The following is a 72089-nucleotide window of genomic DNA, read 5'->3' on the forward strand; positions in this document are numbered from 1 at the left end:
TGGGGAATTAGAAGGGGCTCCCCACCCACCAATTGCTCCGCAAGATACAACCGTCTACGGTAAGCGCATCCGTTGATGTACAAGAGGTGGAAATACGGTTGACTATTCCGTCCCACTCCAGATCTTATTGTTAACACGGGTATTACGGCACAAGAATCACTGGCGACATTTGTTGTTTAATCCTAGATGGATATAAACCCTTGCAATGGAACCTCCCCCATATCAACACAATCCATGGTTCCATTGCCCACCACATAGTCATATTCATAGTTATGAAAATAGTGGTTTTGCTTTTTATGCAATAGTGATAAACATAGTACTTTGCAAGTAATTTGGTAAAAATACTCAAATGGCATGAGCAAGTGATGAACTTGCCTGAACACTGCAAAGTTTTGCAGTTGGATGGTGTGGACTGACCCTTGTCCTCTGGTTCTGAAAAATAGCATCATCGTCCGATAAGGGCAATGGTTAAAGAAGCAATTATGCATGATTCCATTTTTAGGGTTTGTTTTCCCCCCCTTCCGATGTCGTTGTTATTTTATGAGAGGTTAAATACTAAGAACATCTTAGAGATACTTAATTTAAGGTAAATACAACCTTGAAATATTGTCAAGGTGTTTTTTATAGTCCATTGCATTAATGGACTTATTTTCTTTCTTGAAAATAATATGTGTGAGTTAAATGATTATTTAAATCATCAAATGAAGACTTATTTCAAATTGTCTTCAAAAATTCTCTTTTGTATTTTATTGTGATAGAGAATTTTATGCTGATCTATTTTCATATTTTTAATTATTTTTTAGAGCTTTTAAACATTTCTTATATAATTTCAAAGTTTCTGTTTTAATTCATTTTGTGAAATGACTAAAATGCCCCTGGGCCCACCTATCAGGGTGGCCCAGCGGTTAGATCGAACCGACCGGCCCGGTTCGGCTCGACCAGCTCCATTCCCCTCTCTTCCTCTCTCGCGCGACCAAACCCTAACCCTCTCCCGTCGCTCTAGCGATCCGTGGTCGCCGCCGCCGTCGCCGAATTAATCCGGCCAACTCCGGCGGTCGCCGCCGGCGAGATCAAATGGATCTGGTCCGCCTTTCGACGGCGGACACGGTGGTCCGCGTCGATCTGACACTGGCGTCCTTGTTCGCTCGCCCTCGTCGCCTCTGCTCGCCTGCTGGGGATCCATGGCGATCTTCTCGCCACCGATTCTCCTGGTGCCGAGGCCGTGTGCCTCGCCGTGCCTGTGCTGGAGCCTCCGTGCTTCGGCGACCGCCTGGCTTGGCCATGGCTTGGCCATGGCTTGGCGCTGCCGTGGCCAGGCTGTGCCGCCGTACCGCCATGGTGACGCCGTAGTGCTCCGCTCCAGGTATGTGCGCCGCCATCCTCTTCCTTCTTCCTTCTCTACTGCTAGTTCATCCTCCTCTCCTGTGCTCTTCTCCCTTTCGTCTGGCTCAACCACTGGCCTCATCCCCCATGTGGAGATGTTGGCCGTGCCGATCTTACTTTGCCAGCTTGCTAGCTTGTGCGCATGCTTTGCTTTCTTTGTGTGACTGTGCTGCTGCTATGCATCTGTCATGGTTCTAGTTTGCTGTGCTGTGCTGCTCTTGCTCAATTGCTTGCTGTTGCAACTCATGAACTATTGCTCATGAGCATGCTGTGGTGCTCTGTGTAATTTAGTGGCTCCTGCTGATTCTCTGGATACCATTCCTCTCCTGTATGTGCCATTGATTTTCCTTGGCTTGATCATTCTGTGATGATCCTTGCCTTTGGCAAGTGCCAGTGCTTCTGATGTGCTATTATCAGTGCTCTAATTCATGGACATGCTCAATTGAGCCTAACTGTTGCATTAACAACTCCATCCCTTGATGGAATGCTTCTGGATACAATTATAATGCTCTATTCACTTATCTGTGATGTAATTGTTCAATTATATGGTTAATTTAATTATGCGGGCCTTGTGATGATGCTATGCTTGGCTTTGTAGTGACCTGTAGCAAGAGCTAGTGATGCTACGATGATCTATTTATCATTACTTGCTTGTGAGCAAGTGTGTGCTCCTCACTTGTGACTCACCGATGCTCACCAAAGGTCTTTGCTTGTGCTTCATACGGGCTTAGCCTTGTGTGTCGGTGCTTGTCCAAGCATCGGTGGATGCTTGCAATGATCCATTGGATCATCTGCAAGATCCGTGCATCATTAGCTTGCCTGCTTCATTTATCTCGCTTAGTTTGCCTTGATATTTGGATAATCGATGTGAGCGCCTTGCCGGTGATGATCATATAAGTGGATTTGGTTAGAGCTAGAGGGATGCCAACATCTGTTGGGAACCCCGGCTCCTTTTTGAACCCATCACGGGTGATGATATTAGTGCATGGCTTCTCGTGGAATTTGGTATAGTGGTTGAGGTGGCCACGACAATTCCTTCTTTGTTAGGGTAGCTCCCACCTATGTTGGCTTGCTGTGATTTGGGGAATATCTCACTGGAAGAATCCTTGTGGTTTTTTCCAGTTTCCTTTGATGTTGATAAACATGAATAGACAATTAATAGTCTATCTGTCTGATGGTGTAGTGGCTATAGGTGCTAAGTGAAACTGGCTAGTTAGATAGGATCATTCCTTGTTGGATTTCTTTGATTATGCCACTGGTTTGGCATAGCCAATGTTCCCAGGGTGCTTTCCTAGTGGTTTCCCTCTTGTTCACTTGCACCAATTTGGCTAGTAGCCATATGATGACTCACATATAGGGTTTCTACCCTTGTGGTGTGCTTGAGATCATGCCTGTGCAATTTATGAACAAAACCATCTGGTTTGTTCATGATGATGTGTATACCTCACTCCAGCTCCTAGAATTGGTGTTGGTGTAGAGGTTTTGCTTCTGGTTGGGTTATGAGCTTGCCCTGCTCCTCCTGAGTTGCTGGTGATGCTTTGTGAATTTCTGGTGATTGGGAATTAGATTGAACAGCAGTAGCTGTTCTTGTGTTCTTGTGTTCTTGTGTTCTTGTGTTCTTGGTGACTTACCCAGATGCCTGTCGATGAATGAGCTAGTTCTGGCGGTGGAAAAAAGGTTTTATATGAACCTTCTTTTGCTCCCTGGTCGGCTTGACTTGGCACAGCCACCCTTGGTGACTCCTCTCTGGCTTGTGTGTTGTTCAGCATGCACACATGCAGTGTGAGCTGCCTGTGTGTGTGTGTGTGCACCTGATACTTTGAACTTGGCTTGGAGAGGATCAGCTCGGCAGAGTTGATCATATCTGCTCAATTTTTCCTTTCTTTCTAACCTGCCAAGTGGCTATGCCACTTGGCATCACACTTGTTCTATTTTCTTTGTGTTTGTGTGCAGGGATCAAGATGATGATCAAATGGACATGAAGATCACCAAGTTCAAAATTATATAGTAGTTTAGGATATATTTTATTTACTTGTAATTTTCCTGTTTCTTTTTCCATTTAATCATTTCTGGTAATGTGTTGTAATATTCACTTATTTCCATTATGAATATTGTAAAGACAATGTATATTGTGTGTTAATCAATAAAGCTCAAGGTTTTCTCTAATGAGCTTGTCTTATTGTTTGAATTAATCATAATGTGTATTATGTATTATTTACTTAATGAATTTCCTCACAATTCAAATATTCAGGGTAATTATTTAATGTTTGAATTTGAAATTCAAATTCAACTTTGGTTTGAATTCCACCATGCAACTTAATTTAGAATTCAATCATGTAACTTAAGTTTGATGCAATCTCTCGCCTCTCTTCTCAAAACCCTAAACTAGTTAGGTGAGATGCAAGTTTGTCGCACTCTCGAAACCCTAACCCTGTAAGGTGTCGAGAGAGAAACTTGTCCCCCTCCGATGCAGTTTTTGTTTAAAAGCGCAAAATTTCCCCAAAATTTACCATGCAATGCACATCCCTTTCTAAAATCTACCCCTCGATTGTCTCTAAACCTGGGACATTACAGCCTTTCCCCCTTAAAGAAAACTTCGTCCCGAAGTTGTGGTTGTAATACCTGAAGAGTTCGGGGTATGTTTTCCTCAGGTCCTCCTCCTTTTCCCAGGTGGCTTCCCTCTCGGGGTGATGCTTCCATTGTATCTTACAATACTTGATAGCTTTATTTCTGAGTTGTTTCCAGCTCTCCTCGAGAATCTTGGCTGGTTTCTCGATGTAAGTCAAGTCTGGTTGTAACTCGAGCTCTTCATGTGATACTGGTTCATCTGGGGTCTTTAAGCATTTCCGGAGTTGTGACACATGGAATACATTGTGAACTTGAGCTAGCCTTCCCGGTAGATCCAATTCAAAGGCTAAACCTCGGTTCTGACTCAGTATCTTGAAAGGTCCTATATATCTAGGACTGAGCTTTCCTTTTACTCCAAACCTCTGGAGTCCTTTCATCGGGCTTACCTTAAGATATACCATGTCTCCAACTCGTGGCTCCCATGTTCTCCTCTTCTGATCGGCATAACTCTTTTGCTGACTTTGGGCTATCTTGAGCCTATCTCTGATAATGTCAATGATTTGTTGTTTTTCCTTAACATAATCAGGGTTGAACTCTTTGCTTGCTCCGGCTTCATACCAACATATCGGTGATCTACACTTTCTTCCATACAGAGCTTCAAATGGTGCCATCTTGATGCTGCTTTGGTAACTATTGTTATATGAAAACTCTGCTAGTGGTAAATTCTCCTCCCATGATCCTCCGAAGTCTAGGGCACAAGCCCTAAGCATATCCTCTAGGATCTGGTTAGTTCTCTCGGTTTGTCCACCGGTCTGAGGATGGTAGGCGGTACTATAGTCTAACTTGGATCCTAAAGCTTCATGTAGTTGCTTCCAAAATGCTGATGTGAACACGGATCCTCGATCCGACACGATCTTCTTGGGCACTCCATGTTTACTCACGATCTCTTTGATGTAAAGATCGATGAGTTTCTCTCCTTTATCCTGCTGGTTTACCGCTAAAAAGTGTGCACTTTTCGTCAACCGGTCCACGATTACCCATATCATGTCCTTCTTTTTATTGGTCATGGGTAGTCCGGTGATGAAATCCATCCCTATTTCCTCCCATTTCCACTCTGGAATAGGTAAAGGTTGTAACTTTCCTGCTGGACTCTGGTGTTCAGCCTTCACTCTCTGGCAGGTATGGCATTCCGCCACATATTGGGCTATTTCTCTCTTCATGTTGTTCCACCAGAATAACTCCTTTAGATCCATGTACATCTTTGTACTTCCCGGATGAATGGAATATGGTGTTTGATGGGCTTCCCGGAGTATTACTTCCTTAATTTCAGCAATATCCGGAACACAAATTCTTTTCTGGAACCATAATGATCCAGATTCTCCTCGGTGAAATTCTGATGGTCTTCCCTCATCTATTCTTCTCATCTCTTCCACGATGAATGGATCGTCCAGCTGACCCATCATTATCTCATTCTTCAGGTTGACATTTAGCTCATCGGCTACTTGTAAAGCCGATAGTCCTTCATGAGCTTCCTTCTCCCAAAGTTGTATTTGGGCTTGACTTATTTCCTTCCTCAACTCCGGTGATATTTCTTGTTCCACTCCTCCGGTGCTCTTCCTACTCAGGGCATCTGCTACAACATTGGCCTTCCCTGGAGTGTAATTGATAGTCAAATCATAATCCTTGATCAATTCTAGCCATCTTTTCTGCCTCATGTTGAGTTCCTTCTGAGTGAAGAAATATTTGAGGCTTTTATGATCTGTATAGAGCTCACACTTGGCTCCATAAAGAAAATGTCTCCAAGTTTTGAGTGCAAATACAACTGCTGCTAATTCCAAGTCATGTGTTGGATAGTTTACTTCATGAGGTCTGAGTTGCCTCGATCCATAAGATATCACTTTCCGATCTTGCATGAGTACACAACCCAATCCATGTTTGGATGCGTCACAGTACACGGTGTAATCCTTGCCAACTTCCGGAACCGCTAACACCGGTGCCGTGGTGAGTTTCTCCTTCAGAGTTTGAAAACTCTTCTCACACTCCTCTGACCACACGAATGGTGTGTTCTTCCTTAACAGCTTTGTCATTGGTCCTGCTATCTTAGAGAATCCTTCAATGAATCTCCGATAATATCCTGTCATTCCTAGGAATCCTCGGATCTCCTTGACAGTCTTGGGTGCTTCCCATTCAAGAACTGCTGCTACCTTACTCGGGTTAACAGCTATTCCATCTTTACTAATAACATGACCAAGGAATTCCACCTGATCTAGCCAGAATTCACACTTACTAAGTTTGGCATAGAGTTGATGTTCCCTTAGTGTTTGCAACACTAACCTCAAATGTTCAGCGTGTTCGGCCTTGTTCTTGGAATATATCAAGATATCATCGATGAATACGATGACAAATTTGTCTAGATATGGCATGAAGATCTTATTCATGAGATTCATGAATATTGCTGGGGCATTGGTTAATCCAAAAGGCACTACAAGGTATTCATGATGTCCATACCTTGAGACAAAGGCAGTTTTCGGAACGTCTTCCTTCTTGATCTTTATCTGGTGATAACCGGATCTTAGATCAATCTTGGAAAAGACTCCCGCACCTCTAACTTGATCAAATAGATCTTGTATTCTTGGAAGTGGGTACTTGTTCTTGATTGTGACGTTGTTCAGTGTTGGGGGGATGACCCCCGGTATGCCAAAGGCATGCCAAACCGGATGGTTTGAGCCATCAGGATACCGGTTAGATGTTTATGCCGGAGTCTAAGATAGGCGTTTGGCTGAACAGGCTAAGCCGGTATCCTCAGAGGAGGGATACCGGAACCGGATAGAAAAGGTACCGGGCCACCGGAAGGAAGAGCTTGTTGGCAAGGCTGGTCAAAGATCCTCTCCAGAGCTAGAAGACAAAGATGAGCTAAGCAAAGTAGCTTTAAACGAAGGGCTGACGATAAAGAAGAAGGTGACGAAGAAAGAAGCCGGAGGACGTCAGCCTCCCTGATTAAAGAAGACCCCGGTGTCATCTATGATTAAAGTAGCTTTGTAAAGTAGCTTTGTAAAGTAGTTTGTCCAGTCAAAGATGCCATTAGGGTTTCTTGCACTGTAAGCCACCCTCTCCCCTATATAAGGAGAGGGGGCAGCCCTCCTTCACGGGCGCGGAGCAACAGAGAGAGAATAAAAGACCTGTAACTTGTGAGAATCAATGAACATGGTGATCTAGAGCGAGTTCTTCCTTGTGTCTTTCTTCTTCAACCTCTGGCCTTGGCCAAGTTCTTGAGGAAACCATCTGGAAGTTCATCCCACCTGATCACAAACCCTCCCCCGAATCCTCTAGCGTCCATTCGGCCCCAATCTAAGCCATCCTATGGCATCTGCTCGTTCACCACGACGACATTCAGATTCCTGTAGTCTCCGCACATCCTTCTTCCTCCATCTCTTTTATCCACGAAGATCACAGGTGATCCCCATGGTGAAACACTCTCTTGAATGAATCCCTTTTGTTCTAAGTCATCCAGTTGCTCCTTAAGTTCTTTCAACTCTTTGGGCCCCATCTTATATGGTGCCTTAGCAATCGGAGCTGTTCCTGGAATTAGGTCGATAGTGAATTCTATCTCCCTGTCTGGTGGCATACCAGGTAATTCCGCAGGAAACACATCCTGGAATTCATTTACTACAGGTATATCTTCTAACTTCACCTCCTTCATGCTGTTCAGCTGTAGCTCAGCTTCAATTTGTGTATGTTTGTCGCCTTGGTAGATCATTCTACTTCCATCGGGGCTTTTCAAAGACACCGTCTTATTTACACAGTCGATCAATGCTCCATTAGCTTCTAACCAGTTCATACCAAGAATGACATCAATGTCCTTCATCGGTAGAATGAACAGGTCCGCGTCAAACGCGCACTTATTGATCATGATGACTTGTTTTTGTTTGGCATGGGTTACTACTATCGTTCCCCCCGCAGAGAGTATGGTTATGGGTGTATCTAACTTAGTGCAACTAATCCCATGTTTGGTGATGAATTGTTGAGAAATGAATGATGTAGTTGCACCAGTATCAAAAAGTACTTTGCCAGGATGAGTGAGTATCTGGAGCATACCTATCACCGCCTGATCGGAGTTGACCACCTCCTCCAGACTGGTACAGTTCAGCTTGCCGAAGGGATTCTTATTCTTCCAGTTTCCTCCGGTGTTTCCTCCTCGGCTTCCACCTCCTCCAGACTGACCTCCTCCACTATTTTTCTTGGGGCAGTCCTTCAGCATGTGCCCCTCCCGACTACACCCAAAGCATATTATCTTGGGTTTCCGGCAATCTTGTGAAAGATGCCCTCTAAACCCACAAATGCGGCAAACAATCTGGTTTGCGGCTTGGTTTCTTGGTTCCTCCTATTATTGTTGTTGTTGTTGTTGTTGTTGTACCTCGGTTTGAAACTTAAGCCAGTATTAGGCTTGTTACTGACATATCTCTTAGGCTCAAACTTGGCATTTTTCCTCTTCTCCTCCTGCAGTTGTTTGAAATCATCTTCCAGAGTGATGGCAGCATCCACCAACTCTTGAAACTCCGTAGCTCTCATCATACGGAGCTGTACTTTGAACTGGGGACTTAACCCCCTCAGAAATCTCTTCTTCTTCTTGTCCTCGGTGTTGACTTCTTCAACAGCGTACCGGGACAGTTTAGAGAATTCCCTGACATAGGTCAGAATTGCCTTGTCCTTCTGCTCGAGACTTTCAAATTCTCGACGCTTCAGCTCCACAATACTTTCAGGGACATTGGATTCCCTGAACTTCCTCGTGAATTCCTCCCAGGTAAATACCTTTCCAGCCGGATAAACGGCTACAATATTGTCCCACCATGATGCGGCGGGTCCACACAGCAGATGGGTAGCATAACGAACCTTCTCTTGGTCGTTACATCCAACGGTGTTGAGCTTTCGCTCAGTATCCATAAGCCAATCTTCCGCGTCCATTGGCTCGGGCGCGTATGCGAAAGATATAGGCTTGGTGTTCTGGAAGTCTGCTAAGGTGACTCCCGGGTTCTCAGGTCTCTCCACCCTGTTCTGCTGCAGCAATTCTTGGAAGAATTTGTTCTGCTGCTCGAGTGTTACACGCTGTCTCTCCTCTACCAGCTGCATGTACTGGATGAAATTCTGCTGCGTCATGGGTGGTGGTGGTGGAAACTGATCTCTGGCTGCACCCTCAGCCTCTTCCTTTTGTTTTGTTTCGCGCTCCATGCGCTGCGCTTCGGTCTCCTCTCCTAACGCTCCCGACATAACCCCCTAGTTTTGCAACACAAGATGATACTCATAATTACTCCATGCGCAAGTTTTCTGAGCTCAACTTTGTGCACAGAACTAGTCACGCAATGGAAATCAAGAAGCAAATCCAAATCATACAAAACATATACCCTGTATATACATACTTAAGTGGTCTTATTACAATACTCAAGTCGATGTGAGTATGCAAACTCACTTATTAAAGTATATGTACAAATTTATACAAATATTACATACTATAATACACGTGGTACTTGTGTATTATAGCCTCGCCTCCCTTGGTGGACTCTAGTCGATCTTCACTCCCGGTACATTCCAGGCTTCCATCCGGTCGAACGTGTCGTCCTCCTGATAGACCCTGGAACATAAGGTCTCCCTGTTGGCTGATAATCCGAATCAGATGATGATCCTAGGGAAAAATCAGTGCTCACAAACTGATCGTTAAGTGCATCATAGTCCACCCATCGGGTGTACTCCCCTGTAGCTCCACCATATGTGTTACCAACACTCATACCCGACTCAACCTGTGTCGGATACCCTCCATCAACTCCTTCATTACTGGGATAACTCTGGTTCTGGGTTGTGGCATCATCATTCATCTCCCCATCATAATACACAGAAGTACTATGAGTTCCAGTATCTGATCCCCAACGCCAACCCGTGGAATTCTCGATAGGAGTCTCGGAACGCTGATTGTTTCCGGATTCCTCTCCGCCCTCGTATCCCCCATAGGAACTACCCAGATAGTTCCCAGGTGTAACAGGTGTAGGTTCACGCTCAAGTGGATCAATACTAATGTAGTCACCAGCTGAGTAAACTGGTGTGTGCACCACATTCTCCATAGGTTCTTTCCCCCTACTCTCCTCCTTGGGTTCAGTAAATTCCTCCAGCATCGTATCAATTGCTCCTATCAGATGATGGTTCAACTGAAAGAGTAATGATATAAAGTTGCGGCTATTATCCATATATTTTGCAGCTGCTATTGGTTTGCGTTTGGCATATTTGTAGTGGTTAAGCATGGGATCTTCTTCCTCCTGATTATGAGGAATATGGGAGAACTCGGAATCCATAAGCTCTTTCGTCTTATGTTCCCGTATGTCGGTTATGGCTCTCATAATAGCTATATGGTAGGCTGTGTTGATTGTCCTAGCTTCCCCTGCTGGCATGACTACGCTCATTCCCAGAGATTCGGGAAGTCGCAGTCCTACCCTACACTTGGCCAATACAGTACCATCATAGTACATGTATTTCTTTACTTGAATCTGGGGATCACACCCAAATTCAAGTAACATGGCTCGTAGAATATCCGCAAGTCCTCCTTGGTATTCACTCAATGTGGAATCCATCACTTTCACGTTTCGTCCGGGTCGTGAACTTGCCATGTTGGCTGTAGAAATAGAAAGATTATAAGATTAGTAAGAATGCATCATAATAGAGATAATAAAGAATTATCGCACTAAAAGATATGATTGTTATATTCTCAATTGAATATACACCATATTTTTAGAGAATTCTTTACTAGTCCTATTTGACTCCTAACGTTTGGTCCCATTTACTAGGTTCCAACCTAAGGTCAAAGCTTTTGCTCTGATACCAACTGTGGTGACCCTGCATACCACTGCATGTTGTAGTATGCCAGTCGTTGATATAACATTCACGAAGTACCATTCCGCGAATATTACATCCCTCAGAGTAGTACAACAGAACATAGCAGGTCCATAACTCATTCATTTATTATTACAACTATCATACACATGTCATCTTGGAGCTCCTCTTGGGTCCTAAGAGGAATACTCCTGGGTTCGAGGCGAACCCAACTTAACTTACAATATAAGAGTCTCATTAAGCTATACATTTATTTCCTCGAGCAGCTAAATACTAAGAGTTCGGGCTGCTCGGTTACTACTACTACTGGGTATCTCTAGGCTTGATCTCCTCCGGAAGCCTCCCCGGATCCGTAGACGATGAGGTAGTCTACGCCTTCTATACCTCCAGAGAGGTCTGGTTCTTCATAGCCGATGATCTCGGCTCCTTCATTGTTGTCGCAGTCCTCCTCCAGACGATTCAGACAATCTAAGCATGGGATTTAAGAGTGGTATGAGTACGAGCGTACTCAACAAGTTCATTATAGATAAGAGGTGTTTAATGCTCTAGCTACGATATTAGACCAGAAAGTCTAATACCAATGCAAGTTTTGATAAACATTTCTTCAAGAGATTGCTTTTATTTCAAAGAGCTATGTCCGTCAGCCTTCACCGGTTTACTAGAACTTCATGGAGCTCCTTTCCGGCCGCGTTCGTAGTTCCTCATCCCGGAACAGGGAGTGACAGGTCACAGTTCTTTACACTCTGCAGAGGTGTGTTGCTTTACCCATAAGAGATCTTAACCTTGGTGCCAACCGGGCAGCTTTCCCGTTCACACTTCCTTTGGTGTGAGGCCCGGTATAAGGTCATAGTCAATCATATTCCTCCGCTACCTCGCACACCCACCCTTTGTTGCAAACCCCGACCCTGGGTCCTCGCCGGTCCCATTATTCCCGTAATTTCAGGGTGGACCCCGACCACGACGATGCAGGGATTGAACCAAACTCCTTCGCCGGTAGCTGCAACCCATCATAGACCACATTACCGTGGGGAATTAGAAGGGGATCCCCACCCACCAATTGTTCCGCAAGCAGCAACCGCTACGGTAAGCAACAGCTATACCGTGGGGAATTAGAAGGGGCTCCCCACCCACCAATTGCTCCGCAAGATACAACCGTCTACGGTAAGCACATCCGTTGATGTACAAGAGGTGGAAATACGGTTGACTATTCCGTCCCACCTGCATCTTATGGTTAACACGGGTATTACGGCACAAGAATCATCGGCGACATTTGTTGTTTAATCCTAGATGGATATAAACCCTTGCAATGGAACCTCCACCATATCAACACAATCCATGGTTCCATTGCCCACCACATAGTCATATTCATAGTTATGAAAATAGTGGTTTTGCTTTTTATGCAATAGTGATAAACATAGTACTTTGCAAGTAATTTGGTAAAAATACTCAAATGGCATGAGCAAGTGATGAACTTGCCTGAACACTGCAAAGTTTTGCAGTTGGATGGTGTGGACTGACCCTTGTCCTCTGGTTCTGAAAAATAGCATCATTGTCCGATAAGGGCAATGGTTAAAGAAGCAATTATGCATGATTCCATTTTTAGGGTTTGTTTTCCCCCCCTTCCGATGTCGTTGTTATTTTATGAGAGGTTAAATACTAAGAACATCTTAGAGATACTTAATTTAAGGTAAATACAACCTTGAAATATTGTCAAGGTGTTTTTTATAGTCCATTGCATTAATGGACTTATTTTCTTTCTTGAAAATAATATGTGTGAGTTAAATGATTATTTAAATCATCAAATGAAGACTTATTTCAAATTGTCTTCAAAAATTCTCTTTTGTATTTTATTGTGATAGAGAATTTTATGCTGATCTATTTTCATATTTTTAATTATTTTTTTAGAGCTTTTAAACATTTCTTATATAATTTCAAAGTTTCTGTTTTAATTCATTTTGTGAAATGACTAAAATGCCCCTGGGCCCACCTGTCAGGGTGGCCCAGCGGTTAGATCGAACCGACCGGCCCGGTTCGGCTCGACCAGCTCCATTCCCCTCTCTTCCTCTCTCGCGCGACCAAACCCTAACCCTCTCCCGTCGCTCTGGCGATCCGTGGTCGCCGCCGCCGTCGCCGAATTAATCCGGCCAACTCCGGCGGTCGCCGCCGGCGAGATCAAATGGATCTGGTCCGCCTTTCGACGGCGGACACGGTGGTCCGCGTCGATCTGACGCTGGCGTCCTTGTTCGCTCGCCCTCGTCGCCTCTGCTCGCCTGCTGGGGATCCATGGCGATCTTCTCGCCACCGATTCTCCTGGTGCCGAGGCCGTGTGCCTCGCCGTGCCTATGCTGGAGCCTCCGTGCTTCGGCGACCGCCTGGCTTGGCCATGGCTTGGCGCTGCCGTGGCCAGGCTGTGCCGCCGTACCGCCATGGTGACGCCGTAGTGCTCCGCTCCAGGTATGTGCGCCGCCATCCTCTTCCTTCTTCCTTCTCTACTGCTAGTTCATCCTCCTCTCCTGTTCTCTTCTCCCTTTCGTCGGGCTCGACCACTGGCCTCATCCCCCATGTGGAGATGTTGGCCGTGCCGATGCGCTGCTGCGGCTTGCTAGCTTGTGCGCATGCTGCTCTGCTGTGTGACTGTGCTGCTGCTATGCATCTGTCATGGTTCTAGTTTGCTGTGCTGCTCTTGCTCAATTGCTTGCTGTTGCAACTCATGAACTATTGCTCATGAGCATGCTGTGGTGCTCTGTGTAATTTAGTGGATCCTGCTGATTCTCTGGATACCATTCCTCTCCTGTATGTGCCATTGATTTTCCTTGGCTTGATCATTCTGTGATGATCCTTGCCTTTGGCAAGTGCCAGTGCTTCTGATGTGCTATTATCAGTGCTCTAATTCATGGACATGCTCAATTGAGCCTAACTATTGCATTAACAACTCCATCCCTTGATGGAATGCTTCTGGATACAATTATAATGCTCTATTCACTTATCTGTGATGTAATTGTTCAATTATATGGTTAATTTAATTGTCTGGGCCTTGTGATGATGCTATGCTTGGCTGTAGTGACCTGTAGCAAGAGCTAGTGATGCTCTGATGATCTATTTATCATTACTTGCTTGTGAGCAAGTGTGTGCTCCTCACTGTGACTCACTGATGCTCACCAGTGCTGCTTGTGCTTCATACAGGCTTAGCCTGTGTGTGCTGGTGCTTGTCCAAGCATCAGTGGATGCTTGCAATGATCCATTGGATCATCTGCAAGATCCAGTGCATCATTAGCTTGCCTGCTTCATTTATCTGCTTAGTTTGCCTTGATATTTGGATAACTGATGTGAACTGCCTTGCAGTGATGATCATATAAGTGGATTTGGTTAGAGCTAGAGGGATGCCAACATCTGTTGGGAACCCTGGCTCCTTTTTGAACCCATCTGGGTGATGATATTAGTGCATGGCTTCTCTGTGGAATTTGGTATAGTGGTTGAGGTGGCCCTGACAGCAATTCCTTGCTGTTAGGGTAGCTCCCACCTATGTTGGCTTGCTGTGATTTGGGGAATATCTCACTGGAAGAATCCTTGTGGTTTTTTCCAGTTTCCTTTGATGTTGATAAACATGAATAGACACTTAATAGTCTATCTGTCTGATGGTGTAGTGGCTATAGGTGCTAAGTGAAACTGGCTAGTTAGATAGGATCATTCCTTGTTGGATTTCTTTGATTATGCCACTGGTTTGGCATAGCCAATGTTCCCAGGGTGCTTTCCTATTGGTTTCCCTCTTGTTCACTTGCACCAATTTGGCTAGTAGCCATATGATGACTCACATATAGGGTTTCTACCCTTGTGGTGTGCTTGAGATCATGCCTGTGCAATTTATGAACAAAACCATCTGGTTTGTTCATGATGATGTGTATACCTCACTCCAGCTCCTAGAATTGGTGTTGGTGTAGAGGTTTTGCTTCTGGTTGGGTTATGAGCTTGCCCTGCTCCTCCTAACTTGCTGGTGATGCTTTGTGAATTTCTGGTGATTGGGAATTAGATTGAACAGCAGTAGCTGTTCTTGTGTTCTTGTGTTCTTGTGTTCTTGGTGACTTACCCAGATGCCTGTCGATGAATGAGCTAGTTCTGGCGGTGGAAAAAAGGTTTTATATGAACCTTCTTTTGCTCCACAGTCGACGACTTGGCACAGCCACCCTTGGTGACTCCTCTCTGGCTTGTGTGTTGTTCAGCATGCACACATGCAGTGTGAGCTGCCTGTGTGTGTGTGTGTGTGTGTGCACCTGGTACTTTGAACTTGGCTTGGAGAGGATCAGCTCGGCAGAGTTGATCATATCTGCTCAATTTTTCCTTTCTTTCTAACCTGCCAAGTGGCTATGCCACTTGGCATCACACTTGTTCTATTTTCTTTGTGTTTGTGTGCAGGGATCAAGATGATGATCAAATGGACATGAAGATCACCAAGTTCAAAATTATATAGTAGTTTAGGATATATTTTATTTACTTGTAATTTTCCTGTTTCTTTTTCCATTTAATCATTTCTGGTAATGTGTTGTAATATTCACTTATTTCCATTATGAATATTGTAAAGACAATGTATATTGTGTGTTAATCAATAAAGCTCAAGGTTTTCTCTAATGAGCTTGTCTTATTGTTTGAATTAATCATAATGTGTATTATGTATTATTTACTTAATGAATTTCCTCACAATTCAAATATTCAGGGTAATTATTTAATATTTGAATTTGAAATTCAAATTCAACTTTGGTTTGAATTCCACCATGCAACTTAATTTAGAATTCAATCATGTAACTTAAGTTTGATGCAATCTCTCGCCTCTCTTCTCAAAACCCTAAACTAGTTAGGTGAGATGCAAGTTTGTCGCACTCTCGAAACCCTAACCCTGTAAGGTGTCGAGAGAGAAACTTGTCCTCCTCCGATGCAGTTTTTGTTTAAAAGCGCGAAATTTCCCCAAAATTTACCATGCAATGCACATCCCTTTCTAAAATCTACCCCTCGATCGTCTCTAAACCTGGGACATTACAGTTGATCCAGAGGGTACAATAAAACCTTACAATTTGCATAGTCACATGGACTAGCTCAGAATAAACACAGCGGAAAGTAAATCATCAATGAGCCTTCATCATCTTCATGTGCCACAGGCAGTCATGTTGGAATGTAGACTCGAGATCCTACCACGTACTTCTCCTCAGAAAATCCTGCACGTTTGAATATGCAGCCCCACGAATGGAGGTCAGTACAATGATGTACTGGCAAATGACACTTATATGGTGGCAGTTTTGGGCATGACTATCTACATGATATTTGGCAAGTGGAGTTTAGGCAAATTTGCATAAAGCCAATTTTATCCTATATTTTATTTAAAACGAAACATTTTGAAATCTTTGAATGACATTATGAAATCACACCATGGTTAAATCCTCCATGGGTTTTAGAATAATCACATGGTTACATCTCCCATGAGTTTTTCAAGGTTGATACAAAATTTTAAATACATTCAGAAAACAATGATGAGATTCTTCCGTACATTCCTTGCCTAGAAAGCTCAAATTGTCCGTAACCGGGGACACGGCTAAGATCTTAGGTTTAACTCTCGAGAGGTTGTGCACTTTCACCTTACGACCCACCCTTCCCAAGAGAAGAATGAGACAAGATCTTTCAGAAGAAGAATTCAACCATACAAACTAGACCCGTTCCCTTGGCCGTCACCTCCACCCACTGTCTAGCCACAAGTTGAACCCTCACAACTTACTTAATCCCGGCAGAGCCCATAATACCATAAGGATGCACTGGAAGCTATCTAAAACATGGACGACATGGTAATCTCTTTAATCCTGGTTAGCCAACCACAAGTGGAACTCACAAGCTTAAAACCCCTCGCAGGTAGTAAACCCCCACACGATCCCCTGGTGAAAACCAGGTGTGCAGTCAAAAGCGACCACTCTACAACATGCGAACTCTCAGAGATTCACCACTTCAGCCAACTAGGGGCGTGGACTTCACCACTTCAGCCTACTAGGGGCGTGGACCTGAGCAGCCGCCCACTACTCAAACAATCCACCCAGGTGATTCATTAAGGTTGTTAATTTTCACTTTTCAAACCAACACAATCGAAACAATGAAACAACATTTGGCATTTCCTAGCAATAGGTTCAGGAGTAGCTACACACTACTAGGGTTTGCTAAGCACAGCATAATACTTTTCTTTTGAAAACAAAACCTACCATGCATACTAGTTTCAAAACACTAATGCATAATTAAATTAAGTAGGATTTGAGTGTCACTTGCCTTTTTGGTAGTCGAAGCGCGTTCACTTCTCTTAATCAAAATACGTTACTCTCCGTACAACTATAACATAGAATATAGCACAACATAAACACACCATTCAACAACAACAACAAAAATAAACAAACATTCGATATGAACAATCATAGACATGCATGCATGCTATGCACCAATTACTTTCACCAGATAAGTAGTGTGTAAGTGTTGTATTAGGTGTTCTCTGATATGTGCAATGTTAATAAAGTATTCTGGACATTTAATTTGATTTAGAAAAACCATTAATCGAGTATCAACTTAACATATACAACCTTATTAATTAGCTACTGCAAGCATTATGTGTTGTAAAAATATGAATTTGACCTCCCTGGATAGGCTACACTAGTACAAGATTAGACCAATTGGAATTATTCAAAAATAATTTATAGAGTTTGAATTATCTTCGAATTACTGATTCGGATAGATTTTACTAAAGCAAGTTTGTGCATGTATCAAGGTTGTACAATTCTTATTCCATGTTGTAGTACATGATCTGAGGATTCCAGAAAGTACAAATTTGTTAAATTTGGACCTGTAGATTATTTGATACAATTTTTATAGTGAAATAGGATTAATTAAATCATTTGAATTATGATTCGAAAACTAATACATAACATATATAGTATTCATGCATATTTGGATTCTACATGTTATAAGCTTTCCAAAGATATAAAATTTGCAAATTTTGGACCTCTGAATGATTTTATAATGAATTTCTAAGTTGGACATATAATCTGATATTTAAATTTAAAACGAGTTTGACCGAGTTTGACTGAGACGCTGACTGTACTGATGACTGTATAGTTGACTGCTGACTGTACAGTTGACTGCTGACTGTACCACTGACTGTACTGCTGACTGTACCGTTGACTGTAGTTTGACTTTGACCAGACTGAGTTGACTATGCTGATGTCATGATGATGTCATAAAGTTGACAGAAAAATTTGCTCAGATGGAAAAACTTTCTATATCAAAGTTGTATAGAATTAATAGATCTATCTAACGCACAAATTACTTTTTACAACGAAATAATGAGTTTGACAAGATCTAGGTTATACCGTATAAGATCTGAATTTTGTAACATCATTTTCTCCTTGCTCGGTGAACGAAACAAGGTGAAACTTGCGGCAATTGAAAGATCTTGACGAGAGGAACAACTTCCGTGTTAAAGTCATGACGATTCGAGATCGTTTTGAAACTCGATTTGGCTCCGGTTGACTCGAAATAGATCTGTAGATGAGCGACAAATTGATACTTCAAATCGAAAAAACTTTCAACATGAAAGTTGTAGAGGATGATCAGATCTACATACTCACCAAAGGAATTTGGATTTCGTGAAACGAGCACGAACTAATTGAAGATTCCCTTTGTCAGACCTGACGCCTTGCGATGGGAAATTATCCGTGTATGGTGGACGAAAAGAGATGAGATTGGTCGGGATTGAAAGATCTCGACGAGATCTACAACTTTCGTGTAGAGCCTGAAGCGATTTGAAGTGGTTTAGGGGGTCAAAGCAGCGAGTTAAGATTTCGTTGATCTATGGTTTCGAGAAGAGGAAAGGGAAAACGAAACTGTGACGTGGTGATGGTTTTATATAGGGGTCATAGGTCGGTGGAAAAGATGGGTCTCGAAATTAGGAACGCGTAGAAACAAACGGATGAAATCGGAGTTGTGTAACTCAAGAAAAGTTGATTTAAGTGAAGATAAGTTTTACGGATCGATCGACCGATCGATCGTGGCTGCCAGTCGGTCCGTCTAGGCCTGCCTGCTGGGCCGGTCGGCCGGGTGGCCAGCCCGTTTTGTTTTTTTTTCTTTTTCTTTTCTCTATTAATTGTTTCTTTTATAAAATGAGTTTCATAATTTTGATTTGAGTGAAACGAAATTCTACGAGTTTGTAAAATTATATTGCTCAGTATAGGATAATAAACGGATTTAAATTTTATAAATTTTTATTTATATCATTTTATTACTACTATACCATTATGCCTATATGTGAATAGTTTCAATATACACATACCAAACAAGTTTATAAAAATTTGTAAAAGTAAAATAGTGTTTTAGGACAACAAGGAACCTGTTTAAAATCTATTTGTGAAAATAAAATAATAATTATATACACTTGGTCAAATTGGAAACTTGGGCAATATTTTGCAAATAGAATTTTCTCGCATTTTATTTTCTCAAATAAAAATGCATTAAGGATTTGAAAACTTTGGAACCAAGGATATGTTTGATTTTGAAAATACTTTAAAATCAATAGTCTTTTAAAAATACTAGTTTTGGGATTAACTTGTAAATAACTATAAAAAAATTTATTTCTTTGTGAATTTTCAATCAAGTTCAAACAATCAAGCATTAAATTTATCTTTATTTCACATTCCAAAATTTAGAAAATTTCGGGATGTGACAGACTACCACCCTTAAAAGAAATCTCGTCCTCGATATTTGTGAAAGGCTAGAAAGTTTTTGGGGTTTCAGATGGGCATGGGCGCTACCACCCTTAAAAGAAACTTTTGTAGGTAGTCTTAAGTCTTGGGTTGAGGCTAAGATCATTCGGTATAAGTTGGCTCATCCGAGGATAAGACTTGACAATAGGTCATATTTGGAAAACATCTATGGCTTAGGCTTCTGAGTTAATATCCAATAGGCAAATATCTATTCACATATAGTGAACCACATATCTCTCCAAGGTGATTTGAATAAGTTTTCTTCATAGTAGGGCTTTCTAATCCAAATGGTTGGTTGTTGAACTACTTCTGACACTGATGGTCACTCTTTGGGTCAATCAAGAGACCAAGATGTGTAAACTTCATGTCATCTTTCATCTTTTTCCTTCTTGGTGTCTTCGACATCCTTCCACCACTCTTCATCTAGTGGCTAGTTCTTCAAACTAAACGTAGTCCTACGCTTGGCAGCACTTGCCTAGTATAAGGGTATAATATTTATCCACCTTACCCTACCTTTTAAATAAAGGTAAGATACCTGTGTATAGTCCTATTCCCGGGATCACTGATAGCACACACATTACAAAATATAGTAATCATTGCAATAGTATCAAATTACTACATCATTGATCCAGAGGATACAATAAAACCTTACAAATTGCATAGTCACATGGACTAGCTCAGAATAAACACAGCGGAAAGTAAATCAGCAATGAGCCTTCATCATCTTCATGTGCCACAGGCAGTCATGTTGGAATGTAGACTCGAGATCCTACCACGTACTTCTCCTCAGAAAATCCTGCACGTTTGAATATGCAGCCCCACGAATGGAGGTCAGTACAATGATGTACTGGCAAATGACACTTATATGGTGGATGTTTTGGGCAAGACTATCTACATGATATTTGGCAAGTGAAGTTTAGGAAAATTTGCATAAAGCCAATTTTATCCTACATTTTATTTAAAAACAAAATATTTTTACAAAACTTGTAATGATGTCATAAACAGTACCATGGTTACATCTCCCATGTACTATCCGACAGTTGCTACTCAAATTTTAAATTATTCAGAAAAGGTGATGAGATTCTTCCGTACATTCCCTGCCTAGAAAGCTCAAATTGTCCGTAACCGGGGACACGGCTAAGATCTTATGTTTACTCTCGAGAGGCTGTGCACTTTCACCTTACGACCCACCCTTCCCAAGAGAAGAAATGAGACAAGATCTTTCAGAAGGAGGCTTCAACCATAACCAGCTAGACCCATTCCCGTTTGGTTGCAAGCCACATCATCATGTCTAGCAACAAGTTTGACCTCACAACTTACTTAATCCCGGCAGAGCCCATAATACCATAAGGCTGCACTGGAAGCTAACTAGAACATGGACGACATAGTAATCTCTTTAATCCTGGGTGGCCATCCACAAGTGAAACTCACAAGCTTAAAACTATTAAAGATAATAAACCCCCGCACGATCCCCTGGTGAAAACCAGAGGTGCAGTCTAGAGCAACCACTATTCAACTGCGCACTCTCAGGCACCCACCTGCCGCTGGTTACTCCAGGGTCGGAGCCCTGAGCAGCCGCCCACCACACAACCAATCCACCCAGGTGATTCATTAAGGTTGTTAATTTTAATTCTCAATACTCGCAATCCAGAATAATCAAAACAGCAGTGGCATTTTGTTATTGCAAGGCAACTAAGTATCCTAGCAAAGGTTCATGGTGGCTACACACTACTAGGATTGATAAGCATAGCATAAGTTTCAAAAACAAAATCCTACCATGCATACTAGATTGAAAAACACTAATGCATAACAAAATAGGTAGGAATTGAGTGTCACTTGCCTTTTGGTAGTCGAAGCGCGTTCACTTCTCTTAATCAAAATACGTGCCTCTCCGTACAACTATAACATAGAATATAGCACAACATAAACACACCATTCAATTACAACATCATAATCAAACAAGATAACAATCGGAAGTCGCTCTATGGTACTAAGGTGTGGCATGAGGTTTGGCTTGCAAGATATCGCTATGAGAGTTTGGACGGAAGGTCACATGATTAGAAAGTAATGTACTATCCAAGATATAATTGAAGAATCTTTATGCTTTACAAGAGCATGAAAAGAATTTGGAACAACTCATGTGAATTGAATCATATAAGTGACAAATAGTGCAACACAAATACTATTGAATAAGTGTGACAACAATTACTCAAAATAGTATGAATTACACATAGGCTTGGGTATGGAGTTGTGACATATTGAACTACTCAATTACTCATTTGTAAATTGAATAGATCAATATAAACCAATAAGATTAAGTGGACCTAAGATGGAATATGTATAAATGGTAATTAGGATGATGATGGATGTTTGGACTCAAGATATGTGTGATATGAGGTGGAGTGTATCAAACACAAGTATCCAAGGCATACCTAATTGAGATACATTATCAATTAGTGAAATAACTCAAGTGAAATGTGAATCTATGTGAACTAGGTGGAGAGGTTTAATGTAGTAAGGATATTTGTTAAAGGTAAAGTGTCTAGTGGTATTATTGTGTGGATGTGATCATGAGTTTCACCTTCACAAAAGAATCATGTTGAGAAAGGCTTATAGAAATCGATAATGAATATATACTCAAATTCTCATACTTGAATTTGAATATTTGCAAAGTGATTCAAATATTTTGGACGGTGGTGCTATTGGATGAAGTACTGTAAAACAAGGCTTATGATTGACATAGTGTGACAACACTCATCAGAGTAGCACAAGATCACACATAGCATTGGATATGAACTAATGATATATTGAACTACTCAAATAACTCATTTGAAAGTTGAATAGTTCGAACTAAGAGGAAGGGTTGAATGGCATGAGATTGTATAGGCGTGAATGATATCGGGATTTGATTCGCGGAGCCTAATGGGTAACAAAGATTCATCACATGTGATATGAGGTAGAGTATCTCCACCCTACTAAAGCAAGGTAAAATCTAAACTAGGACATGTCATACTTTACTCAAATAACTCAATTGTTATTTGAATAATATAAACTAGACGACTAGGGGTAAGCTAGGTGAACATGATAAACAATTATAACTGGTTCTGGAAGATGGGTATGATCAGAAGGATCATTTTGGCAAAAGGAACTATGTCGAAACCAGTTATAGGACTGCACTTTTCGCGAAAAGTTATTAGAAAAAGTACTCTGGATGGAAGACCTTTCTACACGGAAGTTGTAGAGAATTCCATTACAAGCGTATCGCCAAAAGAATCTCTCGGAAAAAGTTTATAGGATTTATTTTATAGACGATGTTGCGGATCAAATTGATACCGCGAAAATAAAGTGGGCAAAACTGACATGCAAAAAGTTTAGAATGATCTACGGGATTTGCTGATTCCGACGGTATATGGTTTGTCAGAAACCGACGTGTAGAACTCAAGATATGGATTTTACAAAACTAGACCTAAGTGGTTCCACTTCTAATGGTGTACGAAAAGTTGTCCGAACAAGTTGCTCGGATGGAAAAACTTCCTGTACGAAAGTTGTAGAGGATCTAATTACAAACTTAACGGAAGAACCACTATTCTAAACGGAGGTGTAGATCTAAAGAAAATAAAATTGCGAAGTTATGTATGACAATCTACATAAAAAGAGCGGAAATAGAATTATTACCCGGCAAAGGATGCGTCGAATCGCGGCGTTTTCCAAAATAGCGTTGTGGATGTTGCGTCGCGTGTGTGCGTCGCAAAAACAGCAGCGTGTGCGCCGTTTCCATCAGCAAGCAACAACGTGCGGCTACGGGAGGGAGAGAGAGGCGCGCAAGGCGCTTTGATGTGCCTTTGGGGCTGCTCTCACGGGAGTTTATATAGGCTTATGAGCTGGAAATTTTTTGTAAAGAGGCGATGTGGGACTACCAGATGCCGCCAAGACGTGACCCAACTCAGGATGCACTGAATCAGATGATGACAGCTCAGGCACAGCTCATGCAGATGATGACCCAGTTCATCCAAACCGCCCAGAACAACAACAACAATCCACCACCACCACCTCCTCCACCACCGCCGCCACCTCCACCACCACCACCACCCCCAGTGGATAGACTCGCCAGATTCCTGAGACTCCGACCAGCTAAGTTCTCCAGTGCCACTGAACCTATCGTAGCTGATGACTGGCTGCGCTCTGTCAACAAGGACTTAGTCACCTGCGAGTGCACGGAGGCTGAGAAGATTAGGTTCATCGCTCACCTGCTGGAAGGACCTGCTGCGATGTGGTGGGAGACTTATCAACTTACCCATCCAATAGATGGCTTAGACTGGGAAACATTCAAGGAGGGATTTCGTACTGCCCACATCTCCTCGGGCATTATGAATCTCAAGAGAGATGAATTCCGCAGTTTGAGACAGGGAGGGAGAACCCTGAAGGAATACATGGATGACTTTTGTACCTTGGCGAGGTATGCCCCTGAGGACATTGACACAGATGCTAAGAGGAAGGAGAAGTTCCTCAATGGACTTAAGGGTGAATTGAAGATTCCATTGTCGGTAGCTTACGCACCCAGTTACCAGTCCCTACTTGATCAAGCCATCACCTTGGACAACTATAGCACCCTACCTTTTAATAAAGGCAAGATACTTGTGTATAGTTGTAACATCCCAAAATTTCAAAACAAAACAAATGAATTTCCCTAGTTCCAAATTTTGGAACCAACAAAAACTTTTATTAAATTAAGTTTGATACATAGTTAGCTTGCTTAATCCTTGTGCTATTGCCATGATTGCTTGTTATTAGTATTTGAAGTGATCTTAAACCCTAAACCTCACCCCCTCTTTTCACCACCCTAGCTAAAATAAAATAAAAGGAAATTAAATAAGAAAAAGGCATATGTGCCTATGGCTATATTTATAAAACTTTACCCTAAGCTTTTCTACTTTGCTTAGAGGTTTGGAAAACCTTCATACACCTTACCTAGTACCTATCAAACCAATTCCAAGTGGTTTCCAAAGAAATTAAAAAGAAACTAAAAATGCCATAGAGGCATATGAGTGTAAAATAGCAAATTTGTGATTTTAAGAATATTGACCTTAATACATGTTGTGAATGGTTGGATCACTCCTATATACCATTTCAACACTCAAGAACACCAATTGGGTCAAGCCAAGTCAAATTAAAACTCAAATGCAACATATGCATAGAGGCATATGTGACACATAGCCATAATACCCAATTCTTGATCTATGCCTTTAAACCTTGACCAAATGATGTGAAACCATCTCTCAACCTAATATAACACTAAATTGACCCTAACCCATGCCCAAGGGAAGCAAGATGAACAATTAACAAGAATAATGAAATTTGACACATCACCTCTTATGTGTTATGGCCATTTTTGCAAATCTTTGAGCAAGACCATTTGGAATGATTTCAATAGTTTGGAAATGTTTCTAAACTAATAAGAATCACATTTGAGTCAAGAAAAGTCAAATCAAATGGAGAGAAATCAAATGGTGAGATAATCCCAATTTCACTCACATACACATAAGACCAATTTTGCAAATCTTCACCAAAGGCCACCATTGCTTGATCTATTGTTTGTAAAACTCTTATATATGATAAACAAACACAATTGCATCAAAGAAACCCAAATCAAAGCAAAGAAGAATTCAAATGCAACTTATATATGATAATGGTCATGTGACCATTTTATATTATCTTACCCACTTTGAGCTCTTCTATTAAGAGATTCTTAAACCAAACCCTAACAACTCTTTGCACCTCATCCAAGACCTCATCAAGATGAACATTTTTCGTGTTGACCACTTTGACCAAAGCTTTGACCATTGCTCTAATTATTCAAGCCAAGATGCCACCTTGAAACAAATTCTAGATTCCCTCCACTATTTGAATTTTCACAAAACCTCTCCAATTTTCAAACCAATGCCACACATTGTTGCCCAACATCATTTAGAACACAACCATGCAGCCATTTGTCCAAAGTTACACACAAGGGAGGTCATTGCTTTGGAGATGAAAAGTACACATAAAGTGAAAATGGAGGTACAACCACTTTAATCATCACTTTCTCACTTTTTCTCTCTCCCTCTCTTTCCATCCTTGATAGTACACCATGGTACTCTGAAAGCACCTCAATGAGTGACTCCACCTTAGCCATGATCATCACCTTGCTCATGCATGCCACTTCTATGCATGTGTCACACATACCTTTTAACTTTAATCAAATGGCACACCCCTAGCCCTCTCCAACCTGGTGCACTATGTCAAATAACATCATCACACCTCAACCAAGCTTGCAGCACTCATAGACCAAGAAAATGATGCAAAGAGGACCATGCCAAGCCCATGCCATTGATGTAGACCTCACCATGCCAACCCTTGTCCTCCTCCATCTCTAGTCACCCTCACCTTGTCAAATAAGCTTCACTCACCTCACTGACCCCCCACCATGCCAAGGTTGACCTCAGGAGAAGCATAGCATAGCCCATGTCACACCATGCCCCTCACATGCTCACCACCATGCACCCCCATGCCCTGGCCCTTTTCCCTCCCTCTAATCATGTCACCTACAGTCCCCTGGACCCTAGACACCTGCCAGACATGGTCCTGAGTGGAGGAGAGCAAGGACTCGACCACCATGCTCATGCCATTGTCCATGATCACCCTCCCGTGGACACCATCACCTCTCTGCGTGCACCCTGCAAACCAATGCTTCCTACTGCGCCACTAGCTTCCTCTCTCCCCCACGCACCTCCTAAACATGACCGTTCGGCCCAGAACACCCTGTAGCCACGCGCCCGGCGACATGGCCATCATGCCGGCCATGCCCCACCCCTCTCCCCTGGACACTATATAAACCCGCCCCACGCCCTGGACAGCACCACACCATCTCACAGCCTCCCTCTCTTCTCCCTAGCGCCTCCCTTTTGCACTCCTCGCAGCTCACCGGCGCCCACAAGCTCGCCGGCAGCCACACCAAAAACCGCCCAGAATTTCATCACCATAGCCCCCGACACCTACAGCAAAGTTGTAGCCCTTGGAAATATCTTTCCAACGCACCTAACCACGCCTCAATCCGAGCTCCGAGGTGAGAGAAATCGCCCCCGCAAGCCTGCAGTGTCGGGAGGAAGACGAAGGCCCAGCACCGTCGGATCGTCATCCGACGATCTGCGTGCCCCGCGTGCGGGCGACGTGCATGCGCCATGCACTCATGGCCCGGGCAGCAGCTGGGCCGGCCCAACTTCTTCCCGCCCCCGTTTGAATTCAAATTTTGTTTAATTCTTTTTCATTTAAATTGCTATCAGATGCTTTGCTAGAAATCAAATATCTCCAAATCTACTTGGCCATTTTTAGTGAATTTCATATGGTTGGAAAGCCTGTGAAATTATCTATCCAATGCCACTGGATTCAAACCAATAGCTGTTGTAGAATTAAAGTAGCAAAATAAACAAGACATAGACTTTTCTGACTTAGAATAATTATTAAAAATCAACCCTTTTGAATTTTGAGGTGATTCCACCTCTCATAATTCACATTTAACAAACTCTAATTGTTTATGTAAAAAGATGCTATGGGTTCTGTACATGATCATGGGCTAGAAGCAAAATATTGGCTATGTAGTCAATACTAGTCCATTTAAACTATATCCAAATTTTAGAATTTAAATCTATGAGGTGTAGCACCTCATTTAAATCCTTTCTCAAGTGATATGAAGTAATGTGTTGACCTTTATTTACTTAGGCTCATACTTGCTCACTTGTAGAAATTAAATCATAATAGTATTTCATTTGCAATAGTTATTTAAATCACATGAGATGATGAATCTCATTTAAATCATTTTTCTCAAATGATAAGTGTGAAGTGTTGACCTTGGTCAACATGTGATCACCCCTGGTTATTTGAAAAGATTAAATCTTAAGAAGAATTCAATGAGAGGAAATTATTCCTCCAAACCAAAGAGAAACCCTAACTTCAATGTTCAATAAGAGGAAATTATTCTCCTATTATTAAATAAGGAAACCCTAGCTTAATGTGTGAATAGATGTTAAGTAATGATGCTAGATCCATTGTGTGAGCCATTAAGGCTAATTAAGACTACTTAAGTGTTGTTTGGTGATTGTATCCTCGTATTCGTTTATAGACGCTAGTACCGGAGACTATCAAGAAGAAGAGGTCTTCTACCAAGAGGAAGGGCAAGAAAACTTTGATCACATCACCAATCAAGGCAAGCTATTACCAATGCAAGCTAGACTAATGCAAACTATTTTGGTTGCAAGTTATATTCTTGCAAAGTGCAAAGCTCTACAAGAGCAAGGCACCATTACATTTTACTTTATGAACCTATCCCAAGTTTTTACTTTACAAGCTTTACTTGATTTTATTTATCAAAGTTACTTTTTGAATTATGATTCACTTGGTTGAATTATAGAGTAGTACAAGAGAATCACCCTTAGCCTAGCAAGCTCCAAGATACTTAGCACCCCTCATAACTAGTGGCTAGTGCTCAATATTAAAAGTGACTACTCTAGTTGGGAACTTGTGATTTGAAATGACTTTGAAAACCTTGGAATGATGAGCCATTCTATTGAGAGATTTTGAAGGTGAATATGACTGGTGAATGACTTGGTGAATTTTACCAAAACTGATGGTTGGGTTCGGATGCGATACCATTCCAATTTTACAAGTACCCCCACAATACCTGAATCTGGGTAAGGCTTAGCTGGAAACTTATGTATGTTAGTATGGGTTCCCTCTAAACAAGCGTCATAGGGGTTATGCCGAGGCTGCCTCCGTACTGGTGAAGTGATGCGAAATGACGTGAAATGAGGTGAATGTCCGGCCCAAGCCCTGTGCAGTTCCCAGGCTGACCGCGTGTCTTCACTGGGAGGCCAAGCTCATGGGGAGAGGTGCCCATACTAGAGTATGTAAATGAAAGGTTAGGATTGGTAGTTCGCGTACTGCGTATGATAAATCGGGGCCAGTTACCCCTGATGAACTATTGCAATTGTTGTGGCACAAGTGTACAACCTCTGCAGAGTTTAACCTATTCGAATAGCCGCGTCCGCGGTTATGGACAGTTGGAAAGGCCATACTGTTCCGTCATCAGAACTTTTCTAAAAATATGAATGGTGACTTGTGATTTGAATTGAAAGGTGACTTTGACTTTGAATCACAACTGAGTTGTGCGAATGACACTAATGTTCCCACTTGAGTAAGTTAGTCAAATGAAGAGGTTTTGATTATTAAAGTGTTTATGAAATAAAACTGGCTTTATGCAAATGAAACTAGAGCTTAGAACCCCCTTACTATAGTTGATAGTTCTTGCCTTAGTATTAGTTTGCGAGTACTTTAAAGTACTCATGGCTGTGTCCCTGGCTATTCAAATGGCCAGACTATGAAGACGAGCAGTACGAGAACCGGAAGAAGGACAGCAGGACGTCTACGACAACTAGGATCACTCCTGACGTCAACAGTTGCCTGTGGAATAGATGGACTACTACTCCGCTACTTTCGCTTCCGCTATGTGTTATGTAATGAATAAATAGAACTTCTATTATTGTAATGAGACTGAATCATGTGATCCTTTATTTGTAAGACGATTATGGTATGTAACGAATGATGTGTTGTGATATCAATCTATTATGTCTCGCAAAAACAATATTCCTGGGATTGCGATGAATGGCATAATAGGCATCTGGACTTAAAAATCCGGGTGTTGACAAGTTGGTATCAGAGCCATTGTTGACCTTAGGAGACCCTAGTTAGAATGGACGTCTGAAAAACTTAGTTTTGAAACAAATGAAGTGATTATTTAAGAAAACTTATTCTCCCTCTTATCATTGAGATCTTTTTCAAAATAAGAAAGTTATGCTCTATTCTTCTTATACTATTACCTAAAATTTTGACACACTTCTCTAACTTACTCATCATAATTCTTCACAGATGGAGTACAAATGGGAGTTCTATCAGCTTGGTCACGGGGGAAACCTGATGTTCGAGAAAGACTTGAAGCAACTAGTGGACTATCTAGGACGCCCGTACCCCGAGTTCTTCGGAACACCCCTCAACAATCACTCCGGAGGACCACCTCGGTGGGAAGTTTCTTCCGATCTACGAAGGAAGCCTGGAACCCCAATATGGGAAACCATATGGTTTTCTGTAACGGGAAATACTTGGAAGGAAGGACTAGTCAGAGCTATGCAAGAAGCAATTTCTCGTCTGTGTGGACAAAATGAGAACAAGATTAAGAACACTCGCTTCATCTACTACCCAAGACATTACCCCACCGGAAGACCGATGACCATGCCCCCGCACACGGAGATGAACCACTATGTAGCACACCTCGACTTCATGCTGTACAAGACCCGCAAGGAGTTGGACAACGCCCTCACCTTTCGTCAAGCACCTTACCCGTGAAGACGAAGAATCCCCCCCTGAAGAGTAGTATCATTAAATCACTTTCGTATGTGTGAGTTGTATCAGGATCCCCTTGTATCGTAGAGCGATGAATGGTTCTTCAAACCAACGGTGTGTTAGATTCGTAATGTATGATGCTTGGTATGAATGAAAAAGTGTTGTTGGTTTTTACCCCCGCAACACTACTCAAGTTTTCAATCTTATGAACTTTTTAAAACTTTCACCAAACAAACCATAGAAATTTCCCTCTTATCTTATCATCTACCCCAATGTTCAGATGGCCCCTCCCAATCGCACCAACGACGCGATGATGCAACTGCTGCAAACCCTGATGGCAGACCGAGAAGCCGAAAGAGCTGAACGCCAAGCCAACATTACCGCACTGCAACAGATAGCTCAGAACAATCAAGGCCACGGAAACCACGATCACCCTGGATCGAAGCTGAAGAACTTTCAACACACCAACCCTCCGGTATTCAACAAGACTGTAGAGCCCCTCGATGCTGATGACTGGCTCCAGACCATGGAGAACAACCTCGAAGTTGTGGGAGTAGAAGCCGCAGAAAAAGTACTGTTTGCCACCCACTACCTGTCAGGACCTGCCAGAGCCTGGTGGACAAGTGCCCGTGCAATGAATGCGGGACAGATGATGACATGGGAAGACTTCAAGCTGAAGTTTAGCAAATACCATGTGCCCCAAGGATTGATCAAGAAGATGAGAGACGAGTTCCGTGAACTCAAGCAAGGAAGAATGTCCGTGGTGGAATACCGCGACAGGTTTCTCACTCTGTCAAGGTACGCCCCGGATGAGACCGACACCAACGAGAAAAGGAAGGAGAGATTTCTGAATGGACTGCATGACGAGATGCAGACTGTGTTAGTGAACATTCCGTTCGCTGACTTAGAAGCCCTGGTAGACTCAGCCATACAGATGGAAGGAAAGCTGCATCAAGCCAATGAGAACCGCAAGCGCAGAATGATGAACCAGAATGGACCCCACCATACCCAGAAGTACCGCAACAACTCCTCTGGAGGATTCAACCCAAGATACAACAAGCCCCCTGCCCAGAATTATCGCCCCAACGACCACAACAACAACGGAGGACCCCCGAAGCCTGGAGGCAACAACAACAACAGCCACAACAACAGCCACAACAACAACAACCACACAACAGCAACAACAACAATGGAAACAACAACAACACCAATACTGCCCCAAGGACTGGAAGCAATGCTACCCCCGTCATCCCCAAAGACAAGTCCACCGTCAATTGCTACGAATGTGGAGTTGTGGGTCACTTCTCCAATGAGTGCCCCAAAAAGCTTGCCAGGATTGCCGCCAATACCGCAGCACCTGCTCAGCAACAGCGCCCCTTTGCCGAAAGAAGGAATCAGAACAACAACAACGGTCGTTTCTACCACCTGACTGCCACTGAAGCTCAGGAAGCACCCCAGACCATGCCAAGTATGTCTTCCTGTTAATAAAACGCTCAATCTCTCTTAGGAACCTAACTTTTCTTAAAATCTCGGGACGAGATTTGTTTAAGGGGGAAGGGTTTGTAACATCCCAAAATTTCAAAACAAAACAAATGAATTTCCCTAGTTCCAAATTTTGGAACCAACAAAAACTTTTATTAAATTAAGTTTGATACATAGTTAGCTTGCTTAATCCTTGTGCTATTGCCATGATTGCTTGTTATTAGTATTTGAAGTGATCTTAAACCCTAAACCTCACCCCCTCTTTTCACCACCCTAGCTAAAATAAAATAAAAGGAAATTAAATAAGAAAAAGGCATATGTGCCTATGGCTATATTTATAAAACTTTACCCTAAGCTTTTCTACTTTGCTTAGAGGTTTGGAAAACCTTCATACACCTTACCTAGTACCTATCAAACCAATTCCAAGTGGTTTCCAAAGAAATTAAAAAGAAACTAAAAATGCCATAGAGGCATATGAGAGTAAAATAGCAAATTTGTGATTTTAAGAATATTGACCTTAATACATGTTGTGAATGGTTGGATCACTCCTATATACCATTTCAACACTCAACAACACCAATTGGGTCAAGCCAAGTCAAATTAAAACTCAAATGCAACATATGCATAGAGGCATATGTGACACATAGCCATAATACCCAATTCTTGATCTATGCCTTTAAACCTTGACCAAATGATGTGAAACCATCTCTCAACCTAATATAACACTAAATTGACCCTAACCCATGCCCAAGGGAAGCAAGATGAACAATTAACAAGAATAATGAAATTTGACACATCACCTCTTATGTGTTATGGCCATTTTTGCAAATCTTTGAGCAAGACTATTTGGAATGGTTTCAATAGTTTGGAAATGTTTCTAAACTAATAAGAATCACATTTGAGTCAAGAAAAGTCAAATCAAATGGAGAGAAATCAAATGGTGAGATAATCCCAATTTCACTCACATACACATAAGACCAATTTTGCAAATCTTCACCAAAGGCCACCATTGCTTGATCTATTGTTTGTAAAACTCTTATATATGATAAACAAACACAATTGCATCAAAGAAACCCAAATCAAAGCAAAGAAGAATTCAAATGCAACTTATATATGATAATGGTCATATGACCATTTTATATTATCTTACCCACTTTGAGCTCTTCTATTAAGAGATTCTTAAACCAAACCCTAACAACTCTTTGCACCTCATCCAAGACCTCATCAAGATGAACATTTTTCGTGTTGACCACTTTGACCAAAGCTTTGACCATTGCTCTAATTATTCAAGCCAAGATGCCACCTTGAAACAAATTCTAGATTCCCTCCACTATTTGAATTTTCACAAAACCTCTCCAATTTTCAAACCAACGCCACACATTGTTGCCCAACATCATTTAGAACACAACCATGCAGCCATTTGTCCAAAGTTACACACAAGGGAGGTCATTGCTTTGGAGATGAAAAGTACACATAAAGTGAAAATGGAGGTACAACCACTTTAATCATCACTTTCTCACTTTTTCTCTCTCCCTCTCTTTCCATCCTTGATAGTACACCATGGTACTCTGAAAGCACCTCAATGAGTGACTCCACCTTAGCCATGATCATCACCTTGCTCATGCATGCCACTTCTATGCATGTGTCACACATACCTTTTAACTTTAATCAAATGGCACACCCCTAGCCCTCTCCAACCTGGTGCACTATGTCAAATACCATCATCACACCTCAACCAAGCTTGCAGCACTCATAGACCAAGAAAATGATGCAAAGAGGACCATGCCAAGCCCATGCCATTGATGTAGACCTCACCATGCCAACCCTTGTCCTCCTCCATCTCTAGTCACCCTCACCTTGTCAAATAAGCTTCACTCACCTCACTGACCCCCACCATGCCAAGGTTGACCTCAGGAGAAGCATAGCATAGCCCATGTCACACCATGCCCCTCACATGCTCACCACCATGCACCCCCATGCCCTGGCCCTTTTCCCTCCCTCTAATCATGTCACCTACAGTCCCCTGGACCCTAGACACCTGCCAGACATGGTCCTGAGTGGAGGAGAGCAAGGACTCGACCACCATGCTCATGCCATTGTCCATGATCACCCTCCCGTGGACACCATCACCTCTCTGCGTGCACCCTGCAAACCAATGCTTCCTACTGCGCCACTAGCTTCCTCTCTCCCCCACGCACCTCCTAAACATGACCGTTCGGCCCAGAACACCCTGTAGCCACGCGCCCGGCGACATGGCCATCATGCCGGCCATGCCCCGCCCCTCTCCCCTGGACACTATATAAACCCGCCCCACGCCCTGGACAGCACCACACCATCTCACAACCTCCCTCTCTTCTCCCTAGCGCCTCCCTTTTGCACTCCTCGCAGCTCACCGGCGCCCACAAGCTCGCCGGCGGCCACACCAAAAACCGCCCAGAATTTCATCACCATAGCCCCCGACACCTACAGCAAAGTTGTAGCCCTTGGAAATATCTTTCCAACGCACCTAACCACGCCTCAATCCGAGCTCCGAGGTGAGAGAAATCGCCCCCGCAAGCCTGCAGTGTCGGGAGGAAGACGAAGGCCCAGCACCGTCGGATCGTCATCCGACGATCTGCGCGCCCCGCGCGCGGGCGACGTGCATGCGCCATGCACGCACGGCCCGGGCAGCAGCTGGGCCGGCCCAACTTCTTCCCGCCCCCGTTTGAATTCAAATTTTGTTTAATTCTTTTTCATTTAAATTGCTATCAGATGCTTTGCTAGAAATCAAATATCTCCAAATCTACTTGGCCATTTTTAGTGAATTTTATATGGTTGGAAAGCCTGTGAAATTATCTATCCAATGCCACTGGATTCAAACCAATAGCTATTGTAGAATTAAAGTAGCAAAATAAACAAGACATAGACTTTTCTGACTTAGAATAATTATTAAAAATCAACCCTTTTGAATTTTGAGGTGATTCCACCTCTCATAATTCACATTTCACAAACTCTAATTGTTTATGTAAAAATATGCTATGGGTTCTGTACATGATCATGGGCTAGAAGCAAAATATTGGCTATGTAGTCAATACTAGTCCATTTAAACTATATCCAAATTTTAGAATTTAAATCTATGAGGTGTAGCACCTCATTTAAATCCTTTCTCAAGTGATATGAAGTAATGTGTTGACCTTTATTTACTTAGGCTCATACTTGCTCACTTGTAGAAATTAAATCATAATAGTATTTCATTTGCAATAGTTATTTAAATCACATGAGATGATGAATATCATTTAAATCATTTTTCTCAAATGATAAGTGTGAAGTGTTGACCTTGGTCAACATGTGATCACCCCTGGTTATTTGAAAAGATTAAATCTTAAGAAGAATTCAATGAGAGGAAATTATTCCTCCAAACCAAAGAGAAACCCTAACTTCAATGTTCAATAAGAGGAAATTATTCTCCTATTATTAAATAAGGAAACCCTAGCTTAATGTGTGAATAGATGTTAAGTAATGATGCTAGATCCATTGTGTGAGCCATTAAGGCTAATTAAGACTACTTAAGTGTTGTTTGGTGATTGTATCCTCGTATTCGTTTATAGACGCTAGTACCGGAGACTATCAAGAAGAAGAGGTCTTCTACCAAGAGGAAGGGCAAGAAAACTTTGATCACATCACCAATCAAGGCAAGCTATTACCAATGCAAGCTAGACTAATGCAAACTATTTTGGTTGCAAGTTATATTCTTGCAAAGTGCAAAGCTCTACAAGAGCAAGGCACCATTACATTTTACTTTATGAACCTATCCCAAGTTTTTACTTTACAAGCTTTACTTGATTTTATTTATCAAAGTTACTTTTTGAATTATGATTCACTTGGTTGAATTATAGAGTAGTACAAGAGAATCACCCTTAGCCTAGCAAGCTCCAAGATACTTAGCACCCCTCATAACTAGTGGCTAGTGCTCAATATTAAAAGTGACTACTCTAGTTGGGAACTTGTGATTTGAAATGACTTTGAAAACCTTGGAATGATGAGTCATTCTAGTGAGAGATTTTGAAGGTGAATATGACTGGTGAATGACTTGGTGAATTTTACCAAAACTGATGGTTGGGTTCGGATGCGATACCATTCCAATTTTACAAGTACCCCCACAATACCTGAATCTGGGTAAGGCTTAGCTGGAAACTTATGTATGTTAGTATGGGTTCCCTCTAAACAAGCGTCATAGGGGTTATGCCGAGGCTGCCTCCGTACTGGTGAAGTGATGCGAAATGACGTGAAATGAGGTGAATGTCCGGCCCAAGCCTGCGTGCGCTCCCTGTGCCGACCGCGTGTCTTCACTGGGAGGCCAAGCTCATGGGGAGAGGTGCCCATACTAGAGTATGTAAATGAAAGGTTAGGATTGGTAGTTCGCGTACTGCGTACGATAAATCAGGGCCAGTTACCCCTGACGAACTATTGCAATTGTTGTGGCACAAGTGTACAACCTCTGCAGAGTTTAACCTATTCGAATAGCCGCGTCCGCGGTTATGGACAGTTGGAAAGGCCATACTGTTCCGTCATCAGAACTTTTCTAAAAATATGAATGGTGACTTGTGATTTGAATTGAAAGGTGACTTTGACTTTGAATCACAACTGAGTTGTGGGAATGACACTAATTTTCCCACTTGAGTAAGTTAGTCAAATGAAGAGGTTTTGATTATTAAAGTGTTTATGAAATAAAACTGGCTTTATGCAAATGAAACTAGAGCTTAGAACCCCCTTACTATAGTTGATAGTTCTTGCCTTAGTATTAGTTTGCGAGTACTTTAAAGTACTCATGGCTGTGTCCCTGGCTATTCAAATGGCCAGACTATGAAGACGAGTACCAGAACCCGGAAGAAGGACAGCAGGACGTCTACGACAACTAGGATCACTCCTGACGTCAACAGTTGCCTGTGGAATAGATGGACTACTACTCCGCTACTTTCGCTTCCGCTATGTGTTATGTAATGAATAAATAGAACTTCTATTATTGTAATGAGACTGGATCATGTGATCCTTTATTTGTAAGACGATTATGGTATGTAACGAATGATGTGTTGTGATATCAATCTATTATGTCTCGCAAAAACAATATTCCTGGGATTGCGATGAATGGCATAATAGGCATCTGGAATTAAAAATCCGGGTGTTGACAATAGTGCTATTCCCGGGATCACTGATAGCACACACATTACAAAATATAGTAATCATTGCAATAGTATCAAATTACTACATCGTTGATCCAGTGGGTACAATAAAACCTTACAATTTGCATAGTCACATGGACTAGCTCAGAATAAACACAGCGGAAAGTAAATCATCAATGAGCCTTCATCATCTTCATGTGCCACAGGCAGTCATGTTGGAATGTAGACTCGAGATCCTACCACGTACTTCTCCTCAGAAAATCCTGCACGTTTGAATATGCAGCCCCACGAATGGAGGTCAGTACAATGATGTACTGGCAAATGACACTTATATGGTGGCAGTTTTGGGCATGACCATCTACATGATATTTGGCAAGTGGAGTTTAGGCAAATTTGCATAAAGCCAATTTTATCCTATATTTTATTTAAAACGAAACATTTTGAAATCTTTGAATGACATTATGAAATCACACCATGGTTAAATCCTCCATGGGTTTTAGAATAATCACATGGTTACATCTCCCATGAGTTTTTCAAGGTTGATACAAAATTTTAAATACATTCAGAAAACAATGATGAGATTCTTCCGTACATTCCTTGCCTAGAAAGCTCAAATTGTCCGTAACCGGGGACACGGCTAAGATCTTAGGTTTAACTCTCGAGAGGTTGTGCACTTTCACCTTACGACCCACCCTTCCCAAGAGAAGAATGAGACAAGATCTTTCAGAAGAAGAATTCAACCATACAAACTAGACCCGTTCCCTTGGCCGTCACCTCCACCCACTGTCTAGCCACAAGTTGAACCCTCACAACTTACTTAATCCCGGCAGAGCCCATAATACCATAAGGATGCACTGGAAGCTATCTAAAACATGGACGACATGGTAATTTCTTTAATCCTGGGTGGCCAACCACAAGTGGAACTCACAAGCTTAAAACCCCTCACAGGTAGTAAACCCCCACACGATCCCCTGGTGAAAACCAGGTGTGCAGTCAAAAGCGACCACTCTACAACATGCGAACTCTCAGGGATTCACCACTTCAGCCAACTAGGGGCGTGGACTTCACCACTTCAGCCTACTAGGGGCGTGGACCTGAGCAGCCGCCCACTACTCAAACAATCCACCCAGGTGATTCATTAGGGTTGTTAATTTTCACTTTTCAAACCAACACAATCGAAACAATGAAACAACATTTGGCATTTGATGTTGCAGAGCAGAAATAAAGTATTCCTAGCAATAGGTTCAGGAGTAGCTACACACTACTAGGGTTTGCTAAGCACAGCATAATACTTTTCTTTTGAAAACAAAACCTACCATGCATACTAGTTTCAAAACTCTAATGCATAATTAAATTAAGTAGGATTTGAGTGTCACTTGCCTTTTTGGTAGTCGAAGCGCGTTCACTTCTCTTAATCAAAATACGTTACTCTCCGTACAACTATAACATAGAATATAGCACAACATAAACACACCATTCAACAACAACAACAAAAATAAACAAACATTCGATATGAACAATCATAGACATGCATGCATGCTATGCACCAATTACTTTCACCAGATAAGTAGTGTGTAAGTGTTGTATTAGGTGTTCTCTGATATGTGCAATGTTAATAAAGTATTCTGGACATTTAATTTGATTTAGAAAAACCATTAATCGAGTATCAACTTAACATATACAACCTTATTAATTAGCTACTGCAAGCATTATGTGTTGTAAAAATATGAATTTGACCTCCCTGGATAGGCTACACTAGTACAAGATTAGACCAATTGGAATTATTCAAAAATAATTTATAGAGTTTGAATTATCTTCGAATTAATGATTCGGATAGATTTTACTAAAGCAAGTTTGTGCATGTATCAAGGTTGTACAATTCTTATTCCATGTTGTAGTACATGATCTGAGGATTCCAGAAAGTACAAATTTGTTAAATTTGGACCTGTAGATTATTTGATACAATTTTTATAGTGAAAAAGGATTAATTAAATCATTTAAATTATGATTCGAAAACTAATACATAACATATATAGTATTCGTGCATATTTGGATTCTACATGTTATAAGCTTTCCAAAGATATAAAATTTGCAAATTTTGGACCTCTAAATGATTTTATAATGAATTTCTAAGTTGGACATATAATCTGATATTTAAATTTAAAACGAGTTTGACCGAGTTTGACTGAGACGCTGACTGTACTGATGACTGTATAGTTGACTGCTGACTGTACAGTTGACTGCTGACTGTACCACTGACTGTACTGTGACTGTACCGTTGACTGTAGTTTGACTTTGACCAGACTGAGTTGACTATGCTGATGTCATGATGATGTCATAAAGTTGACAGAAAAATTTGCTCAGATGGAAAAACTTTCTACATCAAAGTTGTATAGAATTAATAGATCTATCTAACGCACAAATTACTTTTTACAACGAAATAATGAGTTTGACAAGATCTGGGTTATACCGTATAAGATCTGAATTTTGTAACATCATTTTCTCCTTGCTCGGTGAACGAAACAAGGTGAAACTTGCGGCAATTGAAAGATCTTGACGAGAGGAACAACTTCCGTGTTGAAGTCATGACGATTCGAGATCGTTTTGAAATTCAATTTGGCTCCGGTTGACTCGAAATAGATCTGTAGATGAGCGACAAATTGATACTTCAAATCGAAAAACTTTCAACATGAAAGTTGTAGAGGATGATCAGATCTACATACTCACCAAAGGAATTTGGATTTCGTGAAACGAGCACGAACTAATTGAAGATTCCTTTTGTCAGACCTGACGCCTTGCGATGGGAAATTATCCGTGTATGGTGGACGAAAAGAGATGAGATTGGTCGGGATTGAAAGATCTCGACGAGATCTACAACTTTCGTGTAGAGCCCGAAGCGATTTGAAGTGGTTTAGGGGTCAAAGCAGCGAGTTAAGATTTCGTTGATCTATGGTTTCGAGAAGAGAAAAGGGAAAACGAAACTGCGACGTGGTGATGGTTTTATATAGGTCATAGGTCGGTGGAAAAGATGGGTCTCGAAATTAGAAACGCGTAGAAACAAACGGATCTAAAATCGGAGTTGTGTAACTCAAAAAAAAGTTGATTTAAGTGAAGATAAGTTTTACGGATCGATCGATCGTGGCTGCCAGTCGGTCCGGCTGGCCCTGCCTGCTGGGCCGGTCGGCCGGGTGGCCGGCCCGTTTTGTTTTTTTTTTCTTTTTCTTTTCTCTATTACTTGTTTCTTTTATAAAATGAGTTTCATAATTTTGATTTGAGTGAAACGAAATTCTACGAGTTTGTAAAATTATATTATTCAGTATAGGATAATAAACGGATTTAAATTTTATAAATTTTTATTTATATCATTTTATTACTACTATACCATTATGCCTATATGTGAATAGTTTCAATATACACATACCAAACAAGTTTATAAAAATTTGTAAAAGTAAAATAGTGTTTTAGGACAGCAAGGAACCTGTTTAAAATCTATTTGTGAAAATAAAATAATAATTATATACACTTGGTCAAATTGGAAACTTGGGCAATATTTTGCAAATAGAATTTTCTCGCATTTTATTTTCTCAAATAAAAATGCATTAAGGATTTGAAAACTTTGGAACCAAGGATATGTTTGATTTTGAAAATACTTTAAAATCAATAGTCTTTTAAAAATACTAGTTTTGGGATTAACTTGTAAATAACTATAAAAAGTTTTATTTCTTTGTGAATTTTCAATCAAGTTCAAACAATCAAGCATTAAATTTATCTTTATTTCACATTCCAAAATTTAGAAAATTTCGGGATGTGACAGACTACCACCCTTAAAAGAAATCTCGTCCTCGATATTTGTGAAAGGCTAGAAAGTTTTTGGGGTTTCAGATGGGCATGGGCGCTACCACCCTTAAAAGAAACTTTTGTAGGTAGTCTTAAGTCTTGGGTTGAGGCTAAGATCATTCGGTATAAGTTGGCTCATCCGAGGATAAGACTTGACAATAGGTCATATTTGGAAAACATCTATGGCTTAGGCTTCTGAGTTAATATCCAATAGGCAAATATCTATTCACATATAGTGAACCACATATCTCTCCAAGGTGATTTGAATAAGTTTTCTTCATAGTAGGGCTTTCTAATCCAAATGGTTGGTTGTTGAACTACTTCTGACACTGATGGTCACTCTTTGGGTCAATCAAGAGACCAAGATGTGTAAACTTCATGTCATCTTTCATCTTTTCTTTCTTGGTGTCTTCGACATCCTTCCACCACTCTTCATCTAGTGGCTAGTTCTTCAAACTAAACGTAGTCCTACGCTTGGCAGCACTTGCCTAGTATAAGGGTATAATATTTATCCACCTTACCCTACCTTTTAAATAAAGGTAAGATACCTGTGTATAGTGCTATTCCCGGGATCACTGATAGCACACACATTACAAAATATAGTAATCATTGCAATAGTATCAAATTACTACATCATTGATCCAGAGGATACAATAAAACCTTACAAATTGCATAGTCACATGGACTAGCTCAGAATAAACACAGCGGAAAGTAAATCAGCAATGAGCCTTCATCATCTTCATGTGCCACAGACAGTCATGTTGGAATGTAGACTCGAGATCCTACCACGTACTTCTCCTCAGAAAATCCTGCACGTTTGAATATGCAGCCCCACGAATGGAGGTCAGTACAATGATGTACTGGCAAATGACACTTATATGGTGGATGTTTTGGGCAAAACTATCTACATGATATTTGGCAAGTGGAGTTTAGGCAAATTTGCATAAAGCCAATTTTATCCTACATTTTATTTAAAAACAAAATATTTTTACAAAACTTGTAATGATGTCATAAACAGTACCATGGTTACATCTCCCATGTACTATCCGACAGTTGCTACTCAAATTTTAACTTATTCAGAAAAGGTGATGAGATTCTTCCGTACATTCCCTGCCTAGAAAGCTCAAATTGTCCGTAACCGGGGACACGGCTAAGATCTTAGGTTTACTCTCGAGAGGCTGTGCACTTTCACCTTACGACCCACCCTTCCCAAGAGAAGAAATGAGACAAGATCTTTCAGAAGGAGGCTTCAACCATAACCAGCTAGACCCGTTCCCGTTTGGTTGCAAGCCACATCATCATGTCTAGCAACAAGTTTGACCTCACAACTTACTTAATCCCGGCAGAGCCCATAATACCATAAGGCTGCACTGGAAGCTAACTAGAACATGGACGACATAGTAATCTCTTTAATCCTGAGTGGCCATCCACAAGTGAAACTCACAAGCTTAAAACCATTAAAGATAATAAACCCCATACGATCCTCGGTGAAAACCAGAGGTGCGATCTAGAGCAACCACTATTCAATCGCACACTCTCGTGCACCCACACCTTTGGTTACTCCAGGGTCGGAGCCCTGAGCAGCCGCCCACCACACAACCAATCCACCCAGGTGATTCATTAAGGTTGTTAATTTTAATTCTCAATACTCACAATCCAGAATAATCAAAACAGTAGTGGCATTTTGTTATTGCTAGGCAACTAAGTATCCTAGCAAAGGTTCATGGTGGCTACACACTACTAGGATTGATAAGCATAGCATAAGTTTCGAAAACAAAATCCTACCATGCATACTAGATTGAAAAACACTAATGCATAACAAAATAGGTAGGAATTGAGTGTCACTTGCCTTTTGGTAGTCGAAGCGCGTTCACTTCTCTTAATCAAAATACGTGCCTCTCCGTACAACTATAACATAGAATATAGCACAACATAAACACACCATTCAATTACAACATCATAATCAAACAAGACAACAATCGGAAGTCGCTCTATGGTACTAAGGTGTGGCATGAGGTTTGGCTTGCAAGATATCGCTATGAGAGTTTGGACGGAAGGTCACATGATTAGAAAGTAATGTACTATCCAAGATATAATTGAAGAATCTTTATGCTTTACAAGAGCATGAAAAGAATTTGGAACAACTCATGTGAATTGAATCATATAAGTGACAAATAGTGCAACACAAATACTATTGAATAAGTGTGACAACAATTACTCAAAATAGTATGAATTACACATAGGCTTGGGTATGGAGTTGTGACATATTGAACTACTCAATTACTCATTTGTAAATTGAATAGATCAATATAAACCAATAAGATTAAGTGGACCTAAGATGGAATATGTATAAATGGTAATTAGGATGATGATGGATGTTTGGACTCAAGATATGTGTGATATGAGGTGGAGTGTATCAAACACAAGTATCCAAGGCATACCTAATTGAGATACATTATCAATTAGTGAAATAACTCAAGTGAAATGTGAATCTATGTGAACTAGGTGGAGAGGTTTAATGTAGTAAGGATATTTGTTAAAGGTAAAGTGTCTAGTGGTATTATTGTGTGGATGTGATCATGAGTTTCACCTTCACAAAAGAATCATGTTGAGAAAGGCTTATAGAAATCGATAATGAATATATACTCAAATTCTCATACTTGAATTTGAATATTTGCAAAGTGATTCAAATATTTTGGACGGTGGTGCTATTGGATGAAGTACTGTAAAACAAGGCTTATGATTGACATAGTGTGACAACACTCATCAGAGTAGCACAAGATCACACATAGCATTGGATATGAACTAATGATATATTGAACTACTCAAATAACTCATTTGAAAGTTGAATAGTTCGAACTAAGAGGAAGGGTTGAATGGCATGAGATTGTATAGGCGTGAATGATATCGGGATTTGATTCGCGGAGCCTAATGGGTAACAAAGATTCATCACATGTGATATGAGGTAGAGTATCTCCACCCTACTAAAGCAAGGTAAAATCTAAACTAGGACATGTCATACTTTACTCAAATAACTCAATTGTTATTTGAATAATATAAACTAGACGACTAGGGGTAAGCTAGGTGAACATGATAAACAATTATAACTGGTTCTGGAAGATGGGTATGATCATAAGGATCATTTTGGCAAAAGGAACTATGTCGAAATCAGTTATAGGACTGCACTTTTCGCGAAAAGTTATTAGAAAAAGTACTCTGGATGGAAGACCTTTCTACACGGAAGTTGTAGAGAATTCCATTACAAGCGTATCGCCAAAAGAATCTCTCGGAAAAAGTTTATAGGATTTATTTTATAGACGATGTTGCGGATCAAATTGATACCGCGAAAATAAAGTGGGCAAAACTGACATGCAAAAAGTTTAGAATGATCTACGGGATTTGCTGATTCCGACGGTATATGGTTTGTCAGAAACCGACGTGTAGAACTCAAGATATGGATTTTACAAAACTAGACCTAAGTGGTTCCACTTCTAATGGTGTACGAAAAGTTGTCCGAACAAGTTGCTCGGATGGAAAAACTTCCTATACGAAAGTTGTAGATGATCTAATTACAAACTTAACGGAAGAACCACTATTCTAAACGGAGGTGTAGATCTAAAGAAAATAAAATTGCGAAGTTATGTATGACAATCTACATAAAAAGAACGGAAATAGAATTATTACCCGGCAAAGGATGCGTCGAATCGCGGCGTTTTCCAAAATAGCCGGCGTTTTCCAAAATAGCGTTGTGGCGTCGAATCGCGGCGTTTTCCAAAATAGCGTTGTGGATGTTGCGTCGCGTGTGTGCGTCGCAAAAACAGCAGCGTGTGCGCCGTTTCCATCGGCAAGCAACAACGTGCGGCTACGAGAGGGAGAGAGAGGCGCGCAAGGCGCTTTGATGTGCCTTTGGGGCTGCTCTCACGGGAGTTTATATAGGCTTATGAGCTGGAAAATTTTTGTAAAGAGGCGATGTGGGACTAAAAGCAAAGAAGAAAGGAGGCAGGCGCGAGGCGGCGGCAGCACGCGGGGCGTGGGCGTGCGCGAGCGCGCGAGGGAGCTGGGCCGCGGGGTGGCGCGGCCGGGTGGGCTGAGGGCGGGCGTTGGGCCAGGGAGGAAAAGGAAAAGGGCAGGGAGGCGAGTTGGGCCGGAGTGGGCCGAGCTGGAGGCTGGGGCGTCGCGCGCGGCGGCAGCTAGGCTGCGCTGGCCGAGCTGGGCCGTTTCGGCCTGGCCGCTCCTTTTTTTTTCTTTCTTTTTTTTGTTTTTAAACAAAATTGGAAAATACATATTCGGAGGCTTAAAAATAATCAGAAAAATACAAATAAGATACCGTTGGATTCGTTATGAAAAATGCTTCAATATGAGACTAAATTTGGACAAAAATATAAACTTATAAAACAAAAATTTGACATACATGTCTATGTGGCTATAGTGCCTTTTTAGGGTTTAATGTTTTTCTCAAAATAATAATTTCAAAAGTTTCAAAACCTCCGAACCAAAATAGAGCATTGTTGAAAAATCTTTTGAAAACCAAGTTGTGTGAAAACTCTATATTTTGCAAAAACATTTTTAATATCCCTTTGTGAAAATAAAATAAACATTATATACATTTGGCCTATATGTTTGATTTTGAAGATACTTTAAAACCAAAAGTTCTTGAAAACCTTATTTTGGAGTTAACTTGTAAATAAATTTAAAAAGTTTTAATTCGTTGTGAATTTTCAATCAAGTTCAAACAATCCAGCACTAAAATTATTTTTATTTTATATTCCAAAACTTAGGAAATTTTGGGATGTGACAGACTACCACCCTTAAAAGAAATCTCGTCCTCGAGATTGGAGAAAGGCTAGAAAGAAAAGGTTTTGGGTTCAGATCTTCTAATAGGTTCATACTCACTATTGCTTCTTTTCGAACATCTCCGAGGAGATTTTTGAAGTCAACCTTGGGCTTTGAAAACGTTACACTAAACCATATACAGTCATACCATCAACTGTATCCATTCTTACGATAGTACTCCTCCCATGGGTTCTATTTCGTACATGGGTATACTCATGGAAACTCCTTGTGATACCTTCTCCAAATACCAACTCATGCGGCATCTTCGTGTAAATCCATAATTCAGGGGTATGGCTTCTACCACCCTTAAAAGCAACTTCTGTTAGGTAGTCTTAGGTCTTGGGTTTAGGCTAAGATCATCTTGGATATGATTTGGCACTGGGTCATGGTTTGAAACACCTATGGCTTATGGCTTCTGAGTTAAAATCGAATAGGCGAATGTTTATTCACATATAGTGAACACATATCTCTTCAAGGTGAGTCAAATAGATTTCCTTCATAGTAAGGCTTCTAATCCAAATGGTTGGTTGTTGAACTACTTTTAACAACGATGGGTCACTCTTTGGGTCAATAAGGAGACCAAGAGGAGAGGACTTCATGACATCTTTCATCTTTTGTACGTTGGTATCTCTGACAACTTTCCACCACTCTTCATCTAGTGGCTAGATCTTCAAACTAAACGTAGTCCTACGCTTGGCAACACTTGCCTACTATAAGGGTATAATATTTATCCATCCTAGGGTTTAGGCTTATCAGCGACGACTCTCTTGTAGGTATGTCTCTCTAGATTCGCAAAGTCAACATTACGAAAGCGCATAATAAGAGTAGTAGGAAGGGTGATCAATCCATCCTGTACCCAGATCATTACTCCGTATTTGATTTATTGAATCTCGTATTCTAACACTTGGTCAACCTCACAAACTTAAAAAAAAATCATGGAGAATTGAATCAATGTTTCAATCCCCATTATTAAATTGTTTAGAAAATACTTCTATCGATCCTTAGCTAGGGTTTTGCGTATCTCACACTCTATGCTATTCATCTTGATAGGAACATCAGTAGCACCTTACCTTTTAATAAAGGCAAGATACCTGTGTATAGTGCTATTCCCGGGATCACTGATAGCACACACATTACAAAATATAGTAATCATTGCAATAGTATCAAATTACTACATCTTTGATCCAAAGGGTAAAGTAAAACCTTACAATTTGCATAGTCACATAGACTAGCTCAACAATATTCAGACCATACACAGCGGAAAGTAAGTCATCAATGAGCCTTCATCTTTTTCATGTGCCACAGGCAGTCATGTTGAAATGTAGACTCGAGATCCTACCACGTACTTCTCTTCAGAAAATCCTGCACGTTTGAATATGCAGCCCCACGAATGGAGGTCAGTACAATGATGTACTGGCAAATGACACTTATATGGTGGCAGTTTTGGGCATGACTATCTACATGATATTTGGCAGGTGGAGTTTAGGCAAATTTGCATAAAGCCAACTTTAACCTATATTTTATTTTAAAACAAAACATTTTGAAAGTCTTTGAATGTCATTATGAAATCACACCATGGTTAAACCCTCCATGGGTTTTAGAATAATCACATGGTTACATCTCCCATGAGTTTTCCAAGGTTAATCAAAATTTTAAACACATTCAGAAAAGGTGATGAGATTCTTCCGTACATTCCTTGCCTAGAAGCTCAAATTGTCCGTAACCGGGGACACGGCTAAGATCTTAGGTTTAACTCTCGAGAGGTTGTGCACTTTCACCTTACGACCCACCCTTCCCAAGAGAAGAAATGAGACAAGATCTTTCAGAAGAAGGTTTAAACCATACTGGCTAGACCCGTTCCCTTGGCCGTCGCCTCCACCCGCTGTCTAGCCGACAAGTTGGACCTCACAACTTACTTAATCCCGGCAGAGCCCATAATACCATAAGGCTGCACTGGAAGCTAACTAAAACATGGACGACATAGTAATCTCTTTAATCCTGGGTGGCCATCCACAAGTGAAACTCACAGGCTTAGAACCATTACAGATAATAAACCCCCGCACGATCCCCTGGTGAAATCCAGGGGTGCAGTCTAGAGTAACCACTATTCAACTGCGCACTCTCACGCACCCACCTGCCACTGGTTACTCCAGGGTCGGAGCCCTGAGCAGCCGCCCACCACTCAAACAATCCACCCAGGTGATTCATTAAGGTTGTTAATTTTCACTTTTCAAACCATCACAATCGAAACAATGAAATAACATTTGGCATTTGATGTTGTAGAGAAAAAATAAAGTATCCTATCAACAGGTTCAGGAGTAGCTACACACTACTAGGGTTTGCTAAGCATAGCATAATACTTTACTTTGAAAACAAAATCCTACCATGCATGCTAGTTTCAAAACACTAATGCATAATTAAAATAAGTAGGATTTGAGTGTCACTTGCCTTTTTGGTAATTGAAGATCGTTCACTTCTCTCAACAAAACACGTCGCTCTTCACACGAACTATAAGATAAAATGTAGCACAACATAAACACACCATTCAAAACAACAACAAAATCTAACAAGACAACAATCTGAAATCGCTCTATGGCACTAAGGTGTGGCATGAGGTTTGGCTTGGAAGATATGGCGGTGAGAGTTTGGATGGCAAGACATATGATTAGAAAGAGATGGATTATACAAGACATAATTGAAGAATCTTTATGCTTTACAAGAGCATGAACAGAATTCGGAACTGCTTATGTGAATTGAATCACATAAGTGACAAATAGTGCAACAACAATACTATTGAATAAGTGTGACAACAATTACTCAAAATAGTATGAATTACACATAGGCTTGGGTATGGACCAATGACATATGAAAATACTCAATTTACTCATTTGTAAGTTGAATAGTTTTAAACTAATTTGGATAGACACGATATTGGTTCAAGGTAAAGTGTCTAGTGATATTGGTGTGTGGATGCGATCATAAGTTTCACCTTCACAGAAGAATCATATTGAGAAAGGCTTATAAAAATCGATAATGGATATATACTCAATTTCTCATATTTGAATTTGAATATTTGAAAAGTGATTCAAATATTTTGGAAGGTGGTGCTATTGGATGGAGTATTGCATAAAGACTTATGCAATTGACATAGTGTGACAACACTTATCAGAGTAGCAGAAGGTCACACATAGCATTGGATATGAACTAATGATATATTAAACTACTCAAGTAACTCATTTGAAAATTGAATAGTTCGAACTAAGTGGAAGGGTTGAATGGCATGAGATTGTGTAGGCATGAATGATATCGGAATTTGGTTCGTGGAGCCTATAATGGGTAACAAAGGTTCATCACATGTGATATGGTGTAGAGTATCTCCACCCTACTAAAGCAAGGTAAAAATCTAAACTAGTACATGTCGCACTTTACTCAAATAACTCAATTGTTATTTAAATAACATGAACTAGACAATCAAGGGTAAACTATGCATTATCCTTGAACATGATAAATAATTCTAAATGGTTATGGAAGATGGGTATGATCATAAGGATCATTTTGGCTAAAGGAACTATATCGAAACCAGTTATAGGACTACACTTTTCACGAAAAGTTATTAGAAGAAGTTTTCCGGATGGAAGAACTTTCTACACGGAAGTTGTAGAGAATTCCATTACAAGCGTATCGCCAAAAGAATCTCCCGAAAAAAAGTTTGTAGGATTTATTTTGGAGACAAAGTTGCAGATCAAAGAGGTACCGCGAAAATAAAGTGGGCGAAACCGCCACGCAAAATGTTTAACATGATCTACGTGATTTGTTGATTCCGATGGTATAGGGTTTGTTGAAATCCGACTTGTAGAACTCAAGATATGAATTTTACAAAACTAGACCTAGTTAAAGTTCGAATGTTGTACGAAAAGTTGTCCGAACAAGTTGCTCGGATGTAAAAACTTTCTACATGAAAGTTGTAAAGGATCTATTTACAAACTTAACGGAAGAACCACTATTTTAAACGGAGGTGTAGATTTAAAGAAATAAAATTGCGAAGTTACTATTGATAATCTACGTACAAATAGCGAAAATAAAATTATTACCGGGCAAGCGATGGATGGGAATCGCGGCGTTCTTTCATCAGTGATCCGCGCGTGATGAAGATGGTGGCGTAGACGCGAACGGTACGCTAAGCTTATAGCGTCGCGGGTGTTGCGCTGCGCCGCCAACAGCTGCGTTGCCATATACCAGCAGCGTGCGCGCCGCGAGGGAAAAACAGCCGCAGCAGCGTTAATGCGTGTGCTGCGAGCGTGGGAAAAAGAGAGGAGGCGCCGGGCGCTTTGAGGTGCATCGTGGAGGCTCCCAGGGCAGGTATCTAAAGGTATAAATGATGCCCCCCATAGGGGGTTTCACAACGATTTTAGCTTCGTGGCCGTCGGATCTTCCTGGCAGGCTAATCTCGGCCGTTGATTTCTGGCTCAATTCTGCTAGCTAACCCCATGCAACGGCTAATTGTTACCCGCCTCCGGCTGCCATGTGAGTCAGGATGAGGGTGGCTGCAGGCTTCCGCAGGCCCGCTAAGCCGCGCCGCGAAAAAAACGTTTTGTGGCCTTGCGGACCACCTGCGAATAATGAGTGGGCTTTGCGGGCAGGTCCTGCATCTTCTTCTAGGCCCGTTGGCTGGCCCGCACAAAGCGTTCATCTCCAACTCGAAGACATCCTCGCTCATCCCCACCTACGCCGCCGCCGGCTTCGCTCGCCGTCATCCCTTCCCTCTCCAGCCTGCTCCTCCCCGTCGACCTCAAAGACAAATCGACCAACAAATCGAGCGTCCTAGGATCCAGTTTGTTTCCCCCAGCTCATATCTTCTTGTCGTTGGTCGTGTCGGAGCAGGAGGCCCAGCAGTCGTGCGCCGGGCGGAGGGGCTACCGCCGCCCGCGGAGCAGCCGCAGGAGTAGGAGGGAAGCGCAGCCCAGCCAAGGGTCGTCACGGCTGAGGTCACGTGGAAGGGGTCGAGGGCGTCCGGCCTGAGCTCGCTGCGGCGCGCGGTGCGCCTCAACCACACCCGGGAGGAAGAGCTGACCCCTGCCCCAGATGCCGCCGCCGACGCCGGCGAGGTTGGAGGCGTGGTGGCGTGGGAGAAGGAGTTCGAGAGCGTCGTGACGCTGGCTGCCGCGTCGCACCGGGAGGCAGCGCCGTTCCGGCCGTGGGAGCTCGCCTTCATCGTCTTCACCGTGAGAGCCTGCCTTGATTTTTCTTTCACTCGTGGCTGAGATAGGTGAAAATCCTCCGGGATATGGTGTCCACGCGCGGACATCAAACATTTAGAGAAGCAAGACAACAAACATCTAGAGTCGCCGACGCGCGAACAGCAAACATCTAGCTAGAGAAGCAAGACAGCAACGCGGACGCAGGAATCTGCTATTCCTGCCTAGCCTGCATGCAAGGCGGATGCAGGAACCTGCTAATCCTGCTTAGCACGCATGCGGATAATGCAGGCACACGCGGACACTCCGTGGACTTGTCCACTTGCATCCTGGCATGTGAGCCCCACCTTTGCCGGCCCCGCACGTCAGCGACCGTGGCTGGGATCTGCATCGGTGCGCATTGGCGGCGGCCAGTGGATCTCCACCCCGCAGGGGTATTTTCGGAATTTCATCCTGGCAAGGTATAAAAGCGAGCCCCCAGGCAAAAAAACCCTAGCCTCCCCCTGCCCCGCGTCCGCCCCCGTCGCCCCGCCCTCGCCCCTGCCCCTTTGTCGTCGCCGGCCGCCGCGTCGAGGCGCCTCCAGCCCTGCCCGCCCTCCTCCCCAATCCTGCCCGCCCTCCTCATCGTCGTCCTCGCGCCGTCCTTCTCCCCCACTGCGGCAGCTCGCTCGCCGTCGCGCCGTGCCGCGTCTCGGGAGAAACAGATGGTGGCCAGAAGAGCAGCACAGGTCGGCGGAGCAGTGCAGCCGCGCCGCCGCCGCTGCCCGTCGTGCGGGAGGAGCAGCTGGTAGCCGGCAGGAGCAGCGCAGCCCTCTCCTACCTCCACCGCCGCGTGCTCTCGCACCACCTCCCGTTCGGCATCGTCCTCCTCCGCTGGCTCTCTCCCTCTCCTCTCCGCCCCCAGTCCTCCGCCTGCTGCCACACGCCGGAGGAAGCTAGGATCCATGACCAGAAACATGACCATTCAATTGGAGGATCCCAGGTTTATGTCTCCACATTAGTAATAATCATCTCCCCAAATCAAGATTTATATCATTTTCCTCTATTCAGTTCCCACAGGTTACAGATCTGCATTTTTATTTGATTAGGTTTATGATGCTTTTCCTTTTCCTTCATATATATATGGCCCAACAAAGTCGAGCTTTGGTGTGTTTCGGTTGGACAATATCGGCCTATGAGGGATCTGTAATAACATCCGGTCTGAAGTTCTTCAAGAATTATTCTTCATATGTGGTACCTTCTTGCCCTAGGTATTTTTTATACTACTCAGCATAAATACATTTTACCATGTAGTTTTAGTATATCACATTGTCAGTTTTTCTACACTACTCTCTATTTGATTTGATGCATGTTTGATATCAAAATCTAATCGTGCATGGAACTCTTGGTGGTTGTAAATTGGTCTATCTAGAAAATAATTGGTTTCAGGTAATTTTATCGGTCTCCTCGGTTCTTAAGTTTGTGCATGAATTTTAGCTAGGCTATAAAAGACAAAAGTTTGAGCAATAAATTGGGTGTTTGTTCTGAAGAAACAAGATGTGCGATAGAATCACCTTCAGGTCTCAAGTCACCAACTTGGATGGCTTTTACTATTTTCGCATATATGATTTTTTCGTTGCTATACGCTGACATGAAATTATATGGATATGTGTATGCGTGATCACGAGAGAAAATCTTGAGTTCTTTTATTCAAGAACCATTGGTTCATGTGGTTTACCGTTTCTGTGCCTTTTCTATACATGCACTGTTATTTTCTAGAGCTGCATTTTTACATTATCAGTGCTTAATCCATGTGTTAAGAAAATGTGTCATATGTTTTTCTATATGATTATATCATATCAAGCAAAAATAAGGGCCTGTGTGTTGGAATATACTTCAGATAAAGGGGGTTTGATAAGGCTATTTGTTGTAGTGATGTACTGACCAACTATTTGCTAAACTTTGTGGTGTTACTCACTTTATAGTTAGTATTCAGATCCATGGATCAGATGCTTATGCTCAATGTATGATTTGGCAGGTAGGCCAAAGGAATTTTATCTGGCTACACTAAAATCCATTTTCAGAGTTGGTATCTTTTTGTTTGGATTAAAAAATTATGCATTACAGATATACCTTTATTATGGTGATAGGGAGCGTGCTTTAGTTTTCTTTATCTCTACAAATTCTGCAACTCATTTTCTTATAGCACTATTAAAATGAAGGTTCAAGGACAACCTATGGCTTGTCTGATCGCATCTCTGCATATGAACCACATCTTCAAGGCAAATGGTTTAGAGGTCAGGAAGTTTAATGATTGAAACCATAGATTAATAGCTCAAAATGCAAAGCCACATTCAGTTTGAGTGAATAAATAGTCTCTCATGTAAAAAATTGCTTCGATTTCATCACCATGAATGGAGAAATATATGTCATGATAACATTCAATGGTTGTGTTGCTTGAATAAGAAATGCATTAGCTGATCATGTTTTAAACTCCAGTGCAATGGTGTGCATGTACATTGGCATCTCTGTTCTGTGGGAACCTTAGTTATGTACTAATCTGACAAGAGCAACCAATAGATGATGCGGCCAAAGGAAATTATTCTAAATTGAAGCTTTATTTTGGAAGGAGTGTCAGTTGTATGAGGTCAAGTGGGAGTGACTTTTGTGTCTCTGCTGTTCCAAACTCATTCGCTGGAAGCCTGAACCACTGTCTATCAATTAATCTTATTCTTCATTGTTACTGCAGAGAGTTTGAAAAAGAATGGTCATATGATGAGACACCGGATCCTGGATGTGCACGAGGACGCACTATGATGGGAGGTGAGGGAATGGAAGCGGAGGGCCGACGAGCAGAGCCGGCTGGTGGTAAAGTTCTTGCGGCTCATTGGGATCTCCCAGGTCCGTATGCTTTCCTCTACACATTCTTGGATGGCAGAAAGTATGCGTTTCTCTGTACATTCTTTGCTCTATGATGTGTTACATGCTTGTCGTTTCCATAGCTTCACCAGCACTGCCGCCGATGATAGCTCATTAGTTACTTAAAAATTGCTAGGACCTATGGACCTATGCTGAGATGGGACGGTGCCAATGACAACATCAACCTCTGGTCGTCTCCTTCCTCCCCTACAGGTTGAACCCCTCTTGCATGAGCTCCTCTACTTGATTTCATTCTTTTTAATTTAGTTTATGTTTTGAACAGCTAGGGTTTGGGTGACCCATAGGTTCCAACAGTACCTTCATAAAGCCCTGTTTCCCCAACTAAATCAGGTTCCAGTGACCTAGGTGGATCAATCTGGAAGGTACATCTCAAACATTCTTACTAATTGTTGTGTTGGGATTGATCATTTTATTTTAGGATCACTTTATTTAATCTCACTGCCGCTGCTAGGGCTTAGGTCCCCACTCGCGCATTTTCTCTTGTGAGAGATAGCTCTTGCCGAAGCAGGTCAGGATATGAGGATGCGCAAGTTCAGGTATACATCTTCGAAGAGTTTTCATCCACAATCTGCATTAGTCCAAAGCCCTGGTTAAGTTTATGTTGTCCTTTTATTTGCTCATATGTGATTCAAAATAGCACTCCACCAGCCTATGTGAATTGGCACGCTAGGACTTGGGAAAGCTCAGGTCAGCCTTGCCCACCCTTTCCAAATTTTCAGATAAGTTATTTTTTGTTCAGGTGCATTTGATTAATTTGTTCTATATATGAGTGGATATTTAGTTCTGGTAAAAGTATGATTTATTGTTCATACAACTCAGGCAGTATAAGCACCGATTGTGCTTAGCTTTGTTTGTGGCTTGAAATTTAGATAGTTGCACCGGTAAGTTCGGTGTTATACTGTAAATGTATCCATTTTTCAGAAATGGTACTGTAGACTATATGATCTGCATCCAGGTAAATCCGATTGGCTATCAGTTTAATTTTGTTTTGATCTTTTTGTATAGTTCCATGTTATAGATTGTAGGAGGAATTTTTGGTGAACATATGATTGACGGCGAAGGCCATGGTAGAGAGCTTTCGCTTGGGGACATCGAATTAGTGTGACTTTGATCATTTCTGTTTCAGACCCGGGGGAATGAAATTGTTTGGCTGGTCGATGGCACATATTTTTCCATGCCATCAATAGTTAGGTGAATAATTCAACTAGCTACATATAGTATATGGTGAATTTTAAACCAACTCTGATTATGTGTGCTCGTGTCCGTGTATTCTTTGCACAGGTTTCACTAGTAGAAAATCTCTCATGCGTACCGGTTCCAGAGGGGCATTCGTACCGGTTTTGCAACCGGTACAAATTATTCGGCACTAAAGCCCCCCCCCCTTTCGTACCGGTTGCTTACGAACCGGTATAAAACGGGCCTCCACGTGGGCCACCAGGAGAGCTCAGGGCTAAGGATCTTTGGTACCGGTTGGTAATACGAACCGGTACCAAAGGTTCCCCCCGCGGCAGGGAATTTTCCCAAATCTCTGCCGCGGCAGAGAATTGGCTTTTTAGGGTTTTGGAGAGGTTTAGGGATATCGGTTTGATTCATATCGCGTCGATGCACCAGAAACGCGTTTGGGTTTAGGTAGTACATGAAGATCAAGATGATGCATAGCAAATTGGTGCATATAATATAACACACATGTTATTGCATGAGATCGCAAATTAAGTAGCACTATGCATGAAGATCGATCTTCATGCATAGTGGTGCTCTCCGAGGCGTACTCTATATATGTCTATTACATGTAGCATAGTGGTACTCTTCGAGTTAACGATATATGTAACATGTACATCTTCATTCATAGTGGTGCTCTGCGAGTGGTGGTATGACGTCCCGAAGGAAAAATCCCGCCAATTCCTCGCCTATTGCTATGAAGCGGTCATCGATTGAGAGCTTGTTCCGCTTTCTTGCCAACTATAAAAGAATAAGATACAAATGAATACATGAAACAACTATTACTGAAACTCAGCACAACTTATGATAACAAAACAAATTTGTGAAGATTGTTTTTGTACCTCTTTATTTCTTTCATTATTCGTTCTCTCGTTGACAATTCTGCGGATGTACTCGCAAACGAAGAATCCACAGAGATCGGTCCCCGGAGGTTGTTGCGGGCATTTCTTTACAAGAATATAATTCAATCAAACAATAGTCAAGTATGATAATTGAAAGGTGTGTGGACCTAGGTAGTACTACTTACTTTCGCACGCCATCGCAGCTTCGGTGTCCATTCACGGGACGTATCTTCCTTGATGAAAGTTTGCCATACGCTGCTCGACAAAAGAAAATGCATAAAAGAGTCATCAATTAGTTCAAAGCAGGAAATTAACGAAACAAACCGATAAGAATTAAAATTACCTTCTGAGCATTAAAAAAAAGACACGTATAGATCCTTTTCTTTGCTTAGTGAGTCCAAGACTTCAACTTCTCCAATTTCCAAATTGATGACGAGAAGAATAAAGTGAAACCTACGCATGTTTCAATATGTAGTCATTAGTTAAAATTTTGACATACGGTGAGCAAAATATAATGTGTTATAAGACAGTAAGACTCACTCGAAGTTGTAAGGCCAAAGTATTAGCTTTTTGTCATGTTGTCGCTTCAAAAACCTTAGCAAAGTCTGCGGTGTATCCTTGTTATAGAGGGGATTGTCTATGGTTTTGACATGCATTGTGTTCGGGTCAATGAACCCAATGTCTGTGATATCGTCCCTTTTGCATTCGAGCATCTTCGATCTGCATAATATAGCGCACAAAAGATTATAATCTGCAGACAATGAACGACTTCTCAAATTAAATAAATAAATCACTTACAGACAATAGCAACTGATGATTGATTTGTCGAGGGCCCGGAGATTGTATAACTGAAAGAGTTCGGCGAAGTCAACGTTCACACAAGATTTCCGGAAGTAGTGCTCTTCCCTAACTCGCACCATGATAGTCTGGATCCCTTCCTTTGAGGCCTTAAGGTACCACGAATGCAAGTTACGCATACATGTTGGTACCTTCCTGAGATTCTCGACCAAATCTTTCCCTTGAACAAACTGATATGCTCGTTCAGCAAAGGCGTAATCAGTTGCGTCTTGTCGAGAACTTTGAACGGTCTTCCCGTCAAACACCTTGAGAGGGGCGACCGATTGAACGGGTTGTTGTCCGAGCTGGTAGACACTGTGTATCCCTTTTATCTCCCTGATACCCGATTTAACGGGTTTTGTCGCCTCGATCATCTTGTCATACGACCTTTCAATAGAACGCGCATAGTCAGATGGCGGCGATGGTACAGGGTCATATAGATTGTCAACGGTACGCACAACTTTCTCCCGATCTAGTGTCTTCTCGAAAGGTATCTCTGGCACTTTCGGTGCAAAAAATTTCTTCACCTCGGCCTGAACGGCCTCCGCGTTTTCCTCTGGAGTTTTTTCCCAAGGTAACTTCTCAGGAGGCGGCAGTTGTTTCTCCTTTCTAGCTTTCTTCCTAGGCGGCGTACCGTTCCGCTTAACGGACGCTGTCTTACGCGGAGGATCTCGAGATGGTGGACTCACGCTGGGGTCCCTCTCAGGTAGGTGTGGACTTGGCTGCTCACCAGGACTGCCACCAGGAGGAGTCGATGGCATTTGCTGCTCATGTGTAGGAGTCGGTGGCCTTTGCAAAAGGACGACGTACTTCTTCGGCCATAGGGCGAAACCGTGCTTGACATCGCCCAGTGTCCTCTCATCTTCACCTCTAGGAATATCAAGCTCCACTTTTTCAAACCCCGAAACAACTTCATCCACCCCGACACGAACACAACCAGGTGGAATGGGCATATGATGGTGCATTGCTCCATCTTCACTTGGGTACACATAGCCGACCGCCACCTTAACAGACGCGGTCCTGATTAACATATGTAGCTCGCAATCTGTCTTCTCCGTGACATAATCCACGGGGTAGCTTCCTCCACATCCGTCAAGATGCGAGGAACCGACACTGCTTCTTCGCTGAGATGGGGCAGCATCGGCTTGTGGATCCTGTAGAAACAGCGGCTGATCAGGTGCCCTCTGATTTCTCTCAAGAGCCTCCACCCTAGATAACAACTCCGTTACAATGTCGGCGTCCTTCTTCTTCTTTCGCGAACGGCTTCTATAAGTGTCAGCGCTGTCCGGCCACGCTTCCTTCATGGTGAGACCTGGCGAGCTCGTACCCGTCCAACATGTTCAGTGGTTCCCAGTAGCGAGTGTCAGCTCGTCATTCTCTCGATCGGGAATGTACTCTCCTTTCTGACCTTTTCAATTGCATCTACAAGCTTCGGTACAATTGCCTCAATTTTTTCCTTCCATTTTCCCTTCGCAACGATCAACCCTGTCTTTGGGTCCAACCCTGCCCCATGAGCGAACAACCAGAACTTGGACCGTTCGGGCCAGTCCCATGTCCGTGGAGTGATTCCATGATCCATCGCTTTATTCTCAAACGCTGTCCACTTCGGAATGGCACTCTTGTAGCCACCTGACCCCAAATGATGCGGAAGTTTCTTCTTTGCAGCATTTTCGGTATTTTTCTTCGATCGGGACACAAACTTAGACGATTTCTTATACTCCTTAAATGCGGCCCAGTGATCTTTTATCTTCACTAGATTTTCGGTATTATCATCGAATACTGGATCTTCATTCTTATATTTGTCCCATAAATTTTTCTTGAAGCTCTGGAATTGTATGGCCATCTTCTTCCATGTCCATTCCTTGACTTTATTCTTCTGGCCTTCCGTCATGTCTTCCGGTAGGCTGAACTTTGTCAGTAGCGTGTCCCAAAGAAATTTTTTCATGTTGTCGTTGACATAAGTAGCACCACTCTCCGGGTTCTTCGGCTTATGCCACTCTTGAATGCTGATCGGTACATGGTCCCTAACAATAACTCCGGATTGACTTGTAAATTTGCGGCAAAACTCCTTGGGCTCCACTGGTTCACCATTATCCTTGAATGCCGTGAGGGCTAACCTGCCCTCGCCCTTTAGCACCCGCGTCGGGCCTCGTTTTGTTCTAACAGACTTGCTCGATGATCCAGAAGGCTAAAAGAAAAAATTATTCGTTAATAAGTGCAATACAAATAAATGAATGCATCTAGGGATGAACACAGACTAATTGATACATAGATATACACCTCGCCGGAGTTTGTGATGGACACTTCATTGTCTTTTCTAACTTGTTCAGACTGAAGTCCCTCGCCAAAATCATTCAGAAAGTCTTGGTACTCGTTGTCATCTCCATCGTCGGGTTCCGGACCACGGGCACTCTCATAGATCAATCGCTGCACCGCTTCTTCCCCCTCCTCATCTCGGACGAAGGTGCCGTCCTCCATACCTCAATGTCACTGCAAAATTAAGAAAGCAATTGTATTTCATTCATCATGTAATGATCATATAACAGATTGCTAGATGGATAACAATTGAAATGAAGAAAGCAAAAAAACCCTAACGGACCGCCACGGCCACGGACACGGTGTTCCCCCTCCTCCTCTCGATCTTCTCTCTATGTCGCGGCGGCACCGCCACGGACTAGGCACCGCTACAGACCCTAACCCTAACACTCGGCGCTCGTCCTCTCGCTCTTCTCTCTATGTCGCGGCGGCACCGCCACAGACTCGGCACCGCTACGGACCCTAACCCTAACACTCGGCGCTCCTCCTCTCGCTCTTCTCTCTATGTAAACCGATTAATAGCGAAACCATAGAGTGCCGGAACACCTAGTGATAATGCAATGGCATCATATTGCTAATCGTTTGCGATTTGCCCATTTTCCATTCTAGTTATTTGAATAGCCATCTAGCATAAGAACAAGAAATCTTGAACAATGACTTGAAATTAATTAAGGGGCTTAAGATAATGTCAGATTCCTGCTAAAAATGTAGCAAACTAAGAACGAGAACAACATGTATAACCCATATAACCACCTAAAAATTAACTTTTTCATCAACAAATATACTGCCTCGGCGGTAGGTGATCTCTGAGCTCCGCCGTCCATGTCATCTGCTCCCACCCAGGGTTCACGCAGTCATGACCACAAGAAGCACATTTCTCGCAAAGCCGCCGGTGCTTCTCCCGTCTGCCGACCACCGCCGCAAAGTCGAGCTTCACCTGCAACCTCTTGTCCTCAATGCAAGCGTCATCGTCCGGCGCCACCTTGGGGACGGCAGCGAGGCACTCCTCGTGGAGGCAAATGTTGATGTGCAGCCGGGCCTCGCTATGGCAGACGGGGAAGTCGACTTAGTCCTCCATGGCACGGCGCCGCAGCAGCCTGCAGCAGCTCTCGAGGGTCCTCACCTCGCTCGGCTACAACGAGATGGCGTCGACCGCGCCGCTGCTCGTCGACGAGCCGCCGCTCGCGAGGTGGCCCGGGGCGATCACGCCTTCGCGGCGCCCGACGCCTTCCTCCAGGCCTCCTGCCCCATGTGCTCGCGCCACCACCTCCTCGTGCAGCACATCGCCATGGGCTACTACCCCTATGCCGAGCTCGCCTCTGCCGCCACCATGAAGATCCCCTCCGCCGCCGTCGGCCTCTGCCTCAAGATCGCCTCCCAGCGGGGCCCCTTCGGCGTCGACTTCCCCGTCTGCCACAGAGCTCGGCGCCGCGGCGGCATTTTGTCGAACACCTGGCCGGCCCTGGCGTGGGAGGTGGGGAGCGAGCTAGGCTGCAGCGCCCGTCGAGGTGGCCGAGGCGTGCGGAGGCGAGGTGGCCGCGGCGTGCGGAGGCGAGGTGGCCGCGGCGTGCGGAGGCGAGGTGGCCGCGACGCGAGCTCCGCCCCCATGCTCGCAAGAGGAGAAAGGGAGGGAAAGAAGGAGGAGAGGGCCGGGGAGGTTACCTGCGGGGCGGCGGCGCTGCGTCGCCGGCGGTGGCGGCTGCGTCGGCGGCGGCGCTGCGTCGGCGGCGGCGTGGTTGCGTCGGCGGCGCCGGGCGGCGCGTGTGGGTGCGTCGGCGGCTCTCTGGTTTGTGCGTCGCGCGCGGCTAAGGGAGAAGGGATTTGGGGATTTCGTCGCGCGCGGCCAAGTCTAAAACAGGGGATGGGCCTTTAGTACCGGTTGGTACCACCAACCGGTACGAAGACCTTTTCGTACGGTTGGTGGTACCAACCGGTACTAAAGGGTTTTTTTTTGTTTTCTTTTTTCTTTTCTTGTTTTCTTTTCTTTTCTTGTTTCTTTTTTCTTTTACTGTTTTCTTCTTTCTTTTCTGTTTCTTTTTCCTTTTATTTTGTGTTTCTTTTCTTTTCTTCTCATTTTCTATTTCTTTTCATTTTCTATTTCTTTTCTTTTCATTTTCTATTTCTTTTCATTTTCTATTTCTTTTCTTTTCATTTTCGTTCCCCTTTCTTTTGTGTTTCTTTTCTTTTATATTTCTTTTATATTTATTTTGTTTTCTGTTTCTTCTTTCTTTTCTTTTATGTTTTTTTCTTTTCTTTTGTGTTTCTTTTCTTTTCTTTTTATTTTCTGTTTCTTTTCTTCTCTATTTCTTTTCTATTTCTTTTTCTATTTCCGTTTGTTTTCTTTTCTATTTGTTTTCTATATCCTTTTTTATATTTCTTTTCTATATATTTTCTAATTCTTTTCTATATATTATCTATTTCTATTCTTTACTCTTGCCACGACGCCGTCCGCGCGGGAAACTTTCCCGCCACGTACGACGGAAAAAGGCGGGAAAGAAAGGGCGGGAATAAAATTTTATTACGATTGAACTCGAATTAAAATACATAGCTTAACTGAAAATTAAAGATACATGGCCAAATTCTACTGTTGGAGTCATTCAGTCATACTCGTGCCTAGCCCTGTAGTAGTCGCCACTGTAGTCGTCGTAGTCGCCGTCATCATCGTCGCTGGCATCGGGGTCGCGGTACTCTCCGGTCGGCGGGTGAGCACGCGTGGGCTGGGACTGAGGGTAGCGCAAGCGGGGGCCACGGTAGGCCATGACGCCCTGGAGAGTCCGGCCGCGCCACCACAGCCGACGGCCGGCCTCGTTGAAGTTCGAAGGAGGCGGACCGCCCTCCTCATGCTCGAAAGCGCCCTCTCACGCCGATTGATGAAGAAGCTTTCCCAAGTCGGGCTGTAGTCGGGATGCCACTGGGGATTCCTCCGCTGCTCTGGCGTGAGCTCGAAGTAGTAGTGGTTCGTGATGGCCATCTCGCGCGCCACACCTAGAGGGACTGGAGGGACCGGTACGCCTCCGACGCTTAGCAACCAGCCGGTCGGGACGCGGTAGCCCGGCGGGCAGGGGTAGTTCGAGGCGCAAAGCGCCTCCGCCTCCCGGGGGGTTAGAGATGCGATGGAAGCCATGGGAGAGAATGATGAGGTTTGCAGATATGAGTCTAGATGTGATATGTAAATGGTGGCCAAGCCTACATATATATAGTGGAAAAATGGCGGGAAGACAAAGGCGGGAACCGGTGAAAAGCGTGGGAAGAAAATAGGCGGGAAGACAGAGGCAAACATTTAGTACCGGTTGGTGGGTGCAACCGGTACTAAAGCTGTCGGCAGGATAAGGACGCCCTGCTCGATGAGATAAAGTATGTAGCGCACGACGCCCTGTCGGTGGGATAAGGACGCGTGGGTAACCTTTAGTACCGGTTGGTGGGTGCAACCGGTGCTAAAGCTGTCGGCAGGATAAGGACGCCCTGCTCGATGAGATAAAGTATGTAGCGCATGACGCCCTGTCGGTGGGATAAGGACGCGTGGGTAACCTTTAGTACCGGTTGGTGGGTGCAACCGGTACTAAAGCTGTCGGCAGGATAAGGACGCCCTGCTCGATGAGATAAAGTATGTAGCGCACGACGCCCAGACCGTGTGAGAAGGACGCGTGGGTAACCTTTACTACCGGTTGGTGGGTGCCACCTGTACTAAAGCAGTAAGCAGGATAAGTACGACCTGCTCGATGAGATAAAGTCGGTGGCGGACGACGCCCTGTCGGTGGGATAAGGACGCGTGGGTAACCTTTAGTACCGGTTGGTGGGTGCAACCGGTACTAAAGCTGTCGGCAGGATAAGGACGCGTGGGTAACCTTTAGTACCGGTTCGTGTCTACAACCGGTACTAAAGCTGTCGGCAGGATAAGGACGCTCTGCCTATAAAAGGAGCATCGATACACCATGGGAAGCAGCTCAACAAGCCAACATGGATGGAGAGTTTCATCACCATGGATGGAGGAAAGGGTTGGGAAATCTCCCGTGGCGGAACTTGTCGAAGATGCCCTTGGTGCACACGCCCTATGGCATCTTCGGAAGTTCCGCCTCGGAAAAATTTCCCTGCAAGCCCGTGGAAGACTCCATCTCCTCTAACAAATGTTGGGGAAAGGGTTGGGAAATCTCCCGTGGCGGAACTTGTCGAAGATGCCCTTGGTGCACACGCCCTATGGCATCTTCGGAAGTTCCGCCTCGGAAAAATTTCCCTGCAAGCCCGTGGAAGACTCCATCTCCTCTAACAAATGTTGGGGAAAGGGTTGGGAAATCTCCCGTGGCGGAACTTGTCGAAGATGCCCTTGGTGCACACGCCATATGGCATCTTCGAAAGTTCCGCCTCGGAATTTTTTTCCTGCAAGCCCGTGGAAGACTCCATCTCCTCTAACAATGTTGCGGAAAGGGTTGGGAAATCTCCCGTGGCGGAACTTCTCGAATATGCCCTTGGTGCACATGCCCTATATATGGCATATTCGGAAGTTCCGCCTCGGAAAATTTCCCCGCAAGCCCGTGACTTAACTAGTAAAACAAGCCAACCATCTCCATTGTTAATATCTTACATACAAGAACATCATTACACAAAAGTGATTTCCATATTGAGATACACAAGTTATGATCCCTATATGTAGCTAGCTAGTCTTCTGAGTTTTCTTCGCTCGTTTCCCTTTCTTCTTCGCGACGCATAACCATGGACAATCTTCATTGTTTAAGATGATGCTTGGGTCAATTTTTACCTTGAAGGGTGGAATATCGTCAAACTTATTATAATCTTCTGACATGTCTGTCTTGTCCTCTACTCCCACGATGTTTCTTTTTCCTGAAAGAACTATGTGCCGCTTTGGCTCATCGTATGATGTGTCCTCTTGCCTTTCTTTTCTTTTTTTCGGTTTGCTAGACATATCCTTCACATAAAAAACCTGAGCCACTTCACTGGCTAGGACGAATGGTTCGGTGTCGTACCCAAGATTCTTGAAATCCACTGTAGTCATTCCGCATCGCGGGTCTACCTGTATCCCGTCTTTCAGGTTGAACCATTTACACCGGAACAAAGGGACCTTGAAATTAGGTCCATAGTCAAGTTCCCATATCTCCTCTATGTACCCATAATATGTGACCTTGTTCCCATTGCCATCTTCTGCATCAAAGCGGACACCACTGTTTTGGTTGGTGCTCTTTTTGTCTTGGGCGAAAGTGTAAAATGTGTTCCCATTAATCTCGTACCCTTGAAAAGTCGATATAGTAGAAGATGGTTGCTTGGCCAACAAGTACAGCTGCTCGTCATCGGTGACATTCATGAGACGTGTTTGCAACCAACCGCCGAAAGTCTTCATGTGTTCTCCATCAATCCAATCTTCACGTTGCTCCGGGTATTTAGAGCGTAAGATCTCCTTGTGTTCCTCTTTGTACGGAGCCACCAAGATGGAATTAAGTAGAACTGTGTAGTGTGCTTGAGTGAAAGAATGTCCGTCCATACACGTTGCTGATTTCTTTCCTAGCGTGCCTTTTCCACGCAGTCTCCCTCATAGCGCGATTCAGGAACACCGATCGGCTTAAGGTCAGGAATAAAGTCAACACAAAACTCAATGACCTCCTCTGTTCCATAGCCCTTGGAGATGCTTCCTTCTGGCCTAGCACGGTTATGAACGTACTTCTTTAAGACTCCCATGAATCTCTCAAAGGGGAACATGTTGTGTAGAAATACAGGACCGAGAACGCCAATCTCTTCGACCAGGTGAACTAGGAGATGTGTCATAATATTGAAGAAGGATGGTGGGAACACCAACTCGAAGCTGACTAGACATTGGACCACATCCTTCTGTAAATTTTGTAGAGTAAGTGGATTGATCACCTTCTGAGAAATTGCATTGAGGAACGCACATAGCTTCACAATGGGTACTCGAACATTTTCCGGCAGAAGCCCCCTCAATGCAACCGGAAGTAATTGTGTCATAATCACGTGGCAGTCATGAGACTTTAGGTTTTGAAACTTTTTCTCCGACATGTTTATTATTCCCTTTATATTCGACGAGTAGCCAGACGGGACCTTGATGCTACTCAGGACTTCAAAAAAGATCTCCTTCTCCTCTTTGGTAAGAGCATAGCTGGCAGGACCTTGATACTTCTCTGGATTCAGGTTGTTTCCTTCGTGGATACTTTGCTGGTCCTGCCGTGCATCCGGTGTATCTTTTGTCTTCCCATACACGCCCAAGAAGTTTAGCAGGTTCACGCAAAGATTTTTCGTCACGTGCATCACGTCGATTGCAGAGTGAACCTCTAACAATTTCCAGTAGGGTAGCTCCCAAAATATCGACTTCTTCTTCCACATGGGTACGTGTCCGTCAACATCATGCGGAACAGATTGTCCGCCGGGACCCTTTCCAAAGATCACTTTTAAATCCTTGACCATATCATATATAACTTCCCCATTAGGGCGGGTAGGCTTCGTTCGGTTATCTGCCTCACCTCCGAAATGCTTTCCTCTCTTTCTTACGTGATGTTGTTTTGGAAGAAATCGACGATGCCCTGTACACATTCTTGTTTCCCAAATAATTACTATCAGTCTCACCTAAACAGTGTGTGCATGCATTGTATCCCTTGTTTGACTGCCCTGAAATGTTACCAAGAGCAGGCCAATCATTGATGGTTACAAATAACAACGCTCGTAGGTTAAATTCCTTTTGTTCGTGCTCATCCCACACAGGTACACCTTCGTCACGCCACAACTCTAAAAGTTCTTCAACCAATGGCCTCAGGTACACATCAATGTCGTTGCCGGGTTGCTTCGGGCCCTGGATGAGCACTGGCATCATAATGAACTTCCGCTTCATGCACAACCAAGGAGGAAGGTTATAGATACATAGAGTCACTGGCCAGGTGCTATGACTGGAGCTCTGCTCCCCGAAAGGATTAAAGCCATCTATACTTAGACCAAATCTTAAGTTCCTTGCGTCATCTGAAAATGACTTGAACTCTCTGTCGATTTTTCTCCACTGCGACCCGTCAGCGGGGTGTCTCAAAGATCACATCTTTCTTATGGTCCTCTTTGTGCCATCGCAACAACTTGGCATGCTCTTTGTTCTGGAACAAACGTTTCAACCGTGGTATTATAGGAGCATACCACATCACCTTCGCAGGAACCCTCTTCCTGGGGGTGGACTCACCCTCAACATCGCCGGGGTCATCTCGCCTGATCTTATACCTCAATGCACTACATACCGGGCATGCATTCAAATTCTCGTACTCCCCGCGGTAGAGGATGCAGTCATTGATGCATGCATGTATCTTCTGCACCTCTAATCCTAGAGGGCAGACAACCTTCTTTGCTTCGTACGTGCTAGAGGGCAACACGTTCTCCCCTGGAAGCATCTTCTTTATTATTTTCAGCAACTTTTCAAATCCCTTGTCGTAAGTACCATTCTCCGCCTTCCACTGCAGCAATTCCAGCGTGGTACCCAGCTTTTTCGACCATTTTCGCAATTTGGGTACAACAGTTTGTTGTGATCCTCTAACATTTTCTCCAACTTCAACCTCTCCTTTTCATTTCCGCAGTTCATCTTCGCATCAAGAATGGCCCGACCCAAATCGTCATCCGGGTCATCAAAAATCGGCTCATCGAAAATGAGCTCTTCATCAGCTTCGTCTTCCCCCATTCTACTACCACCGTCTTCAGTGAATAAGCTGGGATAGTTGTCACTATCCTCTTCTTCTTCGTTGTCTTCCAATATAACCCCTCTTTCTCCGTGCTTGGTCCAACAATTATAGCTGGGCATGAAACCATTCTCCAGCAGGTGGACGTGAAGGGTCTTCGAGGTAGAGTAATCCTTCATATTCTTAGAGGAACTACATGGACAATACATGAAACCATTCGACTGCCTGTTTGCCTCAGCCACGTTGAGAAAATAATGCATGCCAGTAATGAACTCGGGATGGCACCGGTCACCGTACATCCATTGTCGACTCATCTGCATTTTATATGTATATCAAAAATCATTAAGTACACAACATCATGGATATATGAGTGACCAACTTAATTAATATTCAAGTTCATCACATAAAACTAAGTTTTTTTATAAAAAAGAAGAGGCTCACCGAGGTTGTACGGTGCCGGCTAGGGGACGACGCTAGCGATCGACGGCGGTGAGGACGGGGATGATACTAATTAAAACCTACAAAATATACCATAATTTCAGCTCAAATTGATTATAAAAAAAGTAAAATCCCTAACTTAGGCATTTCATCAAACACCTTGCTAGCACTAGAAAAATAGTACGAGTTAAACTACCAAAGAAATGAGCTAAATTAGGAACGCCGGAAGAAAGGATGATATTGCTAACCCTTGGATAGATGGAGGTCGTTAATCTTGTTAAAATGGTGGAGAAAAATAAAGATTATTGAAGTGTGAGAGGTGGAGAAAAATTTAGAGTGTGAGGAAGAAGAGAAAAATGAGAGCCAGCAGGGGGCTCGGGACGATCTGGGCGATTTTGATATGGCTGGGTACCCTTTGGTACCGGTTCGTGTTACGAACCGGTACCAAAGGTCCAGCCCGGGCCCCACCACGCGTCTGAATTTTGGCCGAAGACCTTTCGTACCGGTTCCTAACACGAACCGGTACGAAAGACCCTCCCAAACCGGTACCAAAGCTCCTCGCCCACCTGAGCCCTCAAACCGGTACAAATGGCCCCATTGGTACCGGTTCGTAAGGGAACCGGTACCAATGGCTTAGATGGATGAGAGGTTTTCTACTAGTGTTTGTGGCCGCATCTGGTTATTGGTATGTGCGCCACGGTGTTCCTGTTTTTGTGAACAGGTTTGCTCGCTTCCTCTGAATCATCGATCGGTTTGGATGTGTGTTTATTTACCAATCTCCTTTTTTCTTTGCAGTTTGGTGTACTGTTTATCTCTTCCGTTTTGTCGGTCCTCTTCTTCGGAAGGTCTACATGTTCACTAGGTATATGCCCCCTATTTGTCTAGATTCTTCTTAATTAATGCCACGCTAAGATTAGCCTATGTACTGCTTGTTCTGCTCGGTAGGTTCACTTTTACGAAGTTTAGCTTGTACCTAGATATATCCTACATTGCCTGTCCATTACATCACCTCCTTCGATTGGATTATCATGTAATGTATTTTGTTTAGTTTTTACCAGGTGATATTGCTTACTAGATGAGTGATTCATGCTGCCAGTTATGTACATATTTGTTTGAGTAGGCGTTAGAATGTTTAGTAGTCTTTAGCGTTATTTCTGTCATTTGCTTACTGGTTTACAATTATTGTCAGCACCAACGCCATCGTCCTTGTGTCCAGAACTCCACACAGCTCCAGAAATCCAGAGCAATCCGGCACCTGTTCTCTCTATACTTTGGATCAGAGATTTAGCATGCCTCGCAATGCCGGTTCAGGTTCCTACCAAAACTCCCCTCCCTCTATTCTCTGCTAGATTGCCGACTCAGATTGGAGTTGCTCTTGTTTCTCCCCTTTCTGCAGCACAATTGGGTTGATATATGTACCAGATAGAGGTTGAGGGGGCACACTGTTGATTCAGGTATGGGCTTTCCACCGACGGATGCTACATTCTTTTGGTTCACCTTATCTTATTCAGCTATTATTTCTGTTTGGTTGATCATGTTATGTTTGAGGTTTTGATGTTATGTAGAGGCACCCTCTATTTTTTTGAAGTCGACGAGTAAAAAGTTCCAAAATACAATTGAGGCATGTTCGGTCGGTAATAAGGTAAAGGCCTCCTTCGTCGGTTTTTCTTTGTGAATCATTTTGTTATCAATGTTATTTTGGCGTCACCAAATTGCTCACCTAGCATTTGCTTGTAGTTATGAGGTATATATCTTCTTATTTAATTGACGAAGTCATAAGAGTGTGTTACCTTGTGGGTAGAGGGATGTTGGACTCGCTAGCTAGAGGCGTCAAGGTTGATAGTTGTTTTTTATTGCACCATTATATTTACATCATAGGTCTATATTAGCTATTATGACTATCAAGTTTTATTAATGCCATGTCATACTTCAGACATTGAAGACAAAAACTTTAGAAGTTCGTACCTGACGGAGAGGCGGAGAGCTGAGCAAGGATGAATTGGTGGCATTCCAAGTGCCTCCTTGCATTCCTCAAGTTGGTGATGATGCTCATGCTGACATATGTGCCCAATTGTTTGTAAAGGTGATGTATTTTATGGTGCATTTCATTTAATATATTCTGCATAGTTTAAGTTCTATTCCAGATCTGCATTAGTTCAGCAAAGTTGATGGCATGTTTTGTGTAAGTGTTGTTCTTGCCCTATTTAGGACATTGCAGGTTGTCAATGAAGCGACTGTGTCAGTTGACGGATATCATGCTGGTAGACGAGAGGCGGTTAGGAAAGCAGCATCGAGTCTAAATTTGTAAAGGGAGCCTGCCCGCTGACATGACCATCTTCAGTAAAGCATGCCTCCTCCCTAAAAAAACCATGCATGCTCAGTTGTTCATTGTTTGTTGCTGTTGTTGTTTTGTTCTACCACTTCCAACAACAAATAAAAATCCAGACAAAGAAAGTAATCATTTTTTTTACAAACTGTACATGTATACCCATTAAAAATATTTTCAAGATGAGGCTATTGCTTTGTATTCCATTTTCTGAATAATAATCTCATCTACAATATTATCATCATATTTTAGTTTCCTACGAGTTTCATGGCTTTTCTTCATAGCAGCACTGATGTTTACGCATGCCCTCGATGGATTTATCATAACGTAAAGTTACGTTATTCTCAAGTCTCTACCAATATGTTCTTCTTATCATCCTGGTCTCATCTTTGGTGTATTGTAGGAATAACTCACGATTGAATTCTTCTTGATATGTGGAATTCTTTGGTGCCATTATTTATTTTTGTTTTTATGTTCATACCTACAATAATAGCTAATGAAATTGTTTTCTTTGCATTTATATTGCTGAGTTGCTTGCTGATGTGCAAAACTTAGTTCGGTTGCAACTATTTCCATGTTGTGCCAGGATTATAAAATAAGATTTGTTTTCTTTTCTATTTTTTAGTTTTGGATATCCGATGATACATATTTATGTAAAATTCTAATAATAGTTGTATACATATATGTGTTGCCCACCATGGTGCAACAGTCACTCGATCTGCTACTTTTAGCTAGCCTGGCTCTTCATCATGATAAATTGATATTCTTTTTAGACTGTCATGTCTGGACTTTTTCAAATGATGTAAAAAAACTTGCTAATCAAATTGATGGTTTAGGCAAACTGAAGTGGCATATTTTCTGAACACAGGTTGGTATGTCTTTGTAAGCGTGGAGAGACTTGTTAAAATTTTATGCCCTCTTTATCTGGTGCTCTTAGTCAGTAACTATTGTTATTGTTCTAACTGAGGCACTATGTAAAATATACACATAGTTGGAATATCATGTCTGGACTTTTTCAAATGAATGTAAAAGAACTTGCAAATTAAAATTGATGGTTTACAGTGGCCAAACCGAAGTGACATTTTCTCAACACAGGTTGGACTGTCATTGTAAGTGTGAAGAAGGCTGGCTGTTGAGAGTTTATGTTGTCTTTATCTGGTGCTCTTCAATTTTTCTATTCAAAATAATTAGTCACTGAGAGCAGCACAGTGAATAATATACACATGGTTTGTCTGATTTCACTCTTATCTTTACATCCTTAGCTGCTATTGTTTGTGCGCCTGTGGGTTCAGATGATGACCTTTTAGACATAAAAATTACTAACATATATTTTTCTGTTATTTGTTGTTGATCTAATTTACTGGGACCACTAGATATGGGTGGAGCACGTTCCTGGGCTCTGTACGGTGATTATCCCGAATGTCAGCGTTCTAAGTAAAAAAAAAATACTCTGAGAAATCTTAGTTCTATATTTGGCCGAGCAAGAATGGTGTGATTACCTTTTTAATTCATTATCTACTGCCATTGCCAAACAAGTATTCCTTTCAGTGTCTCATAAATAACTACCCTAAACCCTAAACTTTGAACAGGTGAATACTGGTTATTAGTCTGCTTTTACTATTGGTTTAGGATGTGTACTTCTGTTATATTGTAAGAGTGCTGGGTTTCACTCCTAATCGCCAGTGGTTTGGTGCCTCTTATACACTGGAAATCAGCCAACCCACATCCTACTTTCCCACTACACGAGTCATGCATGTGCAGACAACCTAATTTCTCTAATGAGGAAGTGTATCTCAGGTCTGTTTAGAAATCCTTGCAAAGACTGTTCTTCTACTGATGTCCTTCCCTGTGTATCTTCCAGGTAATAAATTAAATCTTATTGCAATGAACGGAACCAATGAGGCTGGATTTATGCTTTGTGAAGGGAGGGGAGAACAGGCCATCGGATTCCAAGGCTTACTGCATGGAAATGTCCACAAAAGCAGCCGCGCTGCAATTACTCATACTCCTTATGAACTGAATTGTATCCTTTACTCCTCTTGCTTCGTTGCATCTTTATAACAATCTCCTGCCCGATTGACAATGGTCTCACCGGATTATATGGAAGGCAAGGTACCCAAAGTTTGTAGTGCTACTCTAGACCAAATATTGAGCTATAGTTGAAACACCTGTGATATACCCAATCGAACCCAAGAAGTATACATCGATGCTATATAATATAATTATTTTAGATCATATATATGCAATTTAGCTCAGGACGGTGCACATGGTATCTTTCCAACTGAAGTTTACAATATTACATGATTAGATCTAAATTTAATTAATTATAATCATCCTGGTCTTAAAATACCATTAGTATGTGTAAGGTAAGAACAAATAGTGCCAGCTTCTCAATGTTTATACTAAAGATGCTATTTCCCAAAAATCTTTTTGTGCCAATCAGGCGAAATCTCCGGTCTGAATTCGCTTCTCATTTCATTTTGTTGGGTAGATAGTGCCCACTTACATATGAAAAATGATGTTATTTATGTACTGAGAGTTCGTTTGTATTACACACGATCGCTCAAGCTTGCAATGCCGGCAAAAAGACCATGACCAGATCATTCTCCAAGGGGGCATTGCTAAACGATGCCTGATATGGTAGCAAGGCTACATCTGAACTTGGTGCTTCCTAACAAATATCTGAAAGTTAGTAAAATGCTCACTGTACTTTTCTTTAGTTGTCACTACTTGCTGATGCATACTGTTATCCGTTATAATTTCTGGCTGCATGTTCTCTTGGACTGATTTTGCAGTATTCATGGTTAATTCATCATGACTGTATTGTATTTGATGATGTTAGTGATGCCAACACTTTGTTGAAGCCTGTGACTCTCATGCCCCTGGAAGTGACCTTCAACCTATCTACGCAGCAATAGTAAGTGCCATCCTATTTTTCCGATCATTCTGGATGCTGCTCTTATTTGAAATAGGTGAATGGCTGGATTGCTGATT

At 42.6% G+C, this 72089-nt stretch overlaps 4 long non-coding RNA genes across 4 annotated transcripts in view; 1 reads left to right on the plus strand and 3 right to left on the minus strand.

Moving 5' to 3' along the window:
- Window positions 1-15800: 15800 nt before the first annotated feature.
- LOC127315031 (uncharacterized) lies at window positions 15801-18693 on the minus strand. The gene is made up of 4 exons (XR_007860055.2): window positions 18468-18693; window positions 18210-18381; window positions 17119-17178; window positions 15801-16028 (listed from the first exon to the last, which is right to left on the minus strand). It is a non-coding gene; the product is annotated as an uncharacterized lncRNA (long non-coding RNA).
- Window positions 18694-20175: 1482 nt separating this feature from the next.
- Window positions 20176-21531, minus strand: LOC139833472 (uncharacterized). The gene is made up of 2 exons (XR_011749296.1): window positions 21439-21531; window positions 20176-20394 (listed from the first exon to the last, which is right to left on the minus strand). It is a non-coding gene; the product is annotated as an uncharacterized lncRNA (long non-coding RNA).
- Window positions 21532-36661: 15130 nt separating this feature from the next.
- On the minus strand, window positions 36662-39652 carry LOC127315035 (uncharacterized). The gene is made up of 4 exons (XR_007860059.2): window positions 39395-39652; window positions 39138-39309; window positions 38048-38107; window positions 36662-36930 (listed from the first exon to the last, which is right to left on the minus strand). It is a non-coding gene; the product is annotated as an uncharacterized lncRNA (long non-coding RNA).
- A 32266-nt stretch (window positions 39653-71918) lies between these two features.
- The window catches only part of LOC127312609 (uncharacterized), a 461-nt gene continuing 290 nt past the window's right edge, over window positions 71919-72089 (plus strand). Inside the window, exon 1 of the long non-coding RNA XR_007858450.2 lies at window positions 71919-72012. This is a non-coding gene — a long non-coding RNA (uncharacterized lncRNA). The remainder of the gene's footprint in view (window positions 72013-72089) is intronic.

This window comes from Lolium perenne, chromosome 7 (assembly GCF_019359855.2).
Source record: "Lolium perenne isolate Kyuss_39 chromosome 7, Kyuss_2.0, whole genome shotgun sequence".
Classification (NCBI taxonomy): Eukaryota; Viridiplantae; Streptophyta; class Magnoliopsida; order Poales; family Poaceae; genus Lolium; species Lolium perenne.